The 72089-nt window shown below is 32.8% G+C and overlaps 1 protein-coding gene across 1 annotated transcript; it reads right to left on the bottom strand.

Annotated features, from left to right (window-relative positions):
* Positions 1-35314: 35314 nt before the first annotated feature.
* LOC107443935 (cytochrome P450 3A9) lies at positions 35315-71780 on the bottom strand. The gene is made up of 14 exons (XM_087163428.1): positions 71491-71780; positions 69110-69206; positions 67037-67089; positions 62903-62999; positions 60979-61095; positions 59865-59953; positions 58031-58176; positions 56666-56778; positions 52761-52911; positions 45156-45316; positions 42297-42385; positions 38737-38880; positions 36776-36938; positions 35315-35699 (listed from the first exon to the last, which is right to left on the bottom strand). Exons 1-14 carry the CDS (start codon positions 71565-71567, stop codon positions 35601-35603), a joined length of 1596 nt encoding a protein of 531 aa, XP_087019554.1. The 5' UTR covers positions 71568-71780; the 3' UTR covers positions 35315-35600.
* Positions 71781-72089: the final 309 nt, after the last annotated feature.

Below are 72089 nucleotides of genomic sequence, written 5' to 3'. Positions count from 1 at the left end.
AAGTGAGTCAGTTGAGTAGAAGAAGGGGAGTGACGACTTAAGCCTTCTTTTGCAAGGCTGCCAGTCATTCCCATAGATGTCATATGTCATTCCCATAGATGTTAATAAGTGAAAGGATCCAATGGAAATGAATATCATGTTGATTGGAAATGAGCTTTAATTTGTTAATAAATGAAATAGTTGTTGTATCCAGTTGCTCAGGTGTTGAATGGGTGTTCAGTAAGCATCGGAAGATTGGGTATGGTTACTTTCATTCTGGACAGCTTCAAGTCCTGCGTAGATTACTAACAGTTCACATTGAAACACAGAAAAGAAGTCCAGATTACATTGACTGAGAGAAAATCTGTCTTGTCTAGCAGGTATTAAACAAAACTATTATTTCATTTAGGGAACTCGCAAATTTATTAAACTTCTTTGATTTTTACAGAAGAAAATTTTTTCAATTTATAAATCAGCTTACAATTTATTAAAACTGCTTACTAGTTTAAAATCAAATTACTGGGAGAAGCATTATTTAAGTAGTTTTGGGGTTATAGCATCAGTTTTAGATGATAGCTGTGTCCCATAAAAATTAATTTGTCAATTACAGGTAAATTTTCTTCCCTCTAAAAATTCAAACCCATCTAAATTGAATTTTTATATTCATTTATTTATTTATTCAATCATTTATATTTCTTCTCTTTTTGTTTGTATTATTGTATTATAAGCTCTAAAGTAAGCTGACATCGGAGAATTCTCGTTTTTCCAGAGAGTTACTGCATTTTAGCTTTTCAAAAAATCACGTAAAATCGCTGCAGTTCATAAACTTATAAAACTATTTCAAACTACTAATATTGCATTTTTTTCTTTATGTTTTTCATCGAAAGAAATATTCAAATTTTTCTGCCTGCTGATAACATCTACCTTAAATCAAACAAGTAACATTGCTGCCACCACTACATAGTAGTATAGCAACAACCATTTTTGGCAGTTATTATAGGCACTTTGTTCCTGAAAATCCAAGCAAAAGCTTTTCAAAGTGGTATCTTCCTTTCCTTGTGCGTATAATGCATCGAAGTTTTATGAAATGGCAGAAATGTCTTTCTTGACGTTGTGAGATAAAGATTACGAACATTTATCTAGATACACAATACACTCTAGACGGATAAGTTATTTGTAACTGACTGTTGGAAAGAATTTCCATCCTCTATGGTGGCATGCGAAACCTTTATGAATATCTGTTGTTGTTGCTGTTGCTAATTCCCATCTGGTCTGACGGGGTCAGACCAGATCAATGAATCCGTTGATATTAAGAAAATCCGAAACCAGAATGGGAGAGGAATGAATGTCGTTTTAGTCCAGCCCTAAACAGTTCAAGATGTGCTCAGGTGATGCCTGGTTTTGTTGGCTTTTAGGGCAAAGAGGAAAGATCTTTTGATTTGCAGAAAATGTGAGACTTTTCAGGTGTCCACTGGCCAGTCGGGATAAGCAGGTGTTGGTTTGCCTGTCACCAGGAAGAGATAGAGAGTGTCCTGGTCTTTTTGCTTTATACCGGTAGTGAATAGGTGGAAGCAGCCACTTTTGTTTGTTCTGGGCCTTTTGCCTTGCAAAAAGTTCAAGGTATGTAAGCTCTGAGGTGGAGGGGACTGGATGGTCTAGTCCCTTCTTTGCAAGAGTGTCAGCTAATTCGTTGCCGTGGATATCGACGTGGGACGGGATCCATTGAAAGTGGACCTCATACAGTTGGGAAATGAGCTTTACTTTTTGTAAGATCGAAAAACTGGTCTTATCTCCAATGAGGATTCAATTTTTGAGGTGTTGAATAGAACTACGGCTGTCAGATAGTATCCAAGTATTTCCAAGGTACCCTCCACTCAAGATTTTCTCTAGTCCCCTGTCAATTGCAATTAGTTCGCTTCGAAGGACGGAGCAAAAATCGGGGTTTCGTTGACGAAGAGTGTAGTTCTCTCGAGGTGTTTCAATAAATACCCCACTGCCAGTCTGTCTATCCATTTTACTGCCATCAGAGAATATTTTGATGTCGTTTGGAGGGATTTAATTGATGATTTCCAGGGACAATTGTCTGAGGAAGTCAGGCACACAGTCTTTCTTGTCAAGCATGGTAGGGAGGCTTTCATGGAAACTAACATTGGAAAGATCCAAGCAAGTACTAAGATTGCTATGAAGATAAAGAGGTTCAATATTTTCAGCGATTAACAGTTGTGATTTAACATGACTAAAAGGACTGTTTTTCTTTAGCCTCTGATTGCAGGTCCAATTATTTAGGTAAATAGCAGTTAAATTGCCTTGGTCTAAACTGGAAAGTTTATTGTAATATTTCACTAAATTAGCTTGCCTTCTGAAGTGAAGAGGTTGCAGATCTGCTTCGTAAAGAACGATCTCTGAAGGGCAGCTACGTTTCAGTCCAGTGATGATGAGAGCCGCGCTCAGTTGAACCTTTTCCAATTTGTTTAAGTTAGATTGAGAAGCACAGCAGTAGACAGGATAGCCATATTCAAGAATTGGTCTAACAAGAGCCTGGTAGGAAGTCCTAAGAGTAGTTACATCTGCTCCCCAATCCCTACCAGCGATACACTTAATAATATTTAGGCGCTTCCTAGCCTTCGAGACAATATAATCAATATGTTTGTTACTTGTAAATTCGGGATCGAGAATGTATCTCAGGTATTTTGGGTGTTTCTCGTAGGAGAGCTTCTGGTGTTTGAGAAACAAGGATGGTTCATATTTATAAAGTTGCTTATTAGTAATGAAGAAGGTGGTTATCGATTTGGTTGGGTTGAAGTTCAATTTGAGTTCATCTGCGTACTTGGACAGGGCTTCTAATGAGTTGTTCGTCTCGGCAGCGTCGTCACCGCTACCCTAAAGAGCAATATCATCAGCAAACATTCCGATGCGAGTCCCGAGAGAAACAGTTTTCTCAATTCCGGCCATGTACAGAGTGAATAGAGTTGGACTGAGGACAGTTCCCTGGGGTACACCCTGACTGAGGTGAACTGAATTTGAGAGAGTTCCATTAAACTTCACCCTGATTTGTCTGTGATGAAGATAGTCTGAAATCCAAGCCAGTGTATTGCCTCGGATGTAGTAGGAATTGTGAAGTTTTATAACAAGTTTGATCTTCCATACTCTGTCGAAAGCTTTCGTGAGGCCTAATAAAGCCGCAACGCTGTGATGGGTTGGCCTGTGGTTCTGCGCATCTCTGATAGTTTGGGCGAAGAAAAAAACTTGGTCCATGGTGCTGTGGCCTCTTCGGAATCCGAATTGCTCTCTAGGGAGAGATTTACTCTTGTCAAGAAAGAAATGGAGTCTGAATAAGACCATTTTACTCGTAATACAGGTTAATGCAATGGGTCTTAAGTCTCCAGGTGAGCAAGAATCTTTATTAGGTTTCTTGATTGGTATGATGGTGGCTTTTTTCCATTCTTGAGATAAACGCCTCTTACTCCAAGAGAGGTTAATCAAGTCAAGCAGTTTTTGTTTTCTAAAGGGTCCAAGGTTTTCGAGCATGTAGCCATGAATTCCATCCGGACCGGGGGATTTGCTAAGGTCGAGAAAAGCCAATGCAAACAGTAACTCTTGCAAATTAAATTTAGTGGCCAGAGAAGGATCACCATAATCAGTACTTCGGCATCCATGAACAATATTTCTTGCCTTGTGCATTACCGGCTTGTCCTCGTTTGAGAAGTTGAGTCTGCTGATTTGTTGGTAGTGAGCAGCAAGGTCATTGGCAGCAGATTTATCATTTGTAAACATTTGGCCATTGTCATCTTTAATTGTGTTGCATTCCTCATATAGTGTTTGTTCTTTGTTAATACCTTTAAGCAGTTTCCAAAGCTTTGAGTCCGGTGTCCTAAAGTCAATTTTACTGCAAATTTCGTTCCATCTAGATTTCTTAAGTTGGGAGTAAGCTAATTTTATTTCTGTATTGATTTTGCTAATCTCTGGTCTCAAGTTGACTCCCAACAATCTGGTAGATTCAAAGAGGTGTTTTCTTTTTACAAAAAGGGGATCTAGAGTGGCAGTAAATTGGGAGTAAAGCGGTATAAAGCTTTTTACATTCCCTCTAGGGATGAAGGCTTTAGCATACTTAAAAATAATTCTTCTGAAGTTCTGCCAGCACTGGTTTACATCTTCCAAAAGTTGCAAAGATTCCAGTTCTTTTTCCAAATATTCTCTGAAACAGGTCCAATTTGCCTTCTTGAAATTCCAGAATTTCTCATTAGAGCTTGACGTCTTTTGTCTTTTCTTAAATTCAGTGATAATTGGGAGATGGTCGCTTCCAATGTTGTCTTGGACTGTCCAGGAGCATTGGGGAAATAAGTCTGAGCTGGTCATGGTTATGTCTAAAGCCTCAGAAGTGTTGTAACTGAAGGAGGTATGTGTGGGCGTTCCATCGTTGAGAAGCAAAAAGTCGTTGTCATCAATGATTTGGATAAGGTCAGAGCCTCTGTCGTTATCCTTGGAACATCCCCAATAAGAATGTTTTGCGTTAAGATCGCCGAGGATGATGGTATTTTTGTCCATAAATACAGGAAAACAATTAGGCAATTGTCTTTGATTGGAAGGATGATATACATTGAAAATTCGTAAGTTTTTACCTCTCCAGTTGATATTTATACCTTGGATTTCGAGATCGGAATTTCCAATTGAAGGAGTGTCTATGCTTTGATAACTGAGCCCACGGACAAAGAAGGCTAAGCCTCCTCCTCCAGTGGTAGATCTATCTTTCCTATAGATATTAAAGCCTTTGTATTTCAAGATTGTTTTCATTTTTAGTTTAGTTTCTTGTATAGCTATAACTTGAACATTATTAACTTCTGCTATATTTAACAATTGGTCCAATTTGATTCTGGTGGCTGGGGTGGTCAAGCCATTAATGTTACACTGTAAGATTTTCAAGAACTTCAGTGAATGGGGAGACTGTAACTTACTTTTCGGACAAGGTCCTCTGCCTAAACCTTGAGCGCGTACCTGATTATTCTGCGCTACGGACGATGCAGCATCGCGTTCGTTTGTCAACTGATTCAAGGGAGGGGGTATGCAGCTTCTGTTGTCCAAAGACCGGACCACCTTGAGGTAGAAGACTGTCTTAGCTCCTGGTGGTGTTCTTTTTAGTCTGATCAATCCTCACCGCCCCGTCAAGGCAGGAACACCATCGGGAGGTTTACGAATATCTTGCAGCAGCGACTGCAATCCTAACACCGTACAATGACGAGGAACGCCTACAATCTATTCAAAGCTTAGTAAGCGCAACGATGAAACTCTCTGAGGAAAATTGGCCTACAATACGAGGGCAAAACTATCTTCGTTTAAAATTTCAGAGACATTTTAATTCATGAAAAATATCTTACCTTTCGCAACATTATATTTGAGACGAATTAAATACAATATGAAAAACGTTACATTACTCCATAGTTTTAGCAAAATAAAATAATTTATTCTGGATACTATGTGTAATGAGTAGCATGGAGTTTTTAAAATTCGGAGTAAAACTGTAAGAAAGAAATAGGCGTTACATTCATTTAAGCTCTTATTCCAAATAAGTGGCCGTCTAATATAACCCTTTGACGGTTATGAACGAGTTCAGCTCGCAATCGAATCGTGCTTCATACATAATGCGCGCAAACGAGTTCCGCTCGGGAGTAATATTTCGTCCGTAATGGTTAGTAACGAGCACTACTCGTGTAGTGAAATTTCTCCCCAATGCGCGCTGACGAGCTGAGCTCTTTCGCCATTATTATTCTGCATTTACAATGTTAAAAACGAATCCTACTCTCGAAACATACAGGGTGTCTCAGTTAAGCGTTTCAGAACTTCTAAGAGGGGTAGGGGGCATCCTGACGACTCGAAATCATATAGCAATGTGGGGTCGGTGACGTACACAGAAGCACCATAAAGAAAAGAGACCGTAAGTGAAAAATCGCTATAATAATACATTGAAAAATTTATATGGTACATGGGTCAAAGTAAGTTTTCGAAGCTTCTGCCACCGGCTACCATGTACACCTCACATCTCCGGCGCATGGACATTCGAACATTCTGCAATACTCCAGGCATATCTCGCAGGCAGCTACTGCGATTCTTGCAACCGGCATTATCAACAGGGGTGTTTTAAACCAGTGTTTTCATATGACTCCAGAAATCAAGACATGATAGGTCGGGTGACTGATGAAGCCATATAATTTTTTCAATGTATTATTATAGCGATTTTTCACTTACGGTCTCTTTTCTTCATGGTGCTTCTGTGTACGTCACCGCTTCAGGAAAGCATTTCCGATCCCACATTGCTATATGATTTCGAGTCGTCAGGATGCCCCCTACCCCTCTTAGAAGTTCTGAAACGCTTAACTGAGACACCCTGTAGTTAGTTTTACTGCCTACAGAAGGCAGGTTAGATATTTAATTTTTTTACCTTGTTCTTTTTATGCGTATTTCGGAGCGTTTTTTCGGATGTTTGTAAAGTAAAATGGGTGAAAACCGAAAGTTAGATAATTATGATGATGATTATGATTGTGATGCAGAAAGCTTATCAAGTTGTTAAGTTTTGAGTCTGATGTAGACCTTGTTCAGAGTATTTAGGTAATTACTGTATTTAAATGTTTCATAAAGTTTTATATTAGTTGTATTTATTTAGTCCCTTCATTTTATATATTTGTCTTATATTTTTAATTAACTATTATTTATATAATTGATTATAATTATTTATAATTTTCTATTAATAATTATCATTCATTATTTTGAAGAACGTAAAAACTGTTATTTATGTACTACAAATACTTTAAGAAATTTTTAAAACGCGTGAGGCGAGCTGTCTACTGCTCCGCTTTGTAAAATAGTATTTTCTAGAGGTAGCGAAATTCAAGTTATTTTCAGTTTGTATTTTTTCTTTTAAGTAATTTTTTCACCACTAAATATCAAAAATTATAAGTATCATATAAAATGCAATGTTAAAGCAACAATTAACTGGTTACTCAATTAAAAAGTAAGCGTAACTGTCCTTCTCCAACTAATTTTACTACAGAATTTGCTACCACTTTATTATAACAATTCCAGAATGCGGAGCAGTTGGCCTCGCTAGAGAAGGGTGACATTTTAATAAGAACGGCGGGTAAAAACAGCTGCCACTTTCGACTACTGTTAGCTCGTAATCTTGCTCATTTCCCTGACTGCCAGAGGATTAATGTCTCTAACATTTTATTAAAAAAAAATTGAAAAAATATAAAAAAAAGTATATATTTAATAAAACTGTTATAGTATACACTTTAAATAATTTATTTTTCAGTGAGCTTTAAAGTCTAACATAGGTCAGATAACTTGTAGTAGATGTTATTGCTGTTACTAATTTGTTGCTTCTAGAGACCTACTCTGACGGAGTGAGACCAGCTCTGTGAATCCATTGGAATGCATTGAAATCAACAACAAATAGGGAGGAAGTATAGATGCCTTTCCTTATAACTCCGGAGCAGGTTAAGAAGTTCAGTTTTATGGCATTTTGAGCAAGGTGATTAGGTCCTCCTGCCTTTAGAATACAGTGGGCTAATGCGGCCGCTGGCAAGAAGTGAGAGGGTGTTATTAGAGCTGGAAGTGTTGGAGAAAGACCCGACTTCCTTTCCATCTACCAGTGACGTTGTGAAGGTGACAAGTTTTCATTTTTTTTGGTTTTATTCGAGAGAGTATCTTTTGAGCCAGTTGAGTAGAAGAAGGGGAGTGATGACTTAAGCCTTCTTTTGCAAGGCGGTCAGTTACCAAGGCTGTTAGCAGAGCAGTAATATGGCAATTACATTCCCATAGATGTTAACATGTGGAGGTACGAAATGGAAATGAATATCATGTTGATTGGAGTGAGCTTTAATTTGTTCATAAAATAAATACTTGTTGTGTCTCTTATGAGGGTCCAGTTGCTCAGGAGTTGAATCGAGCTGCTGCTGTAAGTAAGTATCAGAAGATAGGAATGGTTGCCTTCAATCAGGACGAGTTCAAGTCCTGCATCGATTACTAACAGTTCACTTTGAAACACAGAGATTTCAATGAAGTCGAAATTGCATTGCCTAAGAGAAAATCTGTCTTGTCTAGCAGACATTAAACAAAACTATTATTTCACACAGGGAACTCGTAAATTCATTAAACTTCTTTGTTTTTTACAGAGGAAAATTGTTTCTATATATAAATCAACGAACAATTTATTATAAATCAGCGAACAACAACAATAAGCAAGCTGCTAACTAGTTTAAATTCAAATTACTGTGAGAAGAATTGTTTAACTAGTTTTGGTGTTATAGCATCAGTTTGAGATGATAGCTGTGTCCCATAAGAATATATTTGTCAATTTCAGGGGAATTTTCTTCTCTCTAAAAATTCAAACCCATCTAATTGAATTTCTTTTTTCATTTATTCATTAATTTATATTTCTTCTCTTTTTGTTTGTATTATAAGCTCTAAAGTAAGCTGACATCGGAGAATTCTCATTGGCCCAGAGAGACACTGCATTTTAGCTTTTAAAAAAATCCCGTAAAATATTTTCAGTTCATAAACTTATAAAACTATTAATTTCTCTTTTCTTCTTCTTTTTTTATGTTTTTCATCGAAAGAAATATTTAAATTTTTCAGCCTGATGATCTACCTTAATCAAATAATAAATATAGCTGCCAACATTAGATAGAGGAATAGCAACAACTATTTTTAGTAGTTGTTAAAGGCACTTTGTTCCTGAAAATGCAAGCAAAATCTTTTCAAAGTGGAATCTTTCTTTTATTATATGTACAATACGTTGAAGTTTCATGAAATGGCGGAAATGTCTTTCTTGTGGGTGTGAGACAGAAATTACGAACATTTATCTTGATACACAATGCACTCTAGATATATACGATAAGTTATTTGTCACAGACCGTTAGAAAGAATATCCATCCTCTATGGCAGTGTTTCCCAAAGTGTGGTACGCGTACCCCCAGGGGTACGGGAACAGTTTAGCAGGGGTACGCGTTCTTATGCGAAATATCTTGCAACAAACGAAAATTACAAAAAATTTTATTTAAAAACAAAGCTAGCCATGAAAATTTACGATTACGTATTTTTCTATTGGATATTTTTTGCAGAGTTAACAGTTAATAATTAGTGGCGTCAACAGCCAGTTGTGATTTTTACTTTTTGTGCGATTTTTCATAGTAAAAAATTCATTCATTTTTTTATTAGGGGTACTCAGCGTTACGAAAAATTTAGAAAGGGTACACAAAAGTCATAAGTTTGGGAAACACTGCTCTATGGCATGCGAAACCTTTATGAATATCTTGCAGCAGCTGCTGCTATCCTACCACGGTGCAATGACGAGTAACGCCTACAATTAATTCAAAGCTTAGTATGTGCAGAGATTAAACTCTCCTCTCTCTATGAGGAAAATTGTCTACAATATGAGGGTAAAACAATTTTCGTTACTAATTTCAAAACCAATTTAATTAATGAAAAATATCTTACCTTTCGCAACATTATATTTGAGACGAATTAAATATAATATAAAAAACGTTACTTTACTCCGTAGTTTTAGCAAAATAAAATCATATTTATTCTGGATACTATGTGTAATGAATAGCCCGTGGTGTTTCAAATTTAGAGTAAAACTGTAGGAATGAAATAAGCGTTACATCCAATTAAAACGGCAGTCTAATCGATTTTGTTAGGAGCAAATATTATTTTAAAATATTCATCTGAAGTAAGAGTTAAGTTACCAATCTCCTCTGCATTTCTTCCTGCCCATCTGAGAAAATGCTTTCTCCAAGAGAGCTAAGCAACAATGTTTTTATATAATTTTGTTTATAATATCTACTTCTATAACACACAAAATAACGATTATATATAAAAAATATTTTTAAGAAAACTGGTAGGATACACTATTTAAATAATTTATATTTTTTAGAGAGCTTTCAAGTATGACATAGAACGGGGCCCAGAAAACTTGTAGACGTTATTGATTTTAATAATTTGTTGCTTCTAGACCTAGTCTGACGAAGTCTGTAAATCCATTGATCCTGTATGAAATCAACAACAAATAGGAAAGAAGTATAGATGCCTTTCCATAAAAGTGCAGAGCAGTCTAAGATGTGTGAATATCAGTAATAGTGGCTTTTAGGGCAAGTTAACTAGATCTTTCGGCCTTTAGAATATAGTAGACAATAAACACGTTGAATACCATGGGGTTCACCGGAGAAGCCATGATTATTAGAAATACATAATTCGAGTAAATTTTTAATGCATCGATTAAATTTTATAAATATTATTATCGTTATTAAAATGGTGCGAAGAAATTAATGCAATATAGAACACACAAAAATAGTTTTATTTATACACAGCTATGCTGACTTGCTCCGGACAGCGAATAAACATTTTCAATCGGTAGTTTTTTAATTTTGATTCTTGCTATAATAAATTCAATTTAGTAAATTTTTATTCACCACTATTTCTAAACAACTCGTAGGCTTATACAATTCAACACTTTTTAGCTGATGTGTCATTAAAAACTTGAGTCGAAATATATACAAATTACCCCGAAATTAAGAACTAGGATAAGTAATACCATAAGTGAAGTTTTTCTCCGAAATGCGAAAATTATACTTTCACACATTACACTAAGACTAAATTGTTTATTATTATTATTTAAAGTAAAAACTTGCGTTCAGGAGCAACTACTAGAGATTCTTTATTAAGAGTGGCAACAGCTAGGAAGTTCTATGTGTATGTAAGTTGGCAGCATGCAATTGGCATTAGAATAGCCCCAGCCAGATAACACTATAATCTGTCACATTCACCGACCAACCGAGTATCAGGGGTGAAAGCGAGACGGAAACGAGGAAAGGCTGGTAGTAAAATCATTTCAGTTATAGCTAGTTTTAGGGAGGAGTTTACTTATTCTTTTTTTAAATTTTTCAACAATATCTACTTTATCTTGGAAAAGAAGCAGTTTTATATATATGCCAGAATTGGGTATACTATAGCCTACGTCACAGGTTGTGTTATTCCTACTAAATTTAACCCATGAACGGCATTTTCTGCGAGCCTAACTTCAAGCCACAAATAAACAAACGAAGTGTTTGATCGTTTAAATAGCTGCTCGCCAGATTTTATTGCATAAAAAAGAAAAGTAATTGATATTCGATTTTTGATTAATAATTGATTTATGTGGATAGTGGCATTTATGTGGACAGTGGCATAGAATTTAGCATTGCTTCATGGTAAATGTTATTCCTACTAAGTGGAAGTAGTTGTGTTTTTTTAATATTATACCCAATTATAAAAGAAATCTTGATAGTTACAGATATTTCATTTTTTTCGAAAAAAATGCTGGAATGAAATGTTTTACGTACCAGGTTTTTCTCTTTTCCGTCTTGCTATATAAGGGCTTTCACCCATGCCGAGTGCGAGTATATAACTCAAAATTTTCTTTTATTTATTTATTTTCTTTTATTTTCTTATTTACTTTATTTATGTATTTTTTGTGTAATGTTATTTCTTCAAAATGCAGAAGATGTTTAGACTTAAAGCTGTTCAGAATACTTAGCACACAAGTGGGTTCTGATTGATTCAACCTATCTGATATTTCTTAAAAAGATGAGAAAATGACATAGCTAGTCATATAGTCTAGTAATTGGACAGCTTAACGATAATATAGAAGAAAAAAGCATTAGCAATGTAGGTTCATGGCCTATTTTTCTGTGACTCTCCGCAGCTTCTGGTGGATCACTCCTCTATTACCCCAGTCACATAGATACGAATGGTAATAAAATGGAAAAATAGGCTATGTACAATATTAACACTGTTTACTCTATTTCTATTATTATTTGATAAGAAAATAACTGCCAATGGACTGTGTATAATATTTTCCTTTGAGAAATCTTTGAAGATATTATTAAATTTTGCCTTTTCGCATTTTTCTGATTTACTAAAGAAATTGACATTCAGTGAGACAATATACTTAGAGAATATTTAAAAAATTAAGTCATGTCTTGAAGTTTGATTCATAACGTATTTTGGAGCATTTGTAATTGATCGTAATATTTTATTCTGTACAATGTCAAGTTAACGCAGCGAGTGATCTGGTGCTGGTCACTATACTGGTGAAGTTGGGTTGGCTATTGGACGTGTGGTTTGTACACAAAGTAGTTTCCTTAGATGAAGTGGCATATTTAAGTATTTTCCTATGAGTGGACTCAGAGTTTTGAGCGCTCCTGGGGTTTTTCATATGATTATTACTTGTAAGCTTATTGTTTAATATCAAGCCAATATATTTTATTTTTAGTACCACTAAAGCAGTTAGGTTGAAGATTTTTACACTTTTACATCATTTTGCACTGATTCTTGAGTTCTTAATTAACAATAAAAATGCATTTTTCTGCATTTATGGATACTCCTCAATTTAGTAGATGAAGTCTTGTAGTCTTGAATTAGAGAAATCAGGGTTTGCAGAATTTTAGAAGACTGCCTTGTCAGCAGAATAGAAAGCAGTTAGATAAATGGAATCATTAATTTTTTTCCCTTTCTTTTTTCTTTTTTTTTGGTGTAAAAACAAAATATAGAAGTAGGTCTCAGGGATACTTATCCAGGATTATTCGGCATATATGCTCCTGATAGTACAGAATGCTTTATTTAACTTGATATCGAAAGTTCAAGTTGTTAAATAGTAGTCTAGAAACTGAAGTAAGTCTAAAAGCGAATTGAAACCGTGAAAATTTGCTATAAGGCCTTGAGTCTAAACGAGATCAAATGCCTTAGAGCCATCTAGTAGTACGGCTAACGCCTGTTTTAAGTAAAAGCCATTTGAAACAAATTCAGAAAGTTTACTAAGCTGTTTGACAGTTGAGAGTTCTTCTCTAAAGCCGTACCGAGGAGTAGCTACAGGAAAAACTTCAATCTATTAAGGATTATTCAGGCATTTCTCCAATAGTTGGGAGCAGGCAGATGGGTCTAAAAATAGAGGGATCAGAGTGGTTTCTTCCAGGTTTGGGAATTCAAATCACATCAGCATGATTCAATTACAGGGAACGTAGTTGACATGAAGACATTTGTTAAAGAGATTTGCCAGCTGTTTTATGTAGTATTGAGAAAAGTTTTATTGTTTATATTATCTGCCTCAGGTACTTTTTATAACTTTGGTTTTTATGGTAGTTTTTACTTCGTTATCATTTGTAGGAGTGATGTTCGATTCATTATTAAACTTTTGTTTAAGATTGTCATAACTGATATCAATGTTATTAACGAAAGATGCTGAACTAGTTGAGGTGTAAGAAGTAAATTGTTTCTCGATGGTATCTGCAAATATTTCCACTTCGTCATATTCTGATTAATATTTGACATTATTCTTCGAGATAGGCTTGTTGATAAATTTTTCACTTCAAAGTGTTTTTGACATGCTCTAAACTGAGTTAACTTCCATATTTACGGAATCAAATTCCCCCTCTCATATTTCAATTCTGTAGTTTTCGCAATCTTGTTTAATATTTCTGCATAGTTAGTTAATTTTTTTAACAATCGAATATTTAATTCACTACTTTGCTTCTTCCTGAATTGTTTCATAATTTGCGTTATCTATTACAGTATTGAGTTAGTAACTTATCACAATGTAAACGCTAGTAAAAGTTGGTATTAATAAGAAAACAAAATTTATAATTTGTTTAGAACGCTTTTAAATAGCAAAGTTTTTCTTTAACCTTTACTAGAATTAAATGATGGAGAGAATAGACAGTAGTTTACTTATTTCTAACCTTATTAACATAAAATTTAAATAGTTGTAAAATTGTATTAGGATTTTTTTTAATAGAAAATTTACATAAATTTATTTTGATGAATGCCATTAGCAATACCATACCAGCATAAAATTATTAAAATTAAAAATACTATTCATTACAAGACAAATTTGTTTGGAGGAAAAACAAATTCTTAGAATCAAAATCCTCAATTACCTATCCGATCAAAATATAGTCATAGGTCACTGCGGCAACATCAATATTTTATCTCAACTTGGCAAAGGACAGTTACACATGAATTAAAAGCAATTTACAAGACATGGAGTCAAACACAAAGACATGGAAGCCATGATTGAGTCCCTATGCTGCAATTTTGAGTAAGGAGAAATATTTATGTATGAATTTTATACACACTTAAACGTCCAAAAATGTTGACCTTACGTTAGACAATAACGCCTACGTTCTCTTCTTTGCTTTACTCTGCAGTACGAACAGATGGCGTATTGTAATATCATCTTAAGTTAAACCACGAGCAACGTAAAAAAAAAAATTACATTTTCAAAAATGTAATATAGTTGACAAGGTTAAAACTGTTAAAATTTTGTGAAATTTCAGAACATTTTGAGAAATTCCTGTTTAAAAAAATAATTCAACTTTGTTAAGATTTTCTTCTTAATAGATGAAGAACGGTCATTCATGAATTAAAAGCAATCTGCAAGGCATGGAAGAAAAAGTCAAACACAAATGGAGAAGAATGAAAGCTTTAATAGATGATCCAATAGGGTGTAAAGAGGTGAATACACCCAACATTTTTATTTATTTATTTTCGACAGTGAATCATCCAAAGAGCAATGAACATTTCATATACACAGTCACTTCTCTGACAGTGAATCCCCCAAAAATGGTTCATATACATTAAACATACGCCTACTTCCGCCGCAGTACGAATAATTTGCATATGGTAATGATGATCTTAACTAAAACGGCTAGCAATGTGAATAAACTTTGATTTTCAAAAACCTAATGTAGTTCGCAAGATCAAAGCTCTTAAATATTTTTGACACTCCAGAGCATTTTGAGAACTCTCTCTTATTTAAGCGTTAAAAACGAAACGGATAATATGAAATATCGTATCTGTATCTGGCTATCATAGGGCAGATCATAGGGAATTCTATATCGTCACTACGTGCCACCGTTTTGTCCTTGCAAAGTCATCGATGAAAGATAATGGATAATAATAGTCTCTTAAAAATAGGATCTTAATCAATTTTCATCAATGTATCAAAACGCAATTATATTATACGCTATTAGGTAAACTAACAGTATTTAACACTGTTAAGAATTAATACTATTTTATTATTTTGATAACAGTCTTGGTTTAAAAGTGATAATTCCAGGAAACAAATTAAAGCTGTCTGCGCAAATTTTATGTGGATGATATGATGAGTTATGAAAGTGAGACCGTTTCTGTATTACCTTATTTGCGTAAGGGCGGAATACTAGGTAAGGGAATTTCGTTTAATGATGGTTAAATCTTGAATGGCAGTGACTTCCGTAAGGAAATTGTTACTCCTTAAATAGAGTTCGACACAAATTCTTTTGTTATTTGGCAAAATCAATATGTTCTTAGGATACATTGATTGAATGGACAACCTTTTTAAATATATATTCCTAAATTTAATTAGCTTTGAAATTTGAAACGAAGATTGTTTTGCCTCCTCATATATAGTAGACGACTTTTCATCATAGATCTAAGGAAAATTTCATCACTGAACTTAACAAAGGTTTGAATTGATTATAGGCGCTACTCATCGTTGTACGACGATATGATTGCAGCCCATTCTGCCATTTCTGCAGCCCAAAAGCGATCGCGTGCGTTAGCAGATGAAAAATTCTTTCCAAGGGTCAAATAATTTATTAATCTAGAGTGCATCGTGTGTGGGAGAATTTTTTTTTTTTTTAAATCTTCGTCTCGCACCCACTCGAAAGATATATGCACCATTTCACGAAGCTTCAAACTATAGCGAACAAAATAAAAGAAAGATACCACCTTCAATAAATTTCGTTTGGATTTTCATGAATTAAGTGACTGTCATAACGTTTGAAAGTGGTAGTTGCTATACTGCTATCGAATGTGTGCAGTTGTGCCACTTGTTTGGTCACAAGCAGGACGAAAATTGTGAAGGATTTTTCGGTTAAAAAAATGTAAAAAATAATGAAACTTTATGTTTATGTTGTACTTTGCAATAGATTTGCAAGTTATCATCTAAGATTTGTAAGTTATCGTCAGATTTGTAAGTTATCATCTTCAGGAATACTTTCGCATTGTTTTTTTTTTTAAATAGACTAGATTACGCTAGACGTATTGGGTGTCTGAGAATTCTCCGAAGCGAGTTTGATTTAGGAAATATAAAACGAATCAAACGAAGAAGAAAAAATAAACGAATGAATAAAAAAATAAAATGAAATGAAAAATATCCGATTAAAGAGCGTTTTTTAAAGAAAAAACAATTGGTCAGAATCGTTACGCATTGCATTTACACAATCTACCTATCTGTTTACTTAAAGAAAAAATTTTTTTTTCAAACAGCAGCGATTCATCCAAAAAAAAAAAAAAAAAAAAAAAACAATATATAGAAAACTTGTACAAGCATTGCGTTCACGATACATGGATAGTAAAAGTGATTCTTCAGAAGAAGTCGAAGTATAGAACATATTTTATTTTAAACTTTTTTAAAATTAATTGGTTGAATATATAAAAAATAGTCAACACAGCATTGCCTGTAAAAAAAAAATATTTATTAGTGGCAGACTTAACATATATTTGGCGAAGCACTTAGTTTTTGTGTTGATTGAAGCAAGAGATAGGATTGCTACACGCGACTAAGAATGCGAAACGTGGCGAAGGATAAAAGTCAAAACTCTATAAAAAGAAATTAAAATAATAACTTTTTTATACGATATTTTTTTATAGTTTACTTTTGAAAGTAAACGTAAAGAATTGTGTTTTAAATATAATTAATTTGAAGTATAAGTCATAGTGGAAATCAGGACTAAAATTTACGACTCTACCATTTTTTTCTTCTTTTTTTAGTCGCTTGTGACATCACTGAAGGAAAAAATATTCAAATTATAATTTAAAAGTGAACGTAGTGGCAAAGTCTTGAAAAATATTGTCTTGCCTAAAACTAGTTAAATTGAATAAATTCATTTAATTTTCTATCCTTTTTTTAAAAAAAATTCAAGACTGGTTGAAATAGACTTCTTGTTTCCACTGGCTTTTCTTCCTCGGTCTTTCGGGAGAGAGGACTTTGGAATCAGGCTCCTTTTCTTCACTAGTCTTAGTAGTGGGCTCCACTGATGGTTCGCAGGTGGGAACTGTAGCTGTGGACTCCGTCGGCATTTCAGGTTGACTAGTTATTTCAGTTTCAATGGGGATGATCGTTTCAAGAGGTTCATCAGGATACAGTTCCTTCCTTTTCATCTTTATCCCCTTCAATACGGCGAAAAATCAGCAGGGGTGAAAGTGAGACGGAAAAGAGGAAAGGCTGGCAGTAAAACCATTTCAGTTATAGCTAGTTTTGGGGAGGAGTTTACTTACTCTTTTTTTAAATTTTTCAACAATATCTACTTTATCTTGGAAAAGAAGCAGTTTTATATATATGCCAGAATTATAAAAGAAATCTTGATAGTTACAGATGTTTCATTTTTTTCGAAAAAAATGCTGGAATGAAATGTTTTACGTACCAGGTATTTCTCTTTTCCGTATTGCTATTTAAGGGCTTTCACCCATGGAGTGGGATAAGCACATGTTCCGTCCGGTGCGAAAGGGTTAAGGAGAGAAGCTTATATTCATCAAGAAGCGATGGTTTATCTTATACACGAGAATAAGTAACCAATAACTCAAGACCACTGATCCGTTTATTGATTGCGTCTTTTTCCATGCAATCATCATTTTATTTTATTTGATCCGTCGTTGAACAGCCGACCCAATTTTTGGGTTTACGACTACTAATGTTCAACTCCGTAGCCTTGTAATTTTGAGCCCAATCCAGATGACAAGGAAACTCCTGGATCAGTACCCTAAGAGGTATTGATTTGTTATGTGAACATGGAGGACTTTGCGATTCGACAGATTTAACGTGCATCAGTCCCCATTTACTACACGGGGAGTCTTCGGCCGGTGGGGATCGAACCCACGAACCCTTGGACATTGGCCCCCGTGTAATCATTAGTATAAAATTCAACATATTTGAGACGCTCTTCATGGGTCTTAAGGTCTTCGAAGTAGGCAGAGAGCTACCTGAGCCTTTCGGACAGCCGCTTCCCGCCTCTGGCACAACGTTTATAAGACATAATCGCAGAGCTCGGTCACAACACAACCTTACTCTAAGAGGTTCAGTGAATGAATGATAAAATTATTTCCGATAGATTTAAAAATTAACATCAACTAAATATTAATATATCTAACTGTTTTCATAACACCTAAGCAGTACAATAAGAAAATAATTTCAACATTATAATTTATAAAGTTTCATTAGTGCATATATCATATCTGTCAACCCTCATTTTCTAAAATTCTTAAGATTTATTACGAAGTTGTAGAATAAATTACTCACTGCAGCAATAACGTATTTAAAAAAAAATCATAACAAACATTATCATTTCAAATCATAATTATTTTATTTCAAAGCAGAACACTATAAAATAAAATTCATTCAATTATAAAAGCAATATATCGATAATCTTTTGTTAAAATACAAATTAAAAACACATATTTGTTATTGAATAAAATAATTTTTATTCTGTGATCCAAAAAGAAACAGTTCGAATAAGTGCTTTTAATTTATTCATTATATTTAAATCATAAATTTTCTATGACTTTACAACCATTTCGTGCAGTTTAGAATTTTATTCATTCAAATGCAAGTTTTTGTTTACTTGCAACTATATTTCAGAGTAATAAACCGAAAATTTTTTAAGTGCTTTTTAGAAAGATTTTATATAAGGATTCGCAACAGTTAATAATGTGTATACCACACAAACACATGCAGCAGGGATGAATCACACAGGTATGCGTCTCTTATCCAAATTTCTTCATAACATCCAACAAAAGGACTTTCAGCCACATATTAGAACGTTTGCTGTCAGAATCGATTTTACAAGTCCCAGTCTTCCACCGGAGTGTATCTCTTCCATTTTCAGGGTCCAGTAGCCCATCACGAAATTGAATTGTTCCTTCCTAGTAGATTAGCTTGAAGATAAAACTAAAATTATAAGAGAAAAAATAAATATTTACATTGAAAACACTAAATTTAAGAATTCAATATTCAAAACTTTAATTGTTCAATTTGAAAACGTTTTTGAAAATTGTGACTTCGGTTAAAAAAAAATTTATAGGGCAGATCTCCGTATCAATACCTGCGCCGAAATATCTCGGTAGCTTTACAACTGCCTACAGGTCTGTAGCCAGTGCGTTGGTGCGTGTGTAATTTAAATAAATTGAAATTATTATTGGGATTACCACGTTATATTTATGCTTATTTGTTTCTCCATAATAGATATTTTTCTTTTAGTTTTCAATGACATGGAAGTTAAATAATATTCAACTGAAGAAAGAAAAATATTTTGAAAGAATGAAATAACTAATCAAAGAAATATCAATTCTCTTAGAGTGAATGATTTATTAAAATAAAAATTGAAGTCATTAGTAGACGAAGCAGGCAGGTGGTGTTTTTAAGTGTATTTAATAATCAGAAAACTAGCAACGTGGTAGTTTCAGTGTGTATACTTTTATTGTAGCAGAAATGTTTTTGCTTTCACATTAATTTTGACTTAACTAACTAATGTGCATGATTCTTCGATTTGGGGTATTGTTTGAGGAATCTGCACTCCTCCTCATCTAACTCAGGATTGGCAGAAGGCATAAAGTCTACTATATGGACGGCACAAACATTAATAATGAAAAACAATGGCATTCTAGGTGCAGGACCGATGAGTTCATATTCTCCGCGGTTGTCTGCAGAGCTTGGTTGTTTAGTTCCCAATTACACCAGTCTGATACATAGGAATGGAAATAAAATGGATGAAGAAGGCTATGTACAATATTTACACTAAATACAATACATTTTGGACAGTATATCATCGTCTGAATAGAAAAAGGCTATCAATGGATTGTGTGTAATAATTTAAATTACGAATTCTTTTCTCAATATAGCTTTAAATTTTTGCTTGCAGCATTTTCTGCTTTGATAAAAAAAATTTGATTTAATGAGTCAATATATTGTGAGAGTTTTAAAAGTTTTAAGTCATCTCTTAAAAATTGATTCCAAACGTTGTATGGAGCATTTGTAATTAAACGTAATATTTTATTTTTTTCAACATCAAGTTTATTTAGCAAGTGATCTGACACTGTGCTGGTGAAGGAAAAGTGACTATCGGTCTAATGGTTTGTACTAATGGTACGTAAAAGTAGTAGTTTCTATAAGTAAAGTGGTATATTTAAGTGTTTTCCTATGAATGGTATCGGAACATTGAGCACTTTTCAGGTTTTTTGAGATAATCTCTTTTATATGTTAATTCTATGTAAGTTTATTATGAATGTCAGATCAAGGTGTTTAGTTTTTCTCACCACTGGAATAGTTTGGTTGCAGAATTGTATTCTTTCAGTGAATTTTGCACACAATTTTGAGTTTTGATTTAATAATGAATTACTTTTATCAGAATTTATAGCTACACACCGAGTTTTGTACCACTCCTCAATTTTGGTCACAAAGCCTTAAAATAACAAAGTCAGAGTTTAAGACTTTTGGACAGCTGGCGTGTAATCGACATAGAAGATTGGAATCTCCATTCTTCTTTGGGAAATCTGATGTAAACAAAATATACAAGGAGGGCCCAAGGATACTTCCTTGGGGTACTCCGGCATATATGTTTCTGACTGTAGAGTTCGCTTTATTTAACTTGCTATGTAAAGTTCTATTTGTGTTAGGAGTCTAGTAGCTGAACTAAGTCTAAATGCAAATTGAAACTATGTAATTTTACTATAAGGCCTTGATGCCAAACGTAATCAAAAGCCTTAGAAACCTCTAGTAGTTATACAGCTGAGGTCTGTTTTGATTAAAAGCCATATGAGAACTATCTAATAAGATATTTAACAGTTGAGAGTTTTTTTTTCATACTGCCCTGAACTGTTCATCGAGTTGCTCCGGGAAAGGTTTTAACTTTAAGGTCAACAAATCTGTCCAACTTAAAAGGAACTGAGTTTTTCCAAGGCCTATGCACAGTGGGCCAGCATCCAAAGTTTCGTGGCCAAAATTAGTATTTCGATAAAATTTGTTGGGTGTTTTTATTTAGGTGTTTTTATGTGCAGGTAAATTGAATTCATAGTCATTAAAAGTGAAAAGCAAATTATAATTTCGATGTACTAGTACAGAATATCGCGAATTAATTACAAAATAAAGCGAAAACATGAAAAAAACATAATTTTTGTTTTTCGGTATATTTAGTCCACCTTCGCAATACTGGCAAAATGGGGCAGGTTTTTTCGAAAGAAGAAACATCGAAGAAGGCAACAGAAAAAAGTTTAGCTAATTACCTCGTGGAACTTCTTGGAACTAAGTTTCGAAAGTCATTCAAACATTGTAAAATGTCAAATGATAAGATGTAAACAATAAATTTGTCAAAACATAAGAGCATTAACAAATCCAACAAATTGAAAAATTGTACTTTAATTTCAAACAAATTACTCTGAAAAAAATGTAACAGTAAATTGAAATTCCTACATATATTTCTGAAATAAAAATATAAAAGTTACATTAAAAAAAATTTTTTTTTAAATATATTTTTCATTACATTGTACTCTCGTCGGTCCAAAAAGTGAATTATAATGTTTGGAATGATTATGAATACTAAATTTGGGCTGCCTACACATAATTTAGTTGAAAATTTAATTTTTGACTTTTGGCCAAAGATCATGGTCTTCTGACCCACAGTGCTAGGTGTTAAAATCAGAGCAGCTTGCTTCCTTTAGGGGGGGATAGTTATAATGAATGCATCTAATGAACAGATTTGTCAGCTGACTTATGAAGCATTGAGGAAGGGTTTTGATCATTTTAATGTTTATGTTACCTGCTCCGTGTGCTTTCTTTATTTTTTTATTTTTGATAGAAGCTTTAACTTCGCCATCATTGGTAGGAGTGGTGGCTGATTCACTCATAAACTTCTGTTTGAGATCGTCATTGCCAGATTCAGTCTCATTAACGAACAATACTGAAATAGATAAAGCGTTGGGGAGAGTAATTGTTGCTCGATGGTATCTGCCAAAAGTTCCACTTTGCATAATCTGAGTAATATTTGATATTATTTTTTGTGATAACCTTGTTAATAAACTTTTCTTCTCTAAAAACAGGATAAAATTGTTAAAAAATTCAGAAACTTTCGTGAATTATCCTTTATTTCGGACGAAAAAGTATCTATGAAATATCGTAACTTTATTAGCATTCTGAGAATCAGAGTGAATTCTATATCGTCAAAGCAGACTACTCTGTTCTTATTGCTTTGTCATTGATAAGACGCAATGGATAATAGTTTCTCAGAAAGTATCGAGTTAATACATCACTGAAAAAAAAAACAATATCTGAAATATTATTAAAATATCTACCAGTAAAAAGCTACGATCAATTTTATGTTATTTTCTAAGATTATATTATCTGTTGTAATTGTCCTTGATAAACTAAAAAAACTTCAAAAAGCCTTTTGCATCCCTCACTTATGGAGAGCAAAAGGTGAATGAGTAAATTAAGTGTTTATTGAGTTTCTTAATTATCATATTCTTTATTTATTAAGATTGACGGCGAGCATTCATCTCGACAAAAAGTTTTTACTAGATAGCTCGGATCGAAAGTTAAGCATCCGCTCACTTATCTCAGCTTACTTGATCATTATATTAATTCACAGAAGCTGTTTTCCTGTTAAAAAAAAAAGCTTACTAAGCATGGAGAGGCATTCCACGTTGTAAGCGAAAATGCAAAAATAAGATACAGATGCACAATTGAATTAAAAAATTCTTCAACCGTGCAATTATTTACTGATGCTCCTTGCAATTTGGTAGAGATTAGTAGGCGTTACGCTTCATAGTATGATTATTTATTACTCTGAGAAAGTAGGCGTTACGTTTCGTGGTCAATAAAAACTCTTCGAGATCAAGTCACCGATTTTTTATGAATTTTTTTTTTTTGTGGAATCTTTCTTGATAAAAAAAAAATAGTTGAATTAATTTCTTACAATTTTCGGATTACGATTAGACAATACACGACAATATTGAAATTTGACTCGACTTAAGAAAAAGGGCGTAACTACTTATGGCGGTGTGAATGTTAAAAATGTCAATGTCTTTTTAACCGGTTTTTCAAAGACATTCATTGTGACGTGAAACTTTTTTCAGTATTTTCATTTATCTGGGTGAAATAAAAGATTCTCAGCAGGGCTGGAAAAAACTCAGAAATTTTACCCGTCTCCGAGGACGGCTTGTCCAACAATGTACCCGTCCTCCTTTGAAACAAACCCGTCGCTTCTAAATAAATAAAAATATAATTTTATCATATTTATTACAAACATTTATATAAATTGCACAATGAATTAGTAGTTACTAGGATTACATTATACAGTAATAAAAGAAATACTAAGTTACTATTACATACCCTCCAACTTATGAAGATTTTGAAAATAAATCTTTCTAGTGGTAGCGAACCAAAGTAGAAATTTTTAAAGCAAATGGATCTCTCATAAAACTTTTATCAGAACTTAAGAATCTAGCCATATGGCCTGCACTTTTAGAAGTAATAGTGGACAAGTTACGCAAAAGTTAATTTTTTTTAAATATTAAGACATTAATTTTGCTACCGTCTCAAAAGAAGATTTCTGAAACTACGGAAATTCCGTAGCAGTTGGAGGGTATGCTAATAGTAAAACCTAGTACATATTTCTATTATGAAATAATTTATTTCTTTGATGAAATAATTTAAATAACAAAGGTCAAGTTATCTGTTAATTATCATGTCAATTTATCCGATGGTACTGCGTTTTTTAAATGAATCAAATATGACCTTTGCCGGTTCCACAATCATGCCAATGATTTACAGAAGTTTCTGCACAGAAATCTGAAAGAGGTTTTCCATTTATGTAGATGTTCATAAATGCGTTTAACGCTTCTTGTTTAAGACTAGTAAGTAATGTGTTTTTTTGTAAGTTCATTGCTGAAAAGCCCCTTTCAACCGCTGCACTACTCCCAGACAGAGAAAACATCAATTCCACCATGCGCAGTATGTTGCTGTATTTCGAGATTAGAGGGTCATTTTAGAAGTAAGGAGTTAGACTCTTGTAAGATAACAAAAATTGAAAATGTATCACGAACATTAACGGGAAAATGGCCGTTTACGCGGAAGCTGGATTCGAGAAATTTGTTGTCCGCGGGGAATTTTTGACCGCCGAGGGCGGGCGGATGGGCGGTTTTTCGAGCCCTGATTCTCAGATACCATAATGATTTAGTTATTTCTGATTAGATCTAGAATTATAAGGAGAAAATACTTTTTGAACTATCAAAGACTTTTTGAATGCTCTAACACAGTGTTCCCCAACTTTTTTTATCACCGCAGACCTGTCAACGTTTGATAATTTTATCGCGACCCGATGGGGGGGGGCGTTGATTGCTTATATTTTAGATAATTTTGAATTGTTAATTTTAATTTAATTGTATTTAAACCTACCTTCAAATTAAAATACAGTTACACCAAAAAATAAATATAAAAGGATTTAACATTTTAACTTACTAGTACGTTAAATCAATGAGAACCCTGAGCTTGTTTCTTTGCAATGAGACGGTTCCATTTAAATTTTTACTTTTCAATAAAGATTCAAAAACAATTTTAATTTTTATTCTAATTGCAGTAATACTATTTGTTCTTGTAAAAAAAAAATTCTCTTAACGTTGCTACCTGTTTTTTTTTGCTGGCTTTTTTTCTTCTTCTCAAAACTGCGGATTTCAAAACACAAGGTCAAACACATATTTTCTTAAACTTTTTCTCCAATAAATTGAATTTCGATGGGCACGATCGTTTTCAATTTCTTTAATTTAAGAAGAGCTGTTTTGCCCAAGTAGTAGTTATTCGAAAAGAAAATCTTAAAGAAAATTCCGCCGCTTTTATGTCCTTTTCTGAGAATTACTCAAAAAAAACAAAATGGTAGCTGAAATATGGCGAGCAAAAATAAAAAAAAATAATATAGTACGTTTAAATAATTATAGCAATGAAAATATAATAATCTGCGAAATTTTATATTAAAAATGAAAATCAGATTATATTTCCGAAATAATATTACAAAATAGCGCGAATTAATTAAGAAATAACGCGAAAACATGAAAAAAAAACATACTTTTTGTTTTTTGGTATATTTAGTCCACCTTTGCAATACTGGCAAAATGGGGCAGGTTTTTTCGAAAGAAGAAACATCGAAGAAGACAACAGAAAAAAGTTTAACTAATTACCTCGTGGAACTTTTTGGAACTAAGTTTCAAAAGTCATTCAAACATTGTAAAACGTCAAATGATAGGATATAAACTATAAGTTTGTCAAGAGTATTAACTAATCCAACAAATTGAAAAAGTGTACTATAATTTCAGACTAATTACTCTGATAAAAATGTAATAATAAGGTGAAATTCCTACATATATTTCGGAAATAAAAATTTTAAAGTTACAATTAAAAAAAAAATTAACATATTTTCATTATATTGTACTCTCGTCGGTCCAAAAAGTGAATTATAATGTTTGGAATGATTATGAATACTGAATTTGGGCTGCCTACACATAAAACAGCCTGCACATAATTTAGTTGAAAATTTAATGTTTGACTTTTGGCCTAAGATCATGGTCTTCTGGCCCACAGTGCTAGGTGTTAAAATCAGAGCAGCTTGCTTCCTTTTTTTTTGGGGGGGGGATAGTTATAATGAATACATCTAATGAACAGATTTGTCAGCTGACTTAGGAAACACCGAGGAAGGTTTCTGATCATTTTAACGTTTATGCTATCTGCCCCATGTGCTTTCCTTATATTTTAGGTTTTTGATAATAGCTTTAACTTCGCCATCATTGGTAGAAGTGGTAGCTGATTCTCTCACAAATATGTTGTTAATGGTTAACTCATAAAGTTGATTCATGTATACTTTCAAATACATATATTCATAACGAAGCGGTAACCATTCTTTTATTTATATGATTTTTTGTTGAAATTTACTTTAGTTTGTAGAAAAGGAAAACGAAATTTGTTTATCTACCGCATCAAAATATTAATTATAAATAATAAATTTTTTAATCATTTGTGTAACATGAACAAGTAACATTTACATTAAAACAATAGAAAAATATAAAAAATGCTAAAAATATTTTATTTTTAACAAAACTGGTAATGTGTTTAATTGAAATAATTTATATTTTTTTAGTGTGCTTTAAATTCTAACATAGGTGTGGCCCAGATAACTTGTAGTAGATGTTATTGATTTTAGAATTTCTGAGTTCTACACCTAGTCTGACGGAGTGAGACAAGGTCTGTGAATCCATTGAAACGCATGAAATCAACAAATAGGGGAGAAGTCTTTCCTTAACCCCTTGGGGACGGGTGATTTAAAAAACCGATTTAAGCTAATTTTTCAAAGTACCTAGCCTGTAGGGCTATCTGCGTTTCCATCGAAGATGTTGAAAACAATGAGGGTGGAAAGGGGGTGACATGAGTACGCAAGCGCACTTACTTGATGATGGACTGAAGGAGGCGAATGTTTTCTTCGTTCTTTATCAGCTCTTGTAATTCCTAAATTAGAGAGACAAGTCTGTGAGCAGATGACGTTGGAGTGGTTTTCTTCCCTCGGTGGCTCTTTCTGCTGGGGCGGGCCTCGCACCCTGAGAAGTTGGATGTGTGGGCTTTATTGCAGTTGCAACAAGTTGCCGGAGTGTCCTTGCTTTTCTTGCATTGAAAGGAAAAAATGCCTTTCGGCCCATTTCATGCATCGTCGTTTTTCAGTGCAGGAACTCAGTGAATGTCCATAGGCTAGGCAGCGAAAACACTGTAGCGGCCGTGATTTAGAAAAGCATTCGTTCAAAATGAGGATCAGGACGTAATTAAACAAAAAACGGTAACTTAAATGAAGGTGATTATATATTTTTCAAATCCTAGTAATCGCCTACTTCGTTACTATTAAAAAGTGTTCGCATATAAAGCAAAAATAATTGTATGTTTTTAAGCCAAATTGTTCTGCGCTTTTGCAGGAACTGCTCACGTTTAAAAACTTTATAAAAAAGATTAATCAAAAACTATTCCGGTTGTTAGGGAGCAAAAAATTCTTGATACTTCAAAATTTTAATTTTCAAGGAAATTTATGTCAATTTATTTTTTAAATTCAATCGCTAAATCAGTTCGAGTTCTGTGAAATTAACTCTCTGTGCCTTTAAGACTTCAGTCTCTTATTAAGTTAATTCAATACTAATTTTTGATTTTAAAATAAATAATTAAATATATAGTTATAAAGATTCTGGGTTGGAAGTAAAATAGTAGGTGAGTAGGAAGGCGGTTTAACTCGATGTTCTATAACTATCACTCTTAATATATATTTGAAGAATCTTTGACATAAATGCAGCTCACAAATTAAAAGATCAAAAACCTAACTGACTCATTTTTTAAGAAAATTATTTAAACTGGGCCTAGTAAAAGTTGGTAATTAATAAGAAAACAAAGTTTATAATTAATTTGTTTAGAACGCTCTTAAATAGCAAAGTTTTACTTAATTCTTTACTGGAATTAAATGATGGAGATCATAGACATTAGTTTACTTATATCTAACCTTATTAACATAAAATTTAAATGGCTGCAAAATTGTATTAGGATTTATTTTAATAGAAAATTTACGTAAATTTATTCTGATGAATGCTATTAGCAATACCATACTAGCATAAAATTATTAAAATTAAACATACTATTCATTACAAGACAAATTTGTTTGGAGGAAAAACAAATTTTTAGAATCAAAATCTTCAAGTACCTATCCGATCAAAATATAGTCACAGGTCACTGCGACAACATTAATATTTTATTTCGACTTGGCAAAGGACAGTTACGCATGAATTAAAAGCAATTTACAGGACATGGAGTCAAACACAAAGACATGGAAGTCATGATTGAGTCCCTATGCTGCAATTTTGAGTAAGGAAAAATATTTATGTATGAATTTTATACACACTTAAACGTCCAAAAATCTTGAACTTACATTAGACAATAACGCCTACTTTCTCTTCTTAGCTTTACTCTGCAGTACGAACAGATGGCGTATAGTAATATCTTAAGTTAAACCACAAGCAACGTAAAAAAATAAATTACATTTTCAAAAATGTAATATAGTTGACAAGGTTAAAACTGTGAAAATTTTGTGAAATTTCAGAACATTAGGAAAAATTCCTCTCTTAATTAAAAAAAAAAAAAAAAAAAATCTACTTGATATTAGATTTTCTTTCAAGCGCGAAGGACGGTTACACATGAATTAAAAGCAATGTGCAAGACATGGAAGAGGAAGTGAAACACAACAGGCATGAAACGAAAGCTCCAATAGTGCATAAAGAGGAAAATATAACCAATATTTTTATTTATTTCTTTTTTGATAGTGAATCATCCATAGAGCGATGACTATTTTATACACACGGTCACTTCCTCGACGGTGAATCACCCAAAAATAGTTTACATACATTAAATAGTAACGCCTACTTCCTCCACAGTATACCACTTGCATATGGAAGTGATGATCTTAACTAAATCGGTGAATAAACTTTGATTTTCAAAAACCTAATGTAGTTCACAAGATTAAAGCTGTTAAATATTTTTGAAACTTCAGTACATTTTGAGAATTTTCTCTTATCTAAGCGTTAACAACGACACGGATAATATAAACTATCGTAACAGTATCTGGCTATCTATGGAGTCCTATATCGTCCCTACATGCCCTTGTGTTGACCTTAAAATTTTATCGATAAAAGCTTATGAAGAACAGTCTCTTAAAAATATGATCGTAATCAATTTTCACCAATGTATCAAAAAGCGACTATATTTTTACACTATGAACATATCTACCAGTATTTAACACTAATAAATTCAATAAATTTTAATAAATTTTAGTAATTTTCTCTTTTAGAAAGACAGTTAGCACAAAATTAAAGCTGTCTGCGCATTTTTATAAGTGCGGATGGTAAGAAAGAATTATGTAAGCGAGACATTATTTGATTTAACGTACGTTGAAATTCGATAAAAATGATCAAAATATCGATTTTTATATATTTGAATAGTAGACATCATAAGCTGTCAAACAAATCAAAAATTATTTAAATTGGACCATTTTTTACTGAGATATTAGCATTTTAGTTAGGCCACGCCCCTTTGTTTACTCATGTAAGTGCTGAAGTCAGCAGTTGAAAGCAGACGGATTTTTAGTTTCGGCTTAAGCTGAAAACTAATTATTGCAGATAATCTTTAAATTGTTTGATTTTAAAATTGCATTTGTCCTACAAAAAGTGACAACATATTGTCCTACCTGATAGATAGATTTTGTTTATGCTTTAATTTGGTTTAATTAATAGACCTGTTATTGCCGTTATTTATCATTAAGTTCTCCAATATTTTCAAAACAACTCTTTTTCAAAGTTACTATTTTTGTTTTATCTTATTTTGCTTCTGTTACGTTATACTGATTGTTTCATTACGCTTCTCTTTGTTTTTGTTACATTTTTATTTAATTTTGTTATTCAATATTGCATTCAATTTCTTCTAAATGGAGATAACCTAAACCCAAAGAAAACGTGCTGCTTCTGAAAATGCTAAACTGAGATGGTACAAAATGAATCTTCACAAGATTCTTTTATTACTATGAGCTTTATTTCTATCAGCAACTTTAAGGAAATTTGGTAAAAAAAGGAGAGAAAAAAGAAATTGGATGATACGATTAAGAAAGATGAATGGGTACAATTTGCTTGTGTACTTATTTGTTAACACATTGCTGATCACACATTGGTGACCGGTCACGAGTCATATCAATCATGTTAGCAGTGATCTCGTGGTGACTATTTTAAAAAGTGGGTGTAATTTTCCTTAGTATTCGAGTTTTACTATTTAATACTACCAATTTATTATAACTTTACGAGACCTTATACAATTGAAAACTCTTGAAACAGTGCACAGATTTGGACCAGAGATTCTCGCCATTGAGACTTCGTGGAGAACGATTGTGTTATAGCCAATCTCCATCACTAAAACGACATCATATCATAGATTTGGCCGCGGCGGCAAAATAATGTCTATCCCAAACCCTTATCCAACTCTCGACCTAGGAAAGATTAAAGAGGATTGCCAAAATTACGCCAGTAAAATAGAAACTCCAGATAACGTCGACAAGATGATCAGAGTACGACGAAACTACATTGCTGATATTTCTGAAAAACTCGACGGAGGCTCAACAAACAAGAAAATGAAAGTCAAAATCGATGCGCATTTATGCTTGAACGATACTTGGAAATCAAGGAATAATGGACTACTGAGGAAACAACAACGCCAGTGTTAACTGAAAAGATGGAAACATCAACCGAGCCAAATATTCCCCAGCAGACCGAGAACTTGATACCAGTAGAAAAGCCTGACACTCCAACTCCAAACAAAGCAAGGCCCTTTTTAGGGCCAGAAACTACAGACTCAAACCCCATCCCAGAGACTGAATCACAACCACAGAACTTCATCGACATGGAAACTATTGATACTACTCCTCCGAAACGGAGAAAGAAAAAGAAGATGAAAACTTGGGACAACTCGGCGTCGCAAGCCCATGAAACACCGGACGGTGATAACACCCAGCCTGAACCAACTCCTACTCCCGCAACACCTGTGGAACCAGTACCGACGGAACGTGAGAAAGAACCCGGAGCCGAGGCGACGGTGGACCCTCCTGATTCCACTCCAACACCTAAGGACTCTCAACCGAGTAGAAAATTGAAAACCCTTATCAGAGGATTAAAGACTGATTCCGAAATACCTCAATTGGAGAAATACCTAAAAGAACTCAAGAGAAGTGGCCAGGACTTTAGGCCCCTCCCACTTTTCCTCATCATCCAATCGGATACCAGAGTCAACAGAGACATCTTTAACATCAGTTCTATGCTAGAGAGAAAAGTACAGATAGAGCGTTTCCGAGGGAGACGTTTTCAAATTCAATGCTACAGATAGCATAAATTCGGACATACCCAGCGTAGCTGTACAGCGGATCCCGCCTGCCTAAAGTGTGCTAAAGTCCCTTACTCGTATGAATGTACGAAACCTATCTCAGAACCGGCGACCTGTGTCAACTGCAACGGTGAGCACCCAGCTTGTTTTTCGGGCTGTGGTGCAAGACCCAGGAAAGTGCCCAAAGGAAAAAAGACTCTTCCCATAAAAACAACTGATTCTGCTAGTCGTTTCTTACGACTTTTTACTGAGATGAAAGAACTCTTAAAAGATGAAGAGCTTGTTAAGCTTCTTCGATCCCTACTCTCAGAGACTTAGACGATCGGCCAATCACGAGCCAGCATCGAGGAATCCATGCCTTCTCAGCTTTTTTGTTTTTTGTAATCGCAGCTTGCTGTGATATTTTTTATTTAAGAGATTCTCTTCCTCTCTTAGGAGCGGTAAGTGCCAGAATCTTCATCATAGATCTATCTAAAATCCGATGAATCGGTTAAGGACGCTACGCGGCTGTGTACCGAGCTACTTGTAATTTCTAACGTTCTAAATGTTTCATTACACTACGTAGGTGAATGTTATACCTTTTGTCATACAAAAAAGGGAAATATTAAGAGTTGAATAATAAATAAAAATTTTTAAAGTTTATTTATATTGTCTTACTTCCTCAACCGCTTTCAAAACTATAGCCGGACACATGGGGTAATTTTCAAAAAAGTTGCCGGTCAGCAATGTGTTAAGTAACGGATATATTTTGCTAACACGTTGAATGCCACCCTAATTTTACTTGCCTTGCTCGTCTGGCTAAAAGGTAAATGATTACAAACTAAATTTTCAAATATTATACAGATTTTGCCAGTTTTTTAAAAGGTTTAGCAAGACGTAGTTAGACTTAGACTGAAGTTGTGTTCGGAATCCCTGTCCGAAAAGCGGACACTCCACTCCTCCATCATGTAGTAGAGCTTGTAGGCGCCTGTTGTACTGTCGTTATGCAAGAAATACTAGAGAAGTAGCAGAAGCCATGGTAGACGCAAGTTTATACTCTGTGTCAGGCTAAGTAAAATTGAGATGATAAATCAATATAAAATGAAAACTGAGTAAGTGGGACAAGTTAAGTAAATATATAGGGTATCCGTAATAATAATAATGGGGGAGGGTTATTAACTTATAATGCTTTGAGAGGATGCAATCTGATAATAAAAACGAAGTAATAGGATTGTGCTGCATCATATCTGGAAGTAGTTCCTTATTTAAAAGTTCATTAAAGCCTACTGGATCTGGGTTTTTGGCCTTGCTGAAGAATGATATATTTAGTTTACTAATATATTCGCTGATGGTATTTAAGTTTAGATCATTTCTGATAGCATTATTTGGTAAATAGTATGGGGCTCCAATGATACGCTTCAGTAGCTTGTTTTGGGTCGTTTCTAGCTTTTTTAGTTGAGTCTGATTTATACATCCCCAGGTGGGGCATGCATATGTTAATATAGGCCTTATACACATTGTGTAAAGTTTTTTTTTTTTGAGATTAGGGGTAGTGGAGAACAGGAGTTAATAATTGGTCTCAGTCAACTATATGCAGCATGAGCCTTATTGATAACTTTCTTTATTTGTAGGTTCCAAGTTAGTTTGTTGTTGATAGTGAGGCCTAGGTAGTCTACCTGGCTGACTATAGGGATGATTTTATCAAAGAGAATAACATTATTATTGATGCTTTTCTTATTCTTTTTTCTGATGATCAGCATTAGTTTAGATTTCTCTGCGTTAATCAGGATTTTATTGTCCGCACACCAAGTATCTTTGTTTGGCGTGAGATTGTTCATATTTTTAACAGCTTGGTTTGCATTTAGAGATCTAATTGCTATAGCCGTGTCGTCGGCGTAGTAAGTTATCATTTGGCTATTGCAAGAGGGAAAATCATTCGTATAGATTAAAAACAGGATCGGGCCTAATATACTTCCCTGCGGTACACCCGCATGTATATTCTTTTTAGTAGAAAGTTGATTGTTCAGTCTTATTTGAAAAGTCCTACTGCTGAGGTAAGAGTCTATAATTTTAATGATATTGTAAGGTAGATTTTGGTTGATAAGTTTGGTTATTCGTGGCTGGGTGGCTTAGTTGGTTTGTCGTCGGCCTTCTGAGCCCAAGTTTGCGGGTTCGATCCCCGGCCCAGACACCGGATTTTCAGGATGCAGAAAATCCTCAGCGGCCATGTCGCATGATTATGCGGCATGTAAAAGATCCCTGGAGTGCCTTATTGGCTCTTGGCATTTCCGGCAAAATTAAATTCCTAGTGCACTTTAGCATCCAAATAGAGTCTCGGTGCTGCCATCTAGTGTGGCAGAAACTAGACGTCCAAATTAACATGACCAACGGTATCTCACCCATTGTGGTGGTCCTGAAAGAGTGGATACCACCTCTGGAGAACGCTCTAGGTCTGCTTATCGGCAAGACCGATTGTGCAGCTCATTGGAAATAAAGAAAAAAGTTTGGTTGTTAGAGCTTTATACCAGACGTGGTCAAAAGCTTTTTCCACGTCTAGCATAAATAGGGCTGTAGTTTCTTTCTTGAAGATGCCGTCGCTTATAAAATCAATTAAGCGTATCAGCTGCTTAGTGGTGAATAGTTGTTTCCGAAATCCATATTGTTGTTCTTTCGGTAGAAAGGTTATTAATGGCTCAAGTCTGGAAAGAATAATTCTTTCTAGAATTTTTCCCAGGTTGGGCAGCAGGCTGATTGGACGGAAGTTCTCCGGATGTCTTGAATCTTTGCCTGGTTTTAAACAAGATGATAATAGCATTTTTCCAATTTCTGGGGAAATAATTCATGTTGAGGCAAGCGTTAAAGATGTTAATGATATCATTGAGTTTATTGAAAGGTAGTTGTTTAATCATTCGATTATTAACATTATCTTCTCCTGGAGATTTTCTATTATTTAGTTTTTTAATGATATTAACATTATCTTGATTAACATTACTACTTGATAACTCTTGATTAACATTATCTATAGGATTGTGGCTTTTGTTGTTAATAAAGTAATTTTCATAAATTAAGTTGATCTTCTCATCAGCATTGTTATTGCTGGGGAACGTATTTAATGAGAATTGTTTCTCTACAGTATCAGCAAATATTTTAATCTTATCATCGTCACTATATATATATTGCTATTATTGAAAATAATAGGTTTGCTTATAACTTTGGTAGCTTTAAGCGACTTAGACATTATACAGATAGTCTGGTCTGTGATGCTTAAGTTCGCAACTTTATCATGCCAGCTATTGTTTCGATACTTAGTACAAAGTTCTTTTATTTCCTTAATAAGTTTATTAAGTTCTCTTTTATCAGCGGGATTTCTATACTTTTGCCATTGTTTTCTTACATAGTTTTTATAATGAATCTTATCTTTAATGTCTCTTGGGAGCTTTTGATAGTTATCAGCATCTTTTATAACTGTAGTGGCATCATTTAATGCATTTTGGATTTCATTAGTTAGCTGTGTAACATTATTTTGTACACCAGTCTCATTATTTGGTAAAAGTTTTTTCTCTTCTCATTCAAAAATTTATCAGCAATTGATTTTGTAAATTAGAGAGATTTTAATGATAAATAACTGTTTATCTTAGATCATCTAAATAACTGCACATTTGAAAAATTATTGTTTGGAAGTGAATCGTGTTGTGATGATTTCACCCTTAAGACATTGATGTTCCATGCTGACTATCACAAATATATTATTTTAATGCTAAATAACTTATTATTTTATATTAATATATTTAGCATTTATTGATAAATATATATGTTATGGGGTCGTTGGGCTACCGAAGCGGGGGTGCCATCCCTTCCGCAGAGGATCAAAATTGTGATGGCATGTCTTCGGATCATCCTCCGGGATGTTTCCCAGACCGTCGCCAATAGCCCATTGTGCAGCTCTAGTGTGACGTAAAGTAACAACAACAACAACATATATGTTATGGAGTCGAGGATTAGCTTCAATGCATTCTAGGGGATTTACATTTAAAGCTTTTATTAAGGAAACCATACAAGACAACACAAAATAATCATAGCTAACACATCTTCTCCCCGTTGCGGTCCCGAGAGTGAATGTGTGAGGAAAGTCTGCTTTACGACAGATGGCGCTGTAGTGGCGTAAGCAACATGTAAATTATATTATTTTGACCTAAATTAATACAAAATAGTTAAATAAGTATGAAAAACATGATAAATTTGCGTCAAAGGGTTAATAAACGTTAGAGAACTTGCTAGATGGTATTACAAAAAACTGAAAATGAAACAATAATCTGTATATTTTTTTCTTTCTATTTTTATTTAAAAAATTAAACACAAACATTTTAAATAACTTCATTTATCACTTTCATATGCATGAAATAAATCCTTTTTTTTTCTGTACTGTTTATTTTTCCTTCATAAACCATCCTTTATACAAAAAATAGTTCTAATACGGATTAAGATTATAGTGAGTTATATTTACAAAAAGAAGTATGTATAGAGTTATTTTTTTTAATTTTCTTGAATATGCCGGCTTCTCACAGGTGAAAATATGAAGCAGTGCGCATTCTCAATTTTACAATGTTGAATCCGCACTTGGATTAATTTTCTCTAAAGCCAAAGGTAGTTCGGTAACACTGAGGAACACTGAGTATTTCTTGTATTCCAAAGGCACCTGAAAAAAAAACATAAATTCATTTTTGTGTTTTGCAATATCTCTAGTTTTTATTCAGTAAATTTCATTTCATTCATTCAGATTTTACCATCTAACACATTGCAAGCGGGTCTAGTAAAAATAAATTTTTGAAATTTCTGCAGTCATCCCCTCAAACCATTAAGATTTGAATCCTAGAACGTGAAGATCGGATCACTGGCGAAAGCTATTCAGGGTGGTCCGTTTTTTTTTGTTTTTCCCACTGTACTTTATTTTTGGAGGATATAAAAAAGCATTGATCACTTAATTCACAAATATTTGAAAATTTCCTAGCATTTCTTAAATTACTGACGCGAAAAGCATGGAGAGAAAACCATACTGATTAAAAAAAGCATAGCGTAAAGCTAAAAGAACAAATTCATAATAAGTGCCTTAGAATAAAAAATAATTTCATAAAAACATGAATTAAAACTTCTTAATACCTCCTCATGCTTTTCAATATTATATTCAAACTAACTTTGAATATTGGTGTTCTCCAGTTAAGTTTGTTGACTACATTTCGAAAGTAGTTTGCAGTTCCTATATTAAAAAAAAAGTAATTTTAGTTAACTACTATTGTAATAAAGTAATTGTAGTTTTTTTCCGACCACTGGTACCCCAAACACATCACCTCTACCTTGTATAATCATTTTCTTCTAACTAAACATTTCGTCCACTGTGTAATAAACACAATTATTTAAACGACACTGATTTGGAATAGATTTCCTTATTTCGAGTATACAACTGAAACAGAATGTGAAATCTAATATTAAAATAATCTGTTATCTCTTTTGCTACATAAATTGCCTCAAGACGTTTCTACTTGTGGCCCCACTGTTTTAGCTTCCGAATTATTTAAGAAAATGTCTTATCCAATATTTATTATCAACTCATCAATAACAGGAAACATAAAGTGGTCTATACAAAAAATTTTCACTACAGATACTGGTTCATAACAAGTAATTTTTTTTATTAATTTGTCTAACACATTACCTAAAAAAAACAATACTGAAAAAAAAACATGATTTGGGTTATCTATAACATACAAAAATTCTTACTTTTGTTGTTGAATGAGTTCTAAATTTGTAATGATGTAATATATTAGCCATGCATAACTTGATCTCCAACAAAGCAAATCTCATTCCCAAACAATTCCGTGGGCCCTCGCCAAATGGTAAGTATGTATATTGTGGGTGTTTAACCTTAGATGAATCCATGAACCTAGAAGCGAATAATTAAATCAAATAAATACGAAAAAAAACAGAAAGTGTATCATCATAAATAATATTTTTTGCAGCTTTTGTCGAAGAAAATAAAAAAGACGCATTTTAAATGTCTCACACTTGAAACAAAGCTATAATTCCAAACTAAATACACACCATCTAGCAGTAAAGAATGATTTAGGTTTCAGACCGGACAAAAAGTTTATAAATTTTTCAAGATATTAATCATCATCATCATAGTTGGCCACACAGCCCAATGTGAGCCAATGCCTTCCTCTGAAGATTTCTCCACGACGACTATCTCCGATTTATCTTTGATTTCCAATTTTTTTCATTAATTACAAGAAAATCTGACTCCACTGAGTCAGCCCATCTCAACCGTGGGCTTTCCCGCGTTCTCTTTCCAGTGGATCTAAAAAGCAGTATCTTTTTTATTGTGTTGTAGTCGCTCATTCGAATCACGTGGGCGATCCAATTCATTCTATTTATTTTTATGTATTTAATAATATCAGGTTGTTTATAAATCTTGTACAGTTCAAAGTTAAATATCCTTTTCCAGTTATTGTTTTCATTTACACCACCAAGTATGCCCCGCAAAATCTTTCTCTCAAAAATTGCGATACAATTTTCCTCCAGTTTTGTCATTGTCCAAGCTTCAGAGGCATATGTCAAAACTGGCCGGACAAGAGTTTTGTAGATTAAGAACTTTGTTTTCCTTGAAAGAAACCTAGAATTACTAAATCCTCACTGCCCATAGACAGCCTTATTCTCCAAATAGTCGGTTTTTTATTTCAGGAGTAATTTTGTTGTCAATGGTAATAATTGATCCTAAGTAAGTAAAACTCCTCACTGTTTCAAATCTATAAGAATTTATTTCAAGATAGGATTTGGGACTCTGTTTCTTGAGAATAACATATATTTTGTTTCATCTACATTTATGACCAAGACCATTTGCCTTGCAGCCAACTCAAGGGCGAGAAATGCCTCTTTCAGTGCAGGAAGGGAACGTGCAATTATATCAACTTTAAGATATTAAATTTATGTTAAAAATGTCCAATTTTGCCAAAGTTTTTTCATTAGAGGAAAATCATTATAATCAATAAATAATTCTCAATTTTTGTAATTTTTTATTCGAAAGAGAAATGCAATGTTGAGATATTTTTTCAAACATTAAAAATTGGAAAGAGAAAAAACACGCTTTTTATTTTTAGAAAACTGTGGCTTCTTGTCATCGTGACACTTTACGCCAATTTCGTAATTAGCATATAGAAAGTGAAAAAAAAATCATTATAATCCATAAACAAACCTGAAATAAGGTGGGTCAAATTTAGATCATTCCTGATGTTAAGAACCTCACCTTGAAAAGACTGACGAAAAATAAGCACGTGAGGCATAGATCCATTTATCCCGCGCCTGAATTCAGGCCTGATTTAAAGTTTTCCTCACCCGTCAGTGCTTGTCTGAAAGAAGGCTACGATAATCGGAGATTTTTGCTCCTCTTGTGACGTCACGAGCCTGATGTCAGACCTTGTGTAAATGAGGAGTAAGGGTATATTCCTGTTGTCTTAGAACATCTATTTATTCTTGCTTTCAGAAAGCAAAGAAGCAACTTACTTCATTTTAAATTCGTCTGCGTTTGATATGTTCATTTTTTATAACAATTAAAATATTTCAATTATCTATTGTCTTTTTTGCTTTCATGTTTGCAGAAGAACAATGTTTAGACTGGTTTTAACTGTAACTGCTTATTTCAAAATGAAAATCATCACAAATTTCACATTTAAAATGAAACATACCTTTCGGGATTAAAAGTTTCGGGCTCAGGAAAAAACTCGGCATCGTAATGCATTGCGTACAGTGGAATAAGCACAGGTATTCCTTTTGCTAAAACTATACCTGTATCACCTAACTTGTAATCTGATGTCGTTATTCGTGCTGTCCTGAAAAAGAAGGATAATAAAATAAAACTAAAAGATTAACCCCTTAACTGCCGAGTAAAATTTACGCGATTCACTCCCCAGTGCCACCGTTTTTCGCTCAAGTGAACTTTCTTACGCGGTGTTTTGGTGGGGTAAAATGATGCACGCGTTGCAATTTAAAAACAGTTTACTTTTACAAGACAAGAAAAAGGAAAGAAAGAGAATACAAAATTTAAATTAAATAATAAAAATACAATATAAAAGATGTTAAAACTTAGCTGTTGTATGATAAATCCTGAAACATGGTTGTACACATAAACCAACATCACATTCATTGCACTGATAGCGGGATTCACGACGAATTTTTTTCTTGAACAAACAGCACATTTTCGCGATGCATTTGAAGACGTTGATGGAAAGAATAAAAAGCACCAAATACACACGAGGAATGAAATCGAAAAAAGAATGAACCCGACCTTACTCAAAAAGAGACAAGCAAACGATTAATACCATATCACTTTTCCATAACATCCTTTTCCCATTCCCCCTCCTCCAAAATTAGTAATATATTTGCAAAGCAAACACTTTCAAGGTCATTTTACTGCATTCTGAAGTAGGGGTGTAGTTCTATTTATAGCAGCGCAATGCAAAGCATCGTACTTCGGGAAAGCGTATATATACGCCTGCGGCAGTTAACATATCGTCTGGCCGAGACGTATATATACGCCCGCGGCAGTTAAGGGGTTAAATTAATTTCATTTCAAATTTTAAAAGTTTTTGATTGGGAAACTAAACGGTTTGAAAAGTATGAACCAATTTTTCACGCTTAAACTAGTGTTTTTTAAATATTTTTTTTTAATTGAAAGTGTTTGTAAATTTTATGGTTAACTATTTAATTTTGATTTCATGAACTATATTTACAATAACTGAAACAACAAAAATATGTTATCAATTTCAATACTTTTCACTCATTAAAATATTCATTTGGCTTCAAGATATCGCCTTCAGTCTGAACATGGCTTATAGCAATATCTAAAAAACAATAGAATCATTATCATCAACTGAAACGAAATTTATGGGATTGATGGTTATAATAAAATGATGGTTATTAATATAGTTAATATAGACTGATGTCCGGTATGCTGCAAGCCAGGTCTGAATGGGTTATGAAATATAACATACCTGAATACCTTGAGGTGCATTTTTTAAAAGCAGGAAGAATTAGACAATAAGCTTAACCTAATTGCAATTTCACGGTCCAAGATAGAGAAAGATTACTGATTCTGGCAAATAATCTAACTCAGAAGAAAAAAAAATTACCGATACCTAACCATTTCCTTCCCAGTTTGTTGCCAGAGAGAAAAAATTTACACGAAAAAACCTAGATTTATTTCTAATAATTAATAATAATTTTTCAATCATCTCTAGGAGCTTTTATTAATTATATTTTTCATACTTTTTTCATAATTTTGTACTAATTTAAGTCAGAATAAATGAAAAATATTATATTTAGCATGAAACATCAGTGCCCTTTTCAAATTTGCAGTTATTCAACATTGAAATTATTATATATATTTTTTTTAAATTTCTAATAGCTCTCTTTAGCTATTGAAGCGCACTGAGCTCAACCTTCAGGTCCAATTATAATTATTTATACACTTTACCTCTTTGGAGCGGGCGAGTCATGAATGTATTCATACGGAATAAGAATCAGGGTGATAAAAATTTAAAAGTCATAGCTTAAGTTTGTGCATGACTAAATCGACTAACTTATCTTTTGCTTTCCCTTCAAATCTAACACATCATAATATAATAGATAAAGCAAATACAGCAACAAAAATAATCCAACCACTCATCTACAACCAGAACGTATCATTAAAACTAAGAAAACTGATATATACTTCGATGATTAGACCAATTCTCTCGTATGCCTCACCTGCATGGACAACCATACCAGAATTCCTCATGAAGAAGCTCAACCGATGCCAGAACAAGATACTAAGAAAAATCACCTGTGCAAGATAGTTCATCAGAAATACAAATATTCATAAAGACCTCAAGATCCCTACCGTATCACAATATATTCACAAATTAAATGGCCAAAAAATGCAATACAGCTAACTTCAACCAAATATTCAATTTTGATAACTACTTAAAAAAAATCAGACTAATAGCCGCTCACTTTACATCCGACGCCTCATATCACATTCATCAAAATAAACAAGAGCCTCAACTCACAGACCTCACAGATCCACCTATAGCATCAGATTCAACAACAACAATATTGGAAGATCTATCAAGCGTTTCCCCACGTAGACCATCAATCTGCATCCAGTTCTATAGCCACATATAGTTTAAAGCAAGCTGCTTTGTTTTATTTTCTTTATTTCTATTTATTCAAGCAAGGTGCTTGTGACTCCCCGTCATAGCTACCACACTGCCTGCTGACCACAAAGAACTCACACAATTCTAAATAACTCACGGTAGATGGGATATGGGCTGCGTCGCGGCCCAGGTGCCCAGCTAGCATAACTAAAGAAGAAGTTTGTTATTTTCAGTAATTTAATATCATGGACCGGACATGACATGAGATTTGCTTAATTTTACAGTATAAGTAAGAATAACAACGTTTCCTAGGTGTATTAATCGGTTTCGCAAAGCAATCCAGGCCCAAAGAAGCACGCTATAAAGATAGGTAAATTAAAAAAGAGAAAAATACACGCGTTTAACACGTTCACGCCGGGGTGACCCACCGGTGGGTCAGGCTGGATTGTCTCATCGGGCGGCGCACCGGAGTTAAAATTGGTAACTAATAAATTTTAGTTTTTAGTTTTTTCCTGGAATAATTAAAATCCACAACTACCAATTGTTTTTAACGGATGCAATTTTTATATTGAATTGCTTCTTCGCCGTTTAAAATTTCCATACAGTGAATTGTTATTGTTGAGAATAGATGAACTCTTCCCGAATATTATCTGATATTGAAATAGTTCTTCTACCAGTATTTTGTCTTTTCCGTCCCGTTTTCAGGCGCAACATCCGGCGTGAACGTGTTAAGCAGACCTCTAATGTCTAGAATTATACATAGATCAATCTAGAATACAGTTCGAGATATCTAAATATTAGAGATAATGTAGACATTGATATATTATGGTGATATAAGATACCCAGATTTACAAAATTCAAAATCTCTAATATCCTCATAATATATTAATAGTATAGTAAAAAAATATTTTCGTTTCTTAAATTAATTTTTTCTAATTGAATGTGGAGTTGTGAATTGCTTGCTTTTATAATATAAATAATTATAACAATAAGTATTCTAGATGCGTTTATTTTTTTGTAAAACAATTTAACAATCGAGGCTCTAAAAAATTCCAGGTCCTAAAGTAGAATGCGATATGAACTAAAAAATTAAAAAGAGAAAAAGTACTCACATTAAACCAGGTGGATACATTCTCAAAGTTTCTGATACGACCGCGTCCATAAGTTTCATGTCTCTCACTGCATCGTAACCAATTTCGCCCTAAAAAACATAGAGCTTAAAAATTTAATTTTTTGTTTAATGGCCTATTATAAAACAATAAAAAGCTTCTTTTTATGCGTTCTTAAACAGCAAGACCTCAGTAATCCGAAATAATTGAGACAGCACTCTCATCGATTAATCGAACTATTCAGGTATAGGTTATGGATTATTAACGTAGGTATTAGATTGATTTTTCATAATAAACTCCGAAAATTGATATTTTTTAATTAAATATAACTACGTAATAATTGCCTATTCCTTCGAGTAAGTATAAATATATTTTATTTTAAAATTAATTGTCTTAATGTTCTAAATAATTTTTAGCTCTTTTTTTGTTTAAACCCTTAGTACAAATGGAATCTAATCTGAAGCTTTAGCTTTTTTTTAAAATTCAATTACCTTTATTAATATTCTATTTCAAACTTCGTAAAGCTATATTCCTATTCCATATGTTATCATTTTCTCTCTCAGATATCATAACATGCTTCCTTTTAGTAGAAGTAAATGCCATGATGCTGAAACAAAACTATACTTAAATTAATAACAAAAATGGATTAATTCTTTGCGGTCAGATAATATTAAGAGTGTTTTTGTGATTTTGAAGGTTTCATGCACAGTTGAAATAAAAGTTCATATTACTGGAACTGATTAAAGAGTTAATCCTCCCTTTCCTACACAGTGCACTCAATTTAGTAACACTTATTACAAAAATATTGCAAACCACTAAAAGTGTAAAACTATTAACTTCTAAACATCCACCGTTTCAAAGCAACCTCTGTTTACTGCCACCCCATAGACTGCTGAACTCAAACTGTCTTTTATTTAAACTTTTAATACTATTTCATGATGCATGGGATCTGGGCCTTCTGCGCGGCCCAGGTGCAAATAAAGAAAGAAAGCAACCTCTGTTTCTTAAACAGCATAAGAGTCAAGTATATCTCTTTACCAGACGGCCCAGAGGTCCATCAGATTTTTAAATTAGCGGCAAAATCTATACTGTAAAATGTATTCCTTTCTTTTTTAACCCTTTCGCACCGGACGGGACATGTGCTGTCCATGTCTGGTAAATTTTTGATATTACGGCTGGGACAACATATGTCCCAGTTACTGAAAAATATCTAGGACAGAAAATAACGCCCACTTTGGGCTCCAAACCGATTTTAAGGCCGTCTCATCGTTCTGAGTCCATGAATTTCTCACGTCAATCATTCCAGATCTAATCAAGCAAGCGACAACTTGCTACGGACAGCGAATACATATTTTCGAGCGGTAGTTTATTAACTGCGATTATTGTTTTAATAAATTCAATTTATTAGGTTTTCAACCACCACTATTTCTAAACAATTTGAAGGCTTATTCGAAGGCTCCTTCCTCTGATAAGGAGTCGAAATGAGTCAAAAAAGAATTTACCCTGAAAAATAGTTGGGACAGCTCGCTTATATTAGTGAGCCTTCGGAAAACACTGTAGAGGAGACCAGCAATGAAGTCGTGTCACCCAATCATAATGATTTGTTTGATGATGAAGTTGAGCTCCAGAACTAGAATCCACCGTCACTTTCAACTAACTTTGCACCACGAATGCCACTAGATAGTTTCATCAAGGGCCAAGCAAATTTCTCTATTGGCAACGAAGCCACCAAAGTGTATTCTTACTTCAAGATCTTTCCCAAAAGCTTTTCCATTTACACTGCCCAATGTACGAACGAAAGTATAGAAATGGAAAGAAAGAACATTTGGAAATGCGAACAAGGAAGTCAATAAGCAAAGGCCCTCTTCCTCCAAAACTATATCATCATCATCAACAACTTTTCAATGTTGGAAACCATTTCCCAATTGAAGGAAAAACGCACAATAGATGTGCATGGTGCGTAAAAATGAATAAAGAGGCACTCTCGAAAATAGTGTGCACCTCTTGCAACGTAGCAGCACTGTGCAAGAACTGTTTCCAGCCCTACCACCCCCTCAAGAAATCCAGACTTTAGATACTGCTGTTCCTCCACCACTACTTTCAAATTTTTCAATTTTTTACCTTTCTTATTTTATAACTGTTAATTTCGAAAAGTGTTCATAAATAAATACGTTAACAAAAATGTTAACACAAATGTACATGAAAATGTTAATTAAAAAAAACGTTGCCTAAAATAATCATCAAAATGTTAAGTAAAATGTCAATAAAAATGAGTTATGGACTCTAGAATTCCGGCCGGGACATACCCTGTCCTGGGATTTAGATGCTTTGTCCTTACGGTGGGACATATGCTGTCCCATCAGTGAAGCTTGTGAAATAATTGTTATTGGTGGTGTGCTGTTATGGGGACGCTTATGCGTCTCCAAGACCTTCAACCTTTTGGGCATGAAAGTTATTTTATCTAATAATCGCTTGGAGGAAAAATAACTGATCCCGTCAATGGGGAGCACTTGGTCTGATTTTTCGCCGTATTGAAAGGGTGAAAGAATTATTATTAAATTCTTCATGATCACCGAAAGGGCATAGAAACTTCAAGTATCTATAGAAGTTCGATGCATGCTAAATGAAAATAATCAAAATTGAAAAGTTTGTGAAATCAGGAAAATTTCAAATAGCTTTTATGAGTAGTTTGTTATCACTGTGGGGGACATTTGGGAACACTCTCTTATTTATAACTCACACGATATGATGCAGCTTAACACTTTATGATGCATAACTTTATGATACAGATTAACACTTCTCATCTTCTGACAAAAAAAAAGTATTTTTCACACACTTGGCATTGTTTTAAGATGTACTCACGTGCTTCTTGAACGCCTCATCCACTTCAGCAATTAATTTATCTTGCCATTGTTGGTTTGTTGCTAATGCATACGCCATGTAAGCTATCGTTGAAGCTGTAGTTTCGTATCCAACAAAATAAAATAGAATGCATTGAGCCACGAGTTCATCTTCTGACAGCCCTAAAAAAGAAGTTGTATACTTTAAAAAAAATAGTACTACTACTTCATGCATACTGTCCAACATCTGCGGAATTTCCGCAGTTCCAGAAAATGCATGTACCTGTGGTAGCTAAGATGGGGTATAAGGGATTTGTAAATTAGATTTAAAAGAATTTGGTCATCAGTGCATATAAATTGGTCTAGTTAGTTATGTAATAGTTCCAAAGGACAAATGAAGCCTTGGTAAACAATAAAAAAAATCAATTTGTTTCAACATTTATACTTTAGTTCACTACAATTACATAAAATACCTATGCTATAACTTCATATATTACAGTAGATTTAAATCAAAATTGAAATAAAGTAAAATGCTTCACACATTAATGTGATTGCTTGATACATTAATGTATCCTAGGAGTCAAATGCTTACCGAAACATTGTCACTCAACTTAATAATGTGACGGATATTTTAATGAATTTAAATTTTATTTATCGCGTGCAAACTTCTGATTAATTTTTAATTAACGCGTGTGTTTTTGAGCCAATTATTGAAAAAGTACATATATTAAAAAAATAAATAAATCGCAAAAATTTTTAAGCTCAGTTGAAACGTTAATTAAGAAACTATGCAAGTAAATTCTGTGGATTATATATGAAAAGCTTAGTGGATGAATCAGGTAAGTGACATTTTCAGGAGAATTTATTTATCGGCGAAAATAACATAAAGTAGTCACTTCAATATAAGTATGATTAATGTAACAGAATTGGTTTTGCTTTTACTTTAATTTTCACATAATGATTGCAGAATTTCGATTTCAAATTATGCAGTTGGAAATAAAATGAGGCAATTATAATAAATTATAAGAGAACCCTGCTTTTTAAAAGATCTATAATAAATATTAGTTCTTTTGGAAAACACTGTCCCCAAAATCTTAAATTTTTGGAATTGAAATAGTTATAAGAATAGTAATTGATAGAAGAAAAAAAAACTCATTTAGTTTATAGAAAAGCCATTTTTTGGTGGTAATTTTATTTAACACTACCTATTAGGAACTTGACTTTTATTTTTCTTTATTTATAAAATAAATTTTATAAATGCTACAATCTTCAAAAAGAATAATGCATTTTATAACTTTTATACGTTTTCTTAAATTAACAAATGGTTGCCAATTCTATTTAAACGCACTTCAAGAAAGCTGAAGTTATTAACAAATGGAAACCTAAATTTAAAGTGGTAAAAGTTTCACCATAGCCTTAAAAAATTGGTGGAAAGGATACTTACCACGGCTTTAGAAAGGGATAGATTATCAAAACTAGATGATGAGTTCATCATTATTCAGAACAGCTAGCATTTGGATTATAGGCCGAGTCAAGTTCTATGCCTTATGTCCTGCCGCTGATTAAGATTAAACTCTCATAATGTGCTCATTACATCTACCAGCTGAAATTTTCACTGGCGGATGTATTATTTAAATCTACAATGTTATCTATCCAACATCGCTAGAGTGCGGAAGATTAAAATATATATTAATTATAATTAATATTTTGTTGTGGTACATAAACAAATATCGTTTTCCTTTTCTACAATCTGAAGTAAATTTCCACAAAAAGCATCGAAATAAAAAAAATGGTAACCATTTCGTTATCAATATATTTGTAGGTACATATCAATTAACATTATCAGCTCACCATTATCAATACATTTGTGAGAGAATAATAATACTAGTAAAAACAAAAATTTTCCAGACCCTACTAAGCACTTATAGGTAAAACAATAAAATTTAATCTGTTTTGCAATTTTCTTACAGTGATAATTCAGAAACAGAGCAAAAGCATCAAAAAATGGACACTATCCTTAATATCAAAAAACTATTGGAAACTCCATAGCATGATTTTCTATCTCATGTAACTGTTAACGACAATGTCGGTATTGCAAGCCATGGTGGTTCAGGGGATAGCGCTCTAACTTTTCAATGAAGTGACCCGAATCCCAGTAATGGCAAGTCGATATAAATTTCGCATCCGGCTAGCACTGACCACAGTGCTAACGTATAATATCCTCAGTGGTAGACGGATCATGGGTTGGAGTCCCTTTGTCACTAGGCTAACCGTGGGTTGTTTTCCTCTCCATGTAAAGCAAATGCGAGCTAGTTTAATCAAAAGTCCTCCACGAAAGCAAATTTTCCCCAATATTTGATCCAGGAGTTCCCTTGTCTTCTGGATTAGGTTCAAAATTACTAGGCTACGGAGTTGAGCATTGGTAGTCGCAAACTCAATAATCGGTCTGCTGTTCAACAACGTCTATAAAATCCCCCAACTTCAGAAACAGAACTACCAATCAAGCATATTAAAGTTCAAGTCCATGGACTTCCTTCTGCCACCAATACATACTTGAATTGGCCAAGACAGGCATTAAAACACAAACAGTAATACACTTCAATAGAAAAGTGGGCGAGGCCTACAGGCTTCTCCCACTTTTTCTCACAATACTAATCGAAACAGATCAAAATCAACAAATCTTCTCAGTTACCAATATTTGTTACCTTCCGGTGAAAATTGAAAGGTTCCGCGGCCGGAGAAGCCCAATCCAATGCTACAACTGCCAAAATTACGGTCACACGCAGCGAATTTGCAACTCATAACCAAGATGTCTCAAATGTGCCGCAGACCATCGTTCTTTTGAGTGCCACAAGGTCATAACTACACAAACAAAGTGCTGCAACTGTGGGGAGGCACACACTGCCAACCACACGGGATGCAGCATCCGTCCCCAAAGGAGCTGCTCTAGTGCAACTACAGCTACAATTCCATCTACAACGACAGGTGAAGCCCATAGACTGGTTTCAATCATCAAAGAACTTTTAAAAAACAGAGAAGTTTTACAACAGCTGCAAACAATCATGCGTGAGTCCACTCCTGAATAATATCACTTTTGGACTAAACCTGAACTCTTTTTTTGAACTTTAGTTAGTATCTCTATTACTATACAAATTAATATTTTTGAATGCTGATCACACAAGATGGCGGCACTAAGGCTTAGCAAAATTTATGTAGAATCTTCATGATTTTGAATCCCGATTTTCTGTATATATGCTATCATCAATTTTTAATGCTCAATTCCAAATTTCTACTGCAATTAATGTAAATATCACAGATTAAGCATGTATTTCATGTTTTTGAATCACGATTTTGTGTATATATGCTATGATCAATTATTAATGCTCAGTTTCAAATTTCTACTGCAATTAATGTAAATATCACAGATAAAGCTCGGATTTCATGTATATCCATCTAATCATGGCCGTATTCATTTCTCAATGGCAATTAATGCAAATCTCCGATCAAGTTTGTACATACTTTTAATCATGGTTACTTTATTATAATGTTACCACATTTTTACATAATTCAAAATGTTTTATTCACTGTATATAATTTTCATGATGAATGGGGTAGGGGCCGCTGCGCGGCCTAGGCACCCAGTTTTGTTTAAAGAAAGAAAGGAAGCTTGTAATGCAGCAGAGATGCCAACTGCTCCGGGTTCTACAAATTGATTTTAAAAACGGTAAAGAACTATTAACTAAAACTAGGAGGCTCCGCCGCGACTTTACACATTGTCGACTCCCGGGCACCTCCACTCGCCGCGGTTTTATTTGTCAACTGTTTCACCGCCTCATCTAGTAACCCTCACTCAGAGGCAACCCTACGCTCGCCTCAATACAGCACTCGCAAAAGTCATAAATGAATCTTCGCGCTCATGGATATTTTTAAAAGTTGCTTGTTGAATTAAGTTAAAATTTTATCCTCGTTTAAGACTAGAAAAATTCAAATAACGAGAACAAAATACTTCGTCCTTCTTTAAAGAAAGAGGAAGAAAAATTTACATACACACAATTATTTCAGTTGATTACATACATATTTCGATTTAAAAAAATTTCAAATAGAAACTATTCTTGTAAATTAAATAAAAATCTGGAGTAATAAAATAGTCAATTATTCAGAATAATCAATTTCTTTTGAGTATCTTAATTAATAAACAAAATTTAAAAAAGTAATTCCCTACATAAATCATCACATTATTAAGTGTACATATTTTTAAAGATAAAAGTATTAAAAAAACTTTTACTCAGTTTCAAAAATAATTATTTTCATTTCCTTCATTTTTACAAGGTTTTATCAATTATTTCTATTTTGGAAAAAATATGTATTCTTCAAAATGCTTACAATATCTTAAAAAAATTGCATATATTTTATACTGAACAACTTTTGATTGACAGTATTTTCTTCATAAGAGAGTCTTTAAAAAAATTTGAAAATATTTTCATTAAATTTGTTCAAATATTATCTGTAAAATGCGTGCTATTAGGAAAACAAGGAGAAAAAATATTTTTAGTGAGGCCATGACATAAAGAAACAAATCTATGACATATTCACTACTATTTTCGTATAGTTAATTTATTTTTTATAACATCAAATCATATATATTGAAACTTAAAGTTGTGGCTGCTTAACTTTTTTTAATGTTTCTTAAATTCGTCAGGGAAAATTCCGATATTTTCCATTTTTCTTGCTTCTATCACTATTATTTGTATATATCTGAAATTACTCACCTTCGTTTTAATTGTTTCCTAATTAATTTTATCATATATTTTGCTATATATATTTATCCTTTCATTCTATGCTTCATTAATTTCATAACATATCCATCTTGTAACTTTTTATTCATAATTTTATAACAACTTCAGCTTAACTCAACAATTGGTCTATATATTTTATAATTTTTTTTATTCAGTTTTTGGGCTTCTAAATAAGATATGGAAAAAATACTATGAAAATTATTACATTTATTATCAATCTAAAATTCGGCCTTTTTTTCCTCCTAAGTGCGAAAACACATTTACTAACTTAAGGTAACGTAATTTAACACGATTCATCTATTTTAATAAGAAAGATTCAGAGAAAAGCAGAATCAGAAAAAGTGAGATGTGTATTTTAATTTAAATTCTGCTTCAAAAATGAGACAAAAGAGACACAGAAAACTTTTCTGTTATTATTTAATAGTCTTCATTAGTCTTTAAAATTCCAAAAGAATTTTTCAGTTGCTGGAATCATATAATAGTCTCATTTGTAACAACTTGTTTTTTAATCTTTTTTTACACAATAGCTTTTATTGTATGCTATTTGCTTTAAAAGTTCAAATATTTATTCTTGGATTGTCATGCAGTCTGTGAGTCTGAAAACTGTATGACCTATTTTATTTTATTTGTTCCTTGCAGAATGGTAATAATTGTTTCTTATTTGATAATAAAAATCTTACTTTTGCTGAGATAACTGATCGCAGGAGTTTTGTTTTATTATCATAACATCGATTAATTTTTTTGAGAAAAGTGTAAGTCCTCAGCCTTTCAACCCAACTGGTTTAAAACTACTTTCTTTACTTAAAGAAAATTATTAAATTTAAAAATTGTTAAGATTCTCTTAATTGACTCAATATCTTGTCTTTAATGAATCAGAAATAAATAAACAGATTGTCCTTATATTGTTATACAGTTATGATATGAGAATGTCAAAGTTGATGCTTACTGTTTACATTATATTTTTATTTTACAAATCATAAACAGTTTTCTTTAATCAAAATTGTAATCATAAATATACTTTAACTGCTACAAATTTTTCAGTCTTTGCTACCAAAGCTGTGGAGTTGGCTAATACGTATGAAGGAATTTATCGTTTGGGACATAACATTTACAAAAAAGTGTCAAATCTAAGTACAATTGTTTGGACGCAAATATTGTTGGCACTGCAAATGGGAATCATTACATCAAATTTAATCATATATATCAATGTCAGAAAAGTAAAAAAGAATAAATTCATGTATAAAGCTGACAGCAACAATCTCCTCATCATTACACGTATATAAAAAGAAAATGCTTAAAACTCATAAATTGTGTAGTTACTTAAATTAAAGGTTCTAAAAACTAAACAATAAGGTACAAAACCCTGCTGCATTATAGAATATTGTGTCCACATACTTGGTAAAGACACCATAAATTATTTGCAATAATTTTATAAAAATAATTAAAAAGCTATACCCTACTCATATATCCTACACCCACAACAAAACTTTATCCTAAAAAGGAAATTAAAAAGTAAGAAATAAATATGTGTTTCAGGAAGTCCGAATAAAAAGAGAATGATAATACACAAAAATTTTTAAAGCAGCTAAATTTATTCACACCTCATGTTCACTCATGCGTTTCTTAAATCGTATGTCGCAAGTGAAACATGCGCGAATTAATATTCGAAGATTTTCGCGAGAAAATTTGAAACCCGACTTGGCGAATTTAAGATTGGCGAATTTCAAAATAGGGTGCCAAGAAGTGCCCGGGAGTCGACAATGTGTAAAATCGCGGCTCTGCCCCCTGCTCGCTAACGCTCGCCAACCCCCGAGAATTGCTACGCAATCCTATGTGGTTCACGCCGTGAACCATGGCTCGCTACGCTCGCTCGCCAATGAACACAATGTTCTAGCACAAAGACATAATATATTATCATCAAAGACATAGTATTTTATCATCAAAGACATAGTATTTTATCATCAAAGACACAGTATTGTACTTATGTAGAAGAATTCTACCAATGTTCTTATTGGCTTTTAAAAAAGTATATTAGCTATTTAGATTGTACATGGTGAAAAAATCAAAACATTAGCTAAATAAGAAACATATTAGCAAAATAAATTATCAAATATTGCTTCACTAATATTCTGCATTTTAAATAAACGCGTTAAAAATTCAATGCTTAAATAAACGCGAAATATAAAAAAAATTCAATGCATTCAATACAAACACTTAAACGTTTTTTAGACGTTTAGGTAGCTCCCAGTAGAAAAGTATCAATTCAACAGCGGCCTTTTAAAGCATTCTCACTTCAATTAATTAATTAATTAATTCCTAATTGAGTTTAAATTAAATATTGTCATGTTTTTAGTGCATGAATCTGAATTGAACAACCTGATAATGCTCACTCTGGTTATTGTTATCTGGTTGCTCACTACGTGCTCTTGCGCGCCGAATCCAATCAAGTAAAAATGAAAACTGTTGCCAGCGCGAGAAAAGAAATATCATCGGTTTTATTGATACATACATACATACGTACGTATTAGCGTTTTATATAATATAGATTTGTAGATTTTCAGTTAATTCTACCAACTTTTTTAAAAGGTTCAGCAAAGCATAGCGGCGTTACACATAACCCTGCTATATATTTAGAAATAGAGGTGAGTAAAAACTCATAAATCAAACTTACTAACAAGGAATCATACTTGAAAACGCTACCACAAGAAAATATTTATTCGCAGTCGGGAGTAAATAGGCACCTTTGAATGCGGTTTAGCGAAACTATTCGCATTATTCATAATTAAAGTAAATTCCGTTAACGTAATAAAAATATTCATAATTAAACCTACATTTATACTTAAGTTGTTTTGGCATCTGTGTATTCGTTACACTACCATATTGATCGTGTACGTCCTCTTCTTCTTTTGTGTCCGTTTTTTTCACTTCAGGTTTTTGTTCTTCCACGGCGTCCATCAAACTTTGTAAAAAGTCATCATACCTCTGGAAAAAAGGAGGAAAATGTTTTTATTCTAGGAAGAGTGGGAAATATGAATATATATGAATAAATAAACTGAAAAACTGGAAATCATAACAGTCGAAATCACCACAAAATAATTGTTTGTTGAACACCAAACCTTTTAACACAGACCACTTTTTTTAAACACACACCATGGATGCCAACTGCTCCGGATAAGACAAAATACAGTCAAACCCCGCTATAGTGAACCTTCAAGGGACCGAAGTTTCGGTCCACTATAACCGGGAGTTCACTATATCCGTTAAGCAGGCAATTTAATTAATGGTTCCCATACTCCTCCCTTTTATTACACATTATTCAAATAAATGATTGAAAAATATTATGTAGTAGTAAAAAAATGCGTTATTTTTTACAACTCTTCGTCTAGCGCACAAAAAAAAATTAGTAATCTTTAGCTGATGAGCAATCCTGAATATCAAATATGGAAACACTTCCCGACTCTCAGATCTTGAATTTCTGTTATTCCGCTTTTCAAACCTGTCTAACCTGCCATTCGAGCACATAAAAGTAGTCTCACAAAATCACTTTGCAAATTCATCGACATTTGTCCCGATACTGGAAGATTGCGGCTTCTTCGAATGCTGAACCACTTCAGTAATGTTTCTTCAACATCCTTGTGATCTGCTTTTCTCAACTTTTTTCTGCTATGTAATTTTTTTTTCATGAGCAGAAATTGTCTATTATTTCAGCTGTGACAGACTGTAGATTTGGAGAGTTTATATTCCCTGAAAATATCAGCTTGATTACATCAATTTTCAATTTTTCTGATTATGCCCATTTTATCATCAATGGAGAACGTTTTACGTTTACTACTCGCCATAGTTTTTGACACTGGTTTGCAAGCTTTTTTTAACTGAACTGAGAGCAAAAAGGAGTTGCAATGAGGCTTTATCAACACAGATTAGTGTCCAACCCTTTGAAGAAAAATGAATAATTATTCATTCCCTCTGACAGAAAATGCATATTGATCCCACTGACACCTTACAGGTGCATCATCTACCTGGGTTGGAAACATCTGCTTGTTATGTTTAGGGATGGGGAAGTGAGATAAAAGAATCAAACAGGAAAAAATACTTATCGCTACATTCTCCTCTATAGATGGTTTTAAAAGTCGGTATATCTATTTATTTTGAAGTGGAAATTTCAAGATTATTACAAAAAAATGAAGAAAAATATCAGTCAAAGATAGAAAAAATTTCATTCGATCCAACTTCTTCACTTTTATTGGTTCACAATATCCACAAAAAATAACATTATAACGTGTATAGCAAGGCACGGGACCGAACATTTCGTTCACTATAAACCGAGTTCACTATAGCGAGGTCTGACTGTATTATAAAAAGGGGTGAGATCTACAAACTAAACTTTTTAAAATTTTAGCCAATTTTGCCGACTTTTTAAAACGCTCAACATGACTTATATGCACTTGGCTTGATAGAAGCTGTACCGGTAACCTTTCGGTGACAGTTACTAGTTCGCATTCATAGGCTCATAAGCATTGAAGTGGCGTATTACATAAGCCTTTCAATAATTTAAAAGAAGTGGTATTTAAATACCATATAGATCGAATTTACTAAATTAACGATCGCACATTGAAAGACTACCATTCGAAAATATTTGTCTGCTGTCCGGAGTAAGTTGTCATCTCTGCAACACACGTATATATGTTTTATATGGCTGCCAACTACTACGCCATTTCAAAATCTTTTATAGTGTTTAGGAAAACCTTATGCTTTCAGAATTCTGGTTAATTTTGCTAACAGTTTAATATAAACCTCAGAACGAAAATGTTACTAAGTGGTGTTTCATGACAAGTTTTAAATCATTTACAAGTAGTGGTGTGTAAAAAATATTTTAATTAAATTTTCGTTCAAAGAACATCAAGCACACATACAGTATGCTACCACTAGAAGAAGTTTTCCCATAAAGTATAAAAGTCTGGCATCCCAGATTATACAAAAAGACTAGTGAGAATTATTGAGAATATTACCCAAGGATTCTTCAAAAAAGGAACAACAGCGCTCCTGATGTTGGATGTGGCCAAAACCTTTGACCGAGTCTGGCATCAGGGCCTCATATATAAGCTCATAAATTTCAATATCCCCAAAGATCTAATATTACTAATTAATAATTATCTGACAAACAGAACCTTTCATATTAAGATCAATACAGTATTTTCTTCCGCTAGGTTCAATTCTTGGCCCTGTGCTCTACCTAATTTATTCAGCGGACTTTCCAAATTTTAATAATATGAGAAACATCACCTCAGCCTTCTACGCAGATGATGCAGCACTTATGAGCAGATCAATAAATCCTAAGAAGTCAGTTACTAATCTCAGTAATATCATACCTCATATCGAAGACTGGTGCACAAAATAGAAGGTAGCCATCAACACCACTAAATCTTCACTGCTAATTATTAGGAAATCAAGTAAAAAGAAAGTCATTTATCCAAATATTACTCTTTTCAATGATGCAATACCACTAGTTCGAAAGGCCACCTACCTAGGCGTCACTCTTACTAGTACTTTAAACTGGAATACCCATATTGAAAATATTCTTAGCAAAGCGCAAGGAGCCTATAGATCTCTGAAACCAATATTAAACTATAATTCAAAACTATCACTCAAAACAAAACGAACGCTATACCTGCAATGCATTCGACCGATCATCAGCTACGCAGCCCCTGCATGGAGCACAACCACTGTTACTCAAAAAAAGAAACTGGAGATTACTCAAAATAAATTCATCAGATATATCACTGGAGCCCCCAGATCCATGAGAATGAAAGATCTAAGACGAGAGTTAAAAATCAACAAAATAGATGAGCACATAGCTGAACTATGTGCAAGTTTCTTCAGAGATGCACTCTCTTGTCATACGTGCAATTACTTTAAAAATTTTGATTTTGAACTCATCAAAGACAACATAAAATATAGCCCGGCAACCTCCTTTTTCCTATCCGACGGAGTTTTGTCCCGTAAATTTTGTAAATAGCTGTAAATACTTGTAAATAATTTTGAGCATTTATTATGTATTTCTCCTTTTCTCTAAGGCTATGTGGTTACTGTGCACCTGAGAAGCTCGGGGTTAATACCTCGAAGGCAAAACCTCTTCTCTCTCTTAAACTTGTTTGTTCAATCTCACTACTTCATTTTAATTTTATCTCAGTAAAAGATACTGAACCCCAACTTTCACCTTTCAGTTGCGCTTCGGCGATTTATTATTTATTTCCACTCAGATGAATTAGTTAGAGCCCCTAGCGGGGCTGATGCTAAGATAACCATCACATATGAGTATGAGTATACAGAAGGAACATAGAGGATATAGCAGGGAAGTGACGTTTTAAGGGTTATCCCCGATTAATCAGGGCATTATGCGCATGTTTTACATAGCCCAGTTAGTTTTACTTTAGCCATTAATCGGCTTTAGTTTTGAGTATGCTTGCATGATTTTTGTTCCAAATTAGGTAGTGGTAAATAAAATGAAGGAAATAATTATTAGCCCCATCTTCTAATTAATCTTCATAAAAATAGTTCGGGTACCTCTCTTTCTCTTTTTACAATCATTTAAGCTCTTTGCAAATGTTACTTGTATGGTTCATCCACTCCCGTTCTTTATCTAGTAAAGTTTAAACTCAAGTTGATTCTTGATCGATGAAGTTTTTGACACAAAAACAAAAGTATTAACGAACTACAGTTTTTAAAAGCTTGTTACCACTCCTTTTTCTCTCCTTTCTTTGATGGTTTCTACAACAACTTTCTTAAAGAAATCCATTGGTTTCAGTGCTCCTAACCTGAAATATGCCTGCAGTCGCCGAGGAATGACACCTACAAAAGAAATGCCAGACATATTTTGAAATATTAGGTATTTTCTTTACCTTGCTTTGAAAATTCTGTAAATTTCTCTGAAAATTTCTGTATTTTCCATACACTACTATTTTTTTTTATTATTTCACTCTTTAGCCAGTAAACCTCCCTCCACACCGTTCGTTTAGCATTCTTCCACCCATCCTCCAAAATAAAAGAGAAATTTATTTTAATGAAGAAAGGGTTACGGTGTTCACCCCAGTATAAGTTAATAAAATGAATGGCAATATATCGATCTGATATCACACCATGTATTTTAACCTTTTTCTTACGGATGGTACAACACGTGGACCACTTGTGATGGTACAATATGGTATACCGTAAGCAAAGGTTTAAAGTTATTTTCGTTAATAAATTTGCTTTAGCGCTAATTTGTTACCATTATATTAAAAATTAAAAGTGCGGGCAAAATTAAAGCTCGGGTACATGCAAAATTAAAGCTTGCCATTCCACAAACCGCTCTGTAGTAGAGTTGTGGGTTCGAATCTCGCCATAACAATGAACGTATCCTGAACTAATTATATAAACTGTAAGATGTATGAATAAGAAATTACCATTTCATTAAACTGAAAATTTATTAGAAGTAAATTTCGAAAATAGAAGTGAATGTGACACACCCGTAAGACCTACAATTTTATATTATTTAATTTACAAACGATAATCATTAGAATTTCGTAAGTGTGTTAAAAGTGTATCCAAGCGTTTCAATGAGAAGATTACGAAAGAACATACTTTTTAGAATATTTTCAGAATAGAATTTTGTACTTGTGTGAAAAGTGTATCCAAGGTATGAGAGAAAGCTGATAAGAGAACCTATTTCATAGAATACTTTCACATTAGAATTTTGTACGTGTGTAAAAAATGTATCCTATCCTTCTAATGAGAAGAGAAGAAGCTGTTGGGATATTATGTACAATATTTTCCCGGAACATATTTCCTCAATTCCTAGAATATTTTTATGGTTTTAACGAATATTCTCATAAAAGTATCAATAAATAAATTCATATTCTCTATATCTATAACTTACATTAACTAAAATTTGTTCACTCTCTTATAATTCTATTTTTTGATCAATCGATAAGTGTGCCTAATGAAAATGTTTGATAAATAATTCTTTAATCATAAATAATATTTGATGAATAATCTTGTAAGGGTTGGATACTCATATATTTTAAAAACAAAAGAAAGTTAAGATATTTTGCAGTATACTTACTCAGGAAAATAACCCGCTTTATATCAAATGCCTGATTGCATTCTTTAATCATTTTGACGAAAATATGGTCAGGATTGTTAAGAGAGTCTACTTTTGTTGCGAAAGCTGCAAGTGCTATGGCATCTGTCACAAATGCTCCAAATATCCTGTAAATATTTGACGTCATTTTTCATATGGACTTTTTAGTGCATCAAGTCATGATTCAAACGCTTACAAAAACAGGAATATGATAAAGTACAAGACTGAATTCATCTGTGCTTAGCGCAAATATTTCATTAAATACAGCACCACGAATAATTCGTTTACTTTTGGATTCATAATTTTAAATTCTGATCGTTTCTGTTATTTAACATAATGTTTAAAACCATTTTTAAAGAAAATTGTCTCCATACCTGATTGTTTTTAGAAAATTCTTAGATATTAATTGACATTTAAGACAAATGCATGAGGGTTATTCAAATGAAAAATGAACACGCAGTTCAGCATCAAAAAATATTTACTAAGGTTAATAGCGCCATTACTTGGTTCAATAACAAAGTGCTCCGAAAAGTTTTTGTAAGTCATTAGCAGTTCACGTGACACGTTTTAAAGTAAAAATTGGGAATAAGCGTTTAGAACAGAACAATGCGAAGAAGTAACGTATTTCGAGACACAAAATGGAGACACCATAATTTTACTCATATCGGAAAAGAAATGTCAGAAACATAACTATCCATTACACCTTATCATTTTAGAAGCAACAGCAAAACATTCATGTGAAATCTGACGTTTAACTTGCCATGTATTTTGGCTGATCCGTATACAGAGATGCCAACTGCTCCGGACACGCCAAAATAATTTAAAAAATGGTAATTATTTACAAACTAAAATTTGCAAATAATTGACTAATTTTATTTACTTTTTAAAAGGTTTAATTTAACCTAATTATGACGAAGTGGAGAATTATATAAGCCTTCAAATTATGTAGAAATAGTGGTGGATTAAAACCTAATAAATTGAATTTATTAAACCAGGACTTACAATTAATAAAATTATTCGCTTATTATACAAATAACAATTTATTCGCTGTCCATAGCAAGTTGGCATCTCTGTGTATAACATCTTTGACGAATACTTTTGCAACATTTGTAAACAGCCATTAAACCTAGACAATATTCGCCTAGAGCTATAACCATTTCAAGTCAAATACCTTCATTACTCCCATCATCTGTCACTAAAAATCACTCTTATGCGCGTTGTTCTGTTCTGATTCATCGATTTAAGCAGGACTTTACATTTACTTTATATGCCCTCATGCGAACTGATTAATTAGATATACTTTACTGTGGTGAACTCCTCTAATATTAATATGTAACCCTGAATGTTTCGCTACTATTGTTCCAAAATTTCTAAAATTACAACCCGTGAGCTTTTTATATTTGGGAAACATACAAAGTATTAAAATATTGCTTATTGAGAATTCTTTAGTAAAATCTAAAAAAAAAATATATTATAGTGCTTTTTATAAAAATCAATATATAATTTGTCTACGATAAGAACGCCCTCCACCACAAAGTTCGAGGCCATCTGCTGCTATGGAGACACGAATAGCGTATTTCAAGAATTGTAGCTTTTCTTCACTCTAGGGCCAACACAATAGACCGAAGAAAAAGATTCCTTTTCTGCGGTCTATTGTGTTGGCCCTAGAAGAGAAGACCGGAACCAAAATCTGTCCAAAACAGTGACTTGAAATAGTTTTACCTCACTATCATAGTCACCGCCAAGGGTGGATAGGGGCATCCTTACTTTAGATATACTGAAGAAAACAAAACGTCATGATTGAAATGATGCTTACGCCTTGCAATCAACCGGTTCTCCATTTTCGTAATATTTTTCAAATGTCTTCAGAACAGTTTTGGAACAGCCATTGATGATATTCTCCATCTATAAAAAAATATAATTTATTTCTGATGCATATTGTATGAAGATTATAACTGATTACTGTGAATTCCTTTTGGTAAAATTTTCTTTTGACCACTACACGGAAATATTGAAACAGTGTCATAGCTTTTACTTAATAGTATAGTGTCAATATTTAATAGTGCTAATAATAACATCGTTTCAAATTACAAGAACATATTTACGTTTGAATTAAAATTAAATTTTAAAAAATAACATTAAAGTAGTTACAAAACAATATATTTTTATTCGCTCGACTAGTTATGATTTTCTTCTATATCGTGAAAATGACTCATACATAAATCACAGGATATTAATACAAGACTATTTTAATCCGAAAAAACCTTGCATAACTCACGGAATTAAATTCAAGAAAAACCTTCATAGATAACAATAGATATTTACTCATTCCTATTTGCAAAAAGAAGAAAAAAATATTTGTAAATCAAAGGATGTTCAGTGAGCAAAATAAAAAAAAAGAAACGGACAACCCAGAATAACTTTTGATCTTATGGTCGGATTTTCACGGACTGTCAATCGGATAACCATTGGGGGAAAAAACTATTGGGGGAAGTCCTGTTAATCAACAACGCGATGATATTGGAGCAGTTGGCATGCATCTCTGCATAAGAGTACAATCACGTCCATTAATGTCAAACATAAAAGCTAAGCCTAACCTTAGGTAAATTAGCGAATTCTGCGAGTTTCATTTCTACCGTGTAGGTTGTCCTATAACATCAATCCAGCAACCTCAAATGGTTTAGAGTCGAAACCGAAGCTGTGAAAATACAATTTTACAGTCTACCGAAAAATATAAGTAGCAAAATATTTTTTTCGAGAAGCGAAAAATTTGGAAGCTGAAAACGGGAATAAATGCAGATTGGAACCTTCAGAAGGATTTTTTTTTGGTTGAAAATAAAAAAAACACACAAAACTGTTTCCTTATTAGTAATATTTGACAAAACTCTCAGAAATTCTTTGATCCTTTTTTTTCCAAAAGTGTTGTTTACCTTTCTCATCTGTTTTGAAGTAAATGCAGGAGATATGATGGTTCTAATTCTTTTCCAATCTTCTCCATTTAAAACGGAGATCATGGTGTCCAGAATTTTATCGTTAAATGCCTGATCCTACAATTGAAGAAAAAGGCAAATTTGAAACATTTGTATTTAATAAATTACACCTGGAAACAAATTTTGTGATGCATTTATGCAATGATGTTACCTAATTCGGGGGTTTCAAATCTGATTTGCAAAGCTGCAGATTCAATTCAAAATGATGTTTTTTAGTTTAGTTTAATTTTTTGTCTGAATGCATACATTTCTATGAAACGTTTTGTTTTATGCACACAGTGAACAAAAAGTTCTCATACAACTTTAAAAGCATATCAAACAATTACAAAGTGTTAATGTAGTTCCAATTCATTTCCGACACTTTAATGTAAGGAATATATAAGCTATTGCAAGCATATATCCTGTATTACTTACGATTTCCTTTTTCTCGGTAGAGTGTAGAAATTTAGAGAAAGAGTGATAAATAAATTCATCGAAGGAGAGCAGTGGGGCAAAATTTTCAGAGACTTGAAAGATCTGGGAATGATGAAAGATTTTATTTACAGAACTAGCAGAAATTATCATGATATGGCTTTAACAGGAGAACTGGCTGACCGCGGTCGGTTCGAACAAAAGAAACTGTGAAAAGAGTCAGGGAAAAGATATGAGGAAGCATATAGAGTTGCGGTCTAAAGCTTGCCCGAGAGCTCAAAATATCAAAGGAATCAATTTTAAATATTTTGAAAAATGATCTCTGGTGGGAAACTCATAGAAAGAGCTGTTTGATGTAGGAGGGGATGCTCAAGCTTGCTTAGAAAATATAAGGCGGTATTATTCCAAAGAATTTATTGTAAAGAAACTTTATGAGTGCTACTTTAATGCAAAATGTTTTTGCCTGATTTATTTTGTATTATTTTAATAAAACCTTGAAAGTGCATGAAAACTTGTAGGTCACAGTGTAAACGCATGTATTCTCGTCTGCGGCTTTGAAAATAATGTTGAAGTAACAAAAAAGAGAATAAATAAATAAAAAAAAAGGCAATAATCGTTTTAAGTTCAGAGAGGGTAATGTATTTATTATATTATTTTCAGTGAGGCTATGTCTTGGCGAATAGTAAGCAGCGGTAATTTTAAGTTTATGATTGTCATATTTAAGAAGTATAGAGATTTTCTTGTAATCTTCTTTGTTACTGTTGTATTCCGTATAAAGATTAATTTTGGCTAGAATTGCAATACCATTTCCTCTGTAATTATGATCACAACGATAAAGAAATTATTTGGAATCTTATTACATTCGACTTACAAGGAATCGTCTTTCATTCGACTTATGAGACTCGCATTCGGTGATTTGTGAACTGTTTGAGTTCGCACTCTGGATTTATCATGCCTTTGTTTTAAATTTAACGCATCTTTTGAGGGTATGTAGATGGATGTGCTCCTACCCAGTTTGCACATTTTGTTTGTTCTTCTTTAGGTTTTTCACAGTATGTCCATTTGTCTCAACCGCATTTTTATGCTCTTTTGAGCATGAAAACGAGATTTTTGAACCTGATTGAGTCCATGGCACCGGAAGCATAGAGTTATTATTTGGCGACCTCTGTTATTTTACAACTTTGACACAAAGGTGCATCAAATATTCAAGTTTTTAAACCTTTTTGTTATTTTCAGCTTCCGGCAGAGTCACAACAGAGATAATCAACAACAGAGCTGAATCGTAAAAGGTGTTTCATTTAAACTGCTGTTTCAAACAATTTGAAACAATATATGTGGCTTATCATTATAATGTCCCCTCTCATATTTATAATTTTATAGGTTATTAAAATGACTAGTATTGTGTTTCAGAGCTTTTTTTATTTTTACCTGAAGAATAAAATGCATCACTAACCTGCCTGTGGCTGAAGTAATTGAAATCCTTCACAAATATATCTCTCAAAAGTTTTGGATCTGAAATCGTAATGGCGGGCTGCGAAAACGAAAAAGTCCTGAAAAATGATAATAAAATAAAATGAAACTATAAAATGTAATAAAAAACTATGTTTCTTAAACGGTCTAAAGAGATTCTGTTTTTATCGGACAATAATCAAATACTATAGGTCTCATCTCCTTCGTAAACTGTTATCACCATCGATCGATTAACATTTTATTTCCTTCAAAAGTGACACGTTCTAGTTATATTTTGTCTTTAATTTAACAAAAACAAAACTAATTTAACCATTTTGATTAGAGTCGGGTACAGAGCTCCACTTAAAATTTCAGCACTTTAGTTTATCAGAAAGTGGATGAAATTTTCTTTAACCATCAATCCCTCCTGCAACTATCAGAAAATGATATAAACTTTCTTTGCAACTATCGTTATCATCATGAAATAGAACTTAGTGGATAAAACAGACAAGTTTATCTGCCGACTTAAAGCAGGTTAGTTTTAGGGTATTTATAAATCAGAGAAAATAACATGACTTTGCAGCATCAATGTGGGTATGTTAATGCAATGGAATTATTTTCACTTTAATTTTATTTTAGCATAATTAAAATACTTTATAATTGGGAATAGTGAAAGTTTATTTTAGTCTTCCCGAAACATGTTAGGGAAAGGAATTTGCTACAAATGTTTCTTTTTTTCTGTCTTAATTTCATTCCAAATTTTAATTAAGAAAACAGGTTAATAATACTTAAATAATACTTTTGTTTATTCGTTTAATGTCTCCTAGAAATTATCTGCTCCATTTGTGAATAGATGATACACACTAAAATGCATCAAAAAATTAACTAATCAGTTTTATTTAAATTTCTTATACAAGTTATATAAAAATAAATTATTTTTTACATATTTTTATTGCATTTGTTCGTATCGTGCTGACTACGCTAATTAACTAATTAAAAACAGCCCTCTTTGAATTGTGAGCTCGCAATTGCTCAGATGGGCTGGAGGTTAAAATCTTGAATAGCATTGACTTCCCTAAGGAAATATTTGCTCAATAAATCTAGTTCGACACAAATACTTTCGTTATTTGGTAAACGCAATATGTTCTTAGAATACATTGATTGAATGTCAAAATTCAAAATTCATTCAAGCCCTTTTAAAAATTCATTCCTAAATTTAATTAGCTTTGAAATTTGAAACAAATATTGTTTCGCCTCCTCATATATAGTAGACCACTTTTCGTCATAGAACTTAACTTTTTCGTCATAGCTTAAGTTTCATCATTGAACTTAACAAAGCTTTCAATTGATCATAGGTGCTACTCATCGTTATTCGACGGTATGATTGCAGCCCATTCTGTAAAATATTTAAAAGCGATCGAGCGCTCTAGAAGATAAACAATTTTTTCCAAGATTCTGTGTCAAATAATTTAGCTACCTGGACTGCATTGTGTGTTTGACAAAAAAAAATTAATCTTCGACGCTCACTCACTAGAAAGATATTTGCACCATTTCATAAAGCTTCAAAATATAGCGCACAAAATAAAAGAAAGATACCACCTTCAATAAATTTTGGTTAGATTTTCATAAATTAAGTGACTGTCATAACGGTTGAAAGTGGTTGTTGCTATACTGCTACCGAAAGTTGGCAGTTGTGCTACTTGCTTAATTTAAGGCAGGTTTCACCAGCAGGACGAAAATTATGAAGGATTTTTCTTTCTTAAAAAAAAGAAGAAAAAAACATAAAGTTTTTTTCGTAAGTTGTACTTTGTAATAGATTTTAAGTTCTGTTTATCATCTTCAAGAATTCTGGGAGGAAAACTGGAGGAGAAATGAGTGGTTCAGAATGATTTTCTCTGACGAGTCCCGTTTTTCTGTTCATCCTGATAATATGTGTATTTTCAACTGGAGGGATCGTGGCACTAGAAACAATCCTGCGTTCGCGCAAGAAAGTGTAAGATTTGACCATGGGGGAGAGATGGTCAAGGCTGGCATCTCCATTGATGGGTGCACCGATCTCTATATAGAGATGAGATCCTGATATAGAGATAGCTGATATAGAGATGAGATCCTGAAACCTACTGTAGTCCCTTACGCTGCAGCAATTGGAGATGACTTCGTGTTAATGGACGACAATTACAGGCAGCTTCGTGCAAACTTGGTTAACGATTTTTTTATGAAGGAGGGAATCATGCGAATGGATTAGTCAGCGTGTGAATTGGCATGAACCCAATTGAGAATTCCTGGGACATCCAAGGCAGATGAATTGCTGGACGTCTACCACCCCCACAAACTGAGCTCTTCTGGAGAAGTGGGACTGAGAACCCCAACCCTTTATTAATAACCTCATCAACTCGATGCTTCAAAGGTGTTCAACTTTGCTGGCCGTTATTATTGTGAATTACTTTTTTCCGAGGTCGTGTACAAATGCAAATGTATTATAAGAAAAGAAGAAAAAGAAACAGTATTACATTTCTTCTTAGTAAGAATTGCTAGAACAATCACTAAGATGTTTGACCTATTATAAATATTTGTACAAATTATTAATAATAGCAGTGGAAAACATACTTTAAATTTTTATTCATTAAAATATTAATGCATTAGTTTTTCTGCAACTCAAAAAAATATTCCTCAAAATTCCTTAGTATTTGGAGGCAGAAATACTAACTTGCCTTGCCCTGTGGATTTTTTTTTCTAGCTGTAGTGAAATTTGTGTTTTAATGTAAGATTCTCATTAACTAATGTTTAAAGCTATTACACCTACTAGTACATATGAATAATTAAAGGTAAACATTAAGCACCAGATTCTTCATTGACCACTGCAATATCTCAGCGAGCACTTTTTAGTCGCCCTGTTGGTTTTTTTCTTTTGGATAAGTCTCATCTCTTTAAAGCTATTATTCCAACTTCATACAGTGTGTTTTGATGGGACGGTATCATGTCGTCTTAAAATGCAAAATCATTGGAACTCCCTCTGCGCTGCTTATAATCTATCACTGTTTCTATAAAACATTTTTAAGGCGATCACGCTGCTGCACGTTCTACAGATCCATGGTTACTAAAATAGTATATTGTTTACTTGTGCAAGGTCATTAGCCCACAGTGCTGCCACCTGCTCATACGCATTTAAAAAATTCCTGTTTTTTGTGTCCCCCTGCATTGCATTGTAATTCATTATGCCAAGAAACAAAAAAAAAATTTCTACAAGTTTTTCCTACTGCTTGGGTAAGCAAAACGATGTAATTTGGAAGTATGACATTCTTTGTTGACGATCAAAATGGGCTACAGGTGGCGTAAAGTAGAACTCTCTACCTATAGCAACACTTCGCTTGCTTTCACCATTTGCGAGTGGAGAGTCAAAGGAGACGGAAGTACGTGGGTTTCTGTTTTGATTTTCAAATAGATTAAAAACTTTTAAGTTAGGAAACTATATGGGACTTAAAACTACATTGAACATAGTTCTAAAAGAAAATGTAGTGGAAATTGGAAAAAATATTTTTGACACGTAAATACGAAAAATACTAAGAAAGGAGAAAATATCATATTTACATTCCTTTACAGTTAAGAAGAGGAGGAGAAGGAAGGGGGGAGGGTCAAGACATGGAACGGGGTTTCTTCCCAGATGCCGTATTCGAGCTTTACAAATATTTCAACAGTTGAAAAACATTTCGGTGTGGAAAAAAGCAGGTGATATTTGAAGGCAATGTGTAAAATCTTCCTTAACCCTTTAAGTGACTGTAGAAAGTGTATTTAATGCCAACTTCATTTATTTTTAAAAGCCGATTCCTACCTCTGATTTGTTTGGACATCTCTTGATAATTTCAGAAAATAAAGAAGAAAACTAACGAATTTTTTTTTTTTTTTTTTGACAAATGTTGGTAATAGTAAAGGTCAACACTGGAAAGTTATTTTTTTCTTGTGCGTTAAGCGTTCTTCATTCGAATAATTTTTATCGAGTTTTATGTTGTTATAAAAGCAGTTTTCATGAAACAAATCAGTTTTGGTGTAATAAGGTAAATGAATTTTCTTTTATAAATCAATCTTTATCTCAGACATATTTTAACGTGACATTATATAAAGGCCTAAAAAAATAACTCACCCATATACTCGTCCATATTCATGGTAACCTGTTTTTACCAGTTCAGGAAAAGTCTGTGAAAACAAACATACAAAGAATTAAAGAATTTTAGCAAAAATCCCGAGACAGCTAAAAGTAGGTATTTAAAATAGACATTTCGGTGTACAGTGTGCAAAATAAAAAAGAGAAAAAATTTAATAACTTTTAATTTCATAATTACATTTTTACTTATTAAGATGCAATGTTAATGCATGGTTCGAAGGATACCATAAATATGGCAATTAATTTGGGCGCATGATATTTTGCGTAACAAAATCAGACACAAATATGTCTATATCTTAATGAACAAACCTTTTTTTTTTACGGATTTTGATTTTTTAATCCTCAAAATATAGGAGAAAACTGCTATATGGGCTCAATAGTTAGGTCAGGAACGCGGTTGAAACTTTAAGCTTTTTCTCGTTGTCACTTTTTTCTAAAAGTATTGAATAATTATCTAATTTTTAATGCAATACTGTAATTTTTACAATTTACAATTTTCAAAAAAATAATTTTCACAACAGTATTTTTTACAATATGTATTATGTAAACAAAACAACAGATCGCTATCGGTAAAAAAAAAAAAAATTTTAACCCCATAAAAGTAATGTTTAGTCACTCTAGAAGTTGCAACACATTTCATTGGATTGCATCACCTTACTACAATTTTTATTTTCATAGATAAATACAGCTGTGAACTTGCACGTTCTTATGGCAATGTTTAGCAAAATAATATTTAAATGAAGGGGGGATAAATTTTCAAAAGTTAATTTCCTTCGTTAACACTAAAATGCATAACTGCCCAACTAATCTATTGTATAGACATATGCTGAACTTTTTACTTGTTACATTGATTAAAACAATTTTTTTCTGAAATTTAACTGACTAAGAATTGAACTTTGAAATAAACATTTTTTTAAATAATTTCAAAAATATTTAATTTTAATAATTTTCCTCTTCTCTTTTCATTAATCTTTATTATTTTCCATGTTTTCCTATGTTTTTAAACTTATTTTATGAGTTCTATATACTTGCAGCTTTTGCGCAGTAAATATAACTTATTAATTTTCTCTCTTTTTTGCTATGTATATATATAGTCTGTGTTAACTTATCGCCAACTTAAGAGCTAAGCACTTATGAACTACAACCATAGATGCTCGCCCGGGCGTCGTAGCTACATAGGATAGTTTCAATTTTTTTTCAATTTCGCTAGCATCAAAAACTTTACTGCCCTCGTAACAGTTCTAATATATTTGTTTAAATTATTTTATATTTAGAAACTATCAAAATCATTTAGAAATCAAATATATTAAACCAAAAATAAAATATCTTTAAATATTTGAGAAAAATCTCCTGCTGAAATCGGTGAAGTTTTTAAAGATGTAAAGAGGTTATAGTATCTGTCAGCTGAAATTGAAGATAACAAACATACTTCCAAATGGAGCGTTGGAATCAAGTAGCATAATTTTAAATGATTTTTAAGAAATATGTTTTTTTGGTTCAGCATTCTTAACACGTTCATGCCGGGAAAAGTGAAAATACTGGTACGGGAAAAGAGAAAATACTGGCAGAAGAGAAAATACTGGCAGAAGAACTATTTCAATATTAGATAATATTCGGGAGGAGTTAATCGATTCTCAACAATAACAATTCACTGTAGGAAATTTATCATGGCGAATTAGCAATTCAATATAAAAATTGCATCCGCTAAAAACAATTGCAAGTTATGGATTTTTATTATTCCCGGAAAAAAATGAAATTTATTGTTACCAGTTTTTACTCCGGTGCGCTGCCAAGATGAGACAATCTAGCGTGACCCACCGGTGGGTCACCCTGGCGTGAACGTGTTAAAGAATGTTGAGAATGAGACAGCTCAAAAATATCTGACTATTACTATAAATAATATAAACAAAGCTTTTGTGCAAGGTTTGATAACTATTACAACTTATACCCTAGTGCGCATGCTTAATTTATTTTAACAGTTCCTTTTTTTAAATAAAATTTTATCCATATCTATAGTAACTATTGTGGGAAAAATATAAAAACAAATATTACCGATGTAGAAAGTACTTTAAGGATCTTAAATAAACTTTGACGAGGATGATATTTCACTCCCCTTATCTTCCAGTAATCATCATTTCTTCCCATGTACCTAAAAACAAGATTTAACACGTTCAGTTTTAGAAAAGTAGGGAATTTTGAAACAATTGAGGAGAATTTAAATTTGAGGAGATTTTTTAAAATTTTGAAACAAATTGGTCTTGATAAATTATAGTTTAATGATTATTGAAATGTAACTCAAGAAAGATGGATTTCAGACTTGCTAGTTTGAGAGTCATAGCTTGCTTACAGTGGAAGTATTTTTTAACAGTGACTTCAAATGTTTTGCTTCTTCAAATGGATACTCACCAATCTGGAAATTAAGGCTTCACACAGCGTTTAAAGTTTGATCGTAGATTTACAACTACGCATCTACCAACCATCCATCTTTCGGAGAATGATTTTTCTCAGGAGTAATAACATGTAAATTAAATTATAATTTTATATCTGCCAACTTTCTATCTTTCAGAGGATGATTTTTCTCAGTGGAAATAACATGTAAATTGAATTACAACTACTGCCTAACTAATAAAGTGCGAACACAGTTCCTGACCCATTGAGTTATCTACTCTCTATCATCTAAATTTTAAATAAAACTGTTTGGTAGGGGGGGGGGGAGAGTCATAGCGAAGTTTAAGTTGGGTAAAATTGCAACTACTCACTTTCCAACTATCAATCTTTCGGAAGATAATTCTTACTCAATATTTAAAACATGTACATTTAATTACAATTATATATCTGGAAGCTTTAATCTTTTGAAGGATGGTTGTTCTTAGTGGTAATAACATGTAAATTGTATCAACTTTCAATCTTTTGGAGGATGATTTTTCTCAGTGGAAATAACATGTAAATTGATTTACAACTACTGCCTAACTAATACAGTGCGAACAGAGTTTCTAACCCAGAGAGTTATCTACTCCATCCAAATTTAAAATAAAATTAGTTGGGAGAGGCGTAAGCGTAATATTCATAGCGAAGTTTAAGTTTGGTAAAAATCACAACTACTCACCAACCATCAATTTTTGGAGGATGATTTTTTTTCTCTCTGATAATAACATGCTAATCAAATTACAATTGCATACCTGCCAACTTTCAATCTTTTGGAGGATGGTTTTTCCCCTGTGGTATAAAAGTTGGCAGAAATGCAATTACCCGGTAACTGCAACGGCAAAAATTTTGAAAAACTGGTACACAATGTTTTATATTCACGATGTAAATAAAATGCTGCAGTAAATTTTAAAGGTTTTAATTTTGGAAATAGAGCTGGCATGTTTTGATATCTAGATATAATTTTTAAATTTACTAATATATTCTGGTTCGCAGGAATTAGTCATGCCTATTTGTTTTTGTTTGTGTCAATGTTACTCTTCTACTATTTTTATTTTTTCTGGTTGCAAATTAATTGAGGCAGTAGTTTTTCATAAGCACTTAAAAGTTCAATTACATGATTTACAAGTTATTTGCATATGTCTTTTAAACAGTTATGAAACGTGGAAGTCGAAATTTTTAATACTGTTCTTGATTAAATTTCTTAAATCAAAAATGACATGCTAAATAATCAATCTAGTTGCCAACTTAAACTTTCATGGTGAAATTTTTTTTAAAAAGTAGGGATATAAAAATGCTTCAAATATTAAAGATACTTTTTTTTAATTAAATTGCTTTACTACCTACGATTCCTGAAAAATCAAATTTTAAAAATACCACTTTCTTAAAATTCAATTTCTCGTGAACTATTCTCACGATTTCTTTCAAATTTTGTATTTTGTCGTATAGATATTATTAAATAAGATAATAAAAAATTTAAATATTTACTAAAATTTATTCTTTCTTGGAATTAATGTAATGAACTTTAATGTAACAAAGCTGTTATGAGTTGATTTTTTGTTTTCCTTTCAGTAAAAAGCCATAAAATAATATTATTAATAATTATAAATGTATTGAAATGCATCTGGAAATTATTTATTAATGATTTTTCTTAAAGAAATTTGATTTGAATGGCAACTGTTATTTTGTTTTCTGATTGTTTCACACTCTTCACATTAGTTTACTCAGAATTTTTAAGTTTAATTTGATGTTATTTTGATAATCAATAAATGCAATTAAATCAAACTTATACATAAGAGCAAGTTATAGTAACCAAAATGACTGTAAATCATACGAACAGTGAAAAGTTAATTTTATCAATAATTGCATTTCCGCTAGTCTTTTACTACCGCTTCGGAAATGATTCCTCGGAAAAAGTCAAAGTCGGCATACCTGACATGTTTCGAATGTGAAGTTAAAATACGAATTAATTGATTAAAATAAATTTCTTATAAAAAAAATTCACTCACCGCAAAAAACCGGTAATACCAACTATAGCCAAAGTGAATATTATAATTAACCACGTATATATGTTAAATTCGAACATATTTTAATGAATAAGAACGATATTTCGTTAAAAGAAACTCTTTATTTGGAGAGCAACTAGTTTACGTTCGTCTTATAGCAACAGCAATCTGTCAACTGGAAATATAATATATTCACAACAAAACTGAAATGATCCTTTACGAAGAGAAAAATGAAAAAAGTATTCAAGGTTATAAGTAATCAGTGGTTGAAGCCCGATTGTAACACTCAAATCATAACAATAACGACGTCATTTTCTTTTATCCGGATCTTATCTAAGTTGGAGCAATAACTACTGTTATTTCTTTTATCGAGCATGTTTTGAATAATTTAAAAAATTTTTTGATAAATCCAAAAATTGCATCATTAGCCTCATAAAAAATAGTTTTGTTTTCTAAACAAATTTAATAAGTTTATTTTTATACACTGACTGTGCAATATTTTAATCAATATTTGAGGATGTTGTGAAATATTTTTTTATTTATTGTAATAAACTAAAGCAGAATTTTTTGAAAAAAAGTATTAGAGCTTAAACATTTGTCTA

Source organism: Parasteatoda tepidariorum, chromosome 5 (assembly GCF_982258835.1).
Source record: "Parasteatoda tepidariorum strain Cologne lab strain chromosome 5, Ptep-v5.0, whole genome shotgun sequence".
Taxonomy (NCBI): domain Eukaryota; kingdom Metazoa; phylum Arthropoda; class Arachnida; order Araneae; family Theridiidae; genus Parasteatoda; species Parasteatoda tepidariorum.
This window is presented reverse-complemented; position numbering and strand designations above follow the sequence as displayed.

Coding starts and splice junctions, on each gene's coding strand:
- LOC107443935 (XM_087163428.1), bottom strand. CDS start 71,567: ATGTTCGAATTTAACATATATACGTGGTTAATTATAATATTCACTTTG. Junction 52,912..56,665: donor AAAGGAGAGAAAAAGGAGTG/GTAACAAGCTTT, acceptor CCTTTTTTCCAG/AGGTATGATGACTTTTTACA. Junction 38,881..42,296: donor ATGTATCCACCTGGTTTAAT/GTGAGTACTTTT, acceptor CTTCTTTTTCAG/GACAGCACGAATAACGACAT.